At 41.5% G+C, this 71,093-nt stretch overlaps 4 protein-coding genes across 4 annotated transcripts; 2 read left to right on the forward strand and 2 right to left on the reverse strand.

Annotated features, from left to right (window-relative positions):
- The first annotated feature begins 9,969 nt into the window (after positions 1–9,969).
- On the forward strand, positions 9,970–13,288 carry cfd (complement factor D (adipsin)). The gene is made up of 5 exons (XM_020643360.3): positions 9,970–10,130; positions 10,425–10,581; positions 11,282–11,423; positions 11,518–11,808; positions 12,829–13,288. The coding sequence occupies exons 1-5, from the start codon at positions 10,070–10,072 to the stop codon at positions 13,003–13,005; spliced, it is 828 nt and encodes a 275-aa protein (XP_020499016.1). The 5' UTR covers positions 9,970–10,069; the 3' UTR covers positions 13,006–13,288.
- Positions 13,289–17,238: 3,950 nt separating this feature from the next.
- On the reverse strand, positions 17,239–20,634 carry LOC136183257 (GTPase IMAP family member 8-like). Its single transcript, XM_065966212.1, has 3 exons — positions 20,072–20,634; positions 19,046–19,843; positions 17,239–18,403 (listed from the first exon to the last, which is right to left on the reverse strand). Exons 1-3 carry the CDS (start codon positions 20,082–20,084, stop codon positions 17,703–17,705), a joined length of 1,512 nt encoding a protein of 503 aa, XP_065822284.1. The 5' UTR covers positions 20,085–20,634; the 3' UTR covers positions 17,239–17,702.
- Positions 20,635–21,292: 658 nt separating this feature from the next.
- dnaaf9 (dynein axonemal assembly factor 9) lies at positions 21,293–45,421 on the forward strand. Its single transcript, XM_020643357.2, has 37 exons — positions 21,293–21,450; positions 22,875–22,954; positions 23,138–23,263; positions 23,354–23,478; positions 23,989–24,085; positions 24,287–24,393; positions 24,902–24,979; positions 25,183–25,284; positions 25,852–25,907; positions 25,998–26,133; positions 27,006–27,087; positions 27,356–27,410; positions 27,500–27,584; positions 27,677–27,753; positions 27,848–27,892; positions 28,509–28,554; positions 28,674–28,785; positions 29,034–29,104; positions 29,273–29,320; positions 29,405–29,495; positions 29,724–29,827; positions 30,362–30,505; positions 31,332–31,417; positions 31,635–31,736; positions 32,314–32,431; positions 32,578–32,666; positions 32,796–32,930; positions 33,198–33,323; positions 35,784–35,821; positions 36,034–36,169; positions 36,502–36,588; positions 37,331–37,437; positions 37,732–37,806; positions 38,615–38,802; positions 38,915–38,980; positions 40,125–40,218; positions 40,528–45,421. Exons 1-37 carry the CDS (start codon positions 21,395–21,397, stop codon positions 40,632–40,634), a joined length of 3,477 nt encoding a protein of 1,158 aa, XP_020499013.2. The 5' UTR covers positions 21,293–21,394; the 3' UTR covers positions 40,635–45,421.
- Positions 45,422–47,368: 1,947 nt separating this feature from the next.
- ky (kyphoscoliosis peptidase) lies at positions 47,369–54,642 on the reverse strand. The gene is made up of 7 exons (XM_020643362.3): positions 54,504–54,642; positions 52,999–53,579; positions 52,266–52,380; positions 52,054–52,171; positions 49,956–50,147; positions 49,487–49,677; positions 47,369–49,291 (listed from the first exon to the last, which is right to left on the reverse strand). The coding sequence occupies exons 2-7, from the start codon at positions 53,557–53,559 to the stop codon at positions 47,970–47,972; spliced, it is 2,499 nt and encodes an 832-aa protein (XP_020499018.2). The 5' UTR covers positions 53,560–53,579; positions 54,504–54,642; the 3' UTR covers positions 47,369–47,969.
- Between the last annotated feature and the right edge of the window lie 16,451 nt (positions 54,643–71,093).

The following is a 71,093-nucleotide window of genomic DNA, read 5'->3' on the forward strand; positions in this document are numbered from 1 at the left end:
GCAGAAAAGTATACCGGACCTCACACATTCTCGTTCTTCTTCATGCTCTCCGTCCCAAACGTTCAGACAGAAACTGTGAAAAAGGACTTTCTGGGTTTTCTGCACCCTGAGCCAGGAATCTGTTGCTGAATGACTTTAAACTCAAGGAGCTGGTGCTCTTAAAAATGTTTAAATCTATAATGAAAGACTTGGACACAGATTCTGATTGGATGTCGATGCTTTTAGCGCGACTGCTTGAACTACTGACTTCCAGATTTGACTCACAGATGGTTTTTCTCTTTGAATGTAAATGTTCTCTCTCTGTGTCTCCGTCTGTTATGTTTTTGCTGTCGCCTGTCTCGACCGGGTCTCCCTTGATTCTTAATCTCAAGGGGACCAACCTGGTTAAATAAAAAAATGAAAATTAATAAAATGATCCCTGTGAGAGGGGGGCAGATTGTTTTTCAGTCAGCAGTAAACAAAAAAAACAAGAAAACACAGCCAGCATACAACACCAGGAAGACACTTTTAAAAAACAGTCAAAGCTCAGCCACTAACTCTTCACACCATAACCACCGCCAGCCCCGTCTCTAGGCGTCTGTTAACCCGTTTAAAAATCTGTATACAAGTAAACAATCAAGAATGTTGCAGTGAAGTTGTTTGTGGATTTCAGATATTATTGCATTTCATAATTTGTTCTCACAGCTAAGTTTTCATCTTTGGACCTTGAGATACTTTGCAGAAACTCCTTTAAGAGATGTTTTTTTTTTTTTTTTAAATCCTCTTGTTTATTTAGGGATTCATTTTGAGTCCTCCAGGTTAATTACATGTCCGTCTTCTCTTCTCTTCTGTCTCAATGTGTTCTGAGCACATCCACTGTGGGAATGCGAGCAGCCACTTTTTTAAAACGTTTTTTTTTCTTTATGGGACTGTCGGTCGTTCTCAGCCGGCTCTCTGAGTGTACAAACAAACTGAGCGCTGATGGGGGGGGACAAAAGGCAGGCTTATGGGGCGAGGCGAGGAGGAGTCAGGTGGATCAAGGAGCCATGTGGGAAAGGTGGAATCTCCCGCCCGATCCTGCTGGGACCACCACCAGGAAAGAGAAACTGTCAGATTTAGCGGATTGAGCGTTTGCCTGGGAAACGAGGAGGCTTTGACGCACGTTTGAGTGCTTCAGAGCTTTCACACACGTTTGTGCTGAGAAAATATTGAGATAGTAGGTAAAGACGTTTGCACTTCTTTGCCGCTCCTGAGAATACAAGATGATGCCTTTCACACACAGGCACACTCATTTCCTTTCAAATCCGTCTGGAAGCGCTGACGTGCAAACAGGCATGTAATTATGACAAAAACACACATTCATGCTCATTCACAAATGTGTCTTTCTTTGTCCTTTCTTGTGTTGGAAAATAAATCTGTTTTCTCCCAAATATCAGGAAATTACACTTGTTCTATTTAAATTAGAGACAATTAAACAGAGAGAACCTTAAATCTCTTAAAACACTCTTAACAGATGTTTAACTTTTTTTACTATTTTTCTTATCATTAGTATTATTTTTTCTTTCTAAATCTTCATTTAATATCTTTTTTTCTCTTTGTACCTTTTCTTTGGATTTTTATTTATTTAATTAGTTTATTTCATGTTGTGTGTATTCTTGTATGTTTTGAAAAATTATATATAAAAATGTGCCAGGATGAACAAAATATGTGGTGAAAGTATAAAAAAAAAAAAAAAAGAAAAGATGTTTAACTTGAAGAATATCATCACTCAGTCCTGGAAGTATTTTAAAGGTTTCAAATTGGGATAAAAAAAATAACAATATTCATGTCTGAAAAGGTGCCAGAATTTTCCCCAAAGTGAAAAGTATAGAGCGTCATGTGAATCAAATGTCTTCAGGAGATTTATGAGTGCATGGGATGACAGGTCTGTGGGACCCCGGGCGGCAGTAAGACGAGAGATTAGAGAGATTAAAGTTAAAGAGCATCCCGTCTCGTGGAGCCCCTTCTAAACACCGGCTCCCATCAGAAGGGCCCGGGCTGCTGGAGGAAACAGCAGAGATTATGAACGTTTAACAATAATCCCTCCGACTCTGGAGCAACGCCAGCACGGAGCAGAAGACCTGGCGCTCGACTGGAGAGACAAAAGACGGGCTCAGAGAGAGACAGGCGGAGGTCATTAATTTTAACAAGAGTGGAACTTTTACACAGCAGTTAATTGAGATTTATGTCATTAAAGCATTTCAAAACATGGCAGCTCTAAGTTGACACCAAGTAAGAGTCCTCATTATGTTTTAAGAAGCTTTATACTGTCACATTGAGGATTTTATGATTTAATTCTTTTGTCATTTCCTGTAACTTTTTTCCAAGTACATCACAGTCCAGACGTCCAGTTCTTCACTTATTAAAGGTTACTTTTATACACGTTTTGGATGCAAAACTGTCAAAGCTTTCTGGACACAGGCTACTGTGTCAGGTATGGGGAGCTGTTTCTTTGGGCTGATGCCATCATTGAGCTTATAGATTAATAATTAGATCTATTTAAATTAGGGCCCGACTGATATGGCACTTTTGGGGCCAATACCAAAAGCGATATTAGGGAAAGTGACAAATCAGATACCGATATATTGGCCGATATCTTTCTTAGATCTATGTTCGATCTGTAGAGATTTAGATGAACACATTTATTGTGTTGATCCTTCACATGCAATTATCAAACACTTGTGGTAAAGATATTTAATGAAGACAAGACGATCACTCAACTGGAAAGTAACTTCACATGAACGTGCATCACCGCCTGACCCTCTGCAGAGTGTGTTGTAATACATATAGCGCCCTCTGCTGGTGATGGAGAACTGCTAGTCTAATACAATGAAACTCAAATTAAATGCTATATGACTGGTTAATAAATTTAGTCATATCGGTGCATATCTGCTGAAAAATGTGCCGATACTGATAGTCGCTGGATATGCTAACATCGGCCGATATTATCGGCTGGTCGATAAATCGGTCAGGCTCTAATTCAAATAACAACTTCTTCTCAACTTAAAGCATTCTAAAAATAAATCCACAAGGTGTTCCCAAAGAAAACAGACAGAACCAACAAATAAGAAAAGAAGGGAATGTGATGTTGAATCTTTTAATAATTGAACAAAACAGTTTATCCCCACTCTAATGCAACTCAACAGTCTGATTGACTTGTATAAACACTTTAGCGGTTGTATTTTCCGGTAAATGTGAGAATGTCTTCATCTCCTAAACTGTCAACAAGGAAGTGAGTCTGATGATGAAATTATGCGGTGATTGGACAAAGTTGCAGAAAGGTCATGCAGAATTTGCAGAAGTTGAATTTGACCGGAAATTCCTTTAGGGACTGATATAAATCAAAGAGTAAAATATAAGAATATATACCATTTTAAAGGAGTACAACAGTGCACAATTCTGGAGAAAGATTTTTAAAGTCTCTATGAAATTAACAAGTACCAAGATTATTATTCTTGCAAGCTTTCTACCCTGGTTTTCATTTGCACTGTCGTTTGAAGCCTGGGCTGAAATTTAGAGCGTGTTCATCATGTGACTTCATCAGCTAATATTTTCTTTTGCAAAATCAGACATCAGGTTAAAAAATATGTTTTCTCTAGTATTTAAAACATTTAATTAATCTGCAGTGTGAAGAAAGACACAACAGCTGCCGTCCCTTTAGTTTGGTTGTCATACTCCTTCTTCATCTCAAGGGATCCATTGTCTCATAATCGCTCCATGTGCATGTTGCAAGAAACTTACGAGGCCCTACAAGCTCAGAATCTGCTCATGAGTAAGTCACAGTGAGGCGAGACGGGAAGCTCCCTAATTCAAGTGTTGATCTTTGTGATTATGACTCACAACATAAATCTAAAGCGTACCAGAGTCTATAATATCCCCTTTCTGTTACATAAGGGAAGCTTCTCATTGTTTCTCACCTGGGATAGTTCTCCTGTGTTGGTCTTTGATGTTTTTTTGATAATCGTCCTTCTCAACACATCTCTTAAAGTTTCAGTGACTAATGCACCATGTGACTCAGTCATTTGTGTAAATCAAGAATGACACATAAAGCTTAAACAGCTGAGTCATCCCAAGTTAAACATTTCTGTGTATATCATTAAAGTCAGTGTAGATGCTGAAGGTTTCTGTAGGGCCTTTGGCTCCAAACATCGCCCTCATGGGGCGCTGAACAGTGTGCAGACCTTTCTCTTTTGCTTCAGCTTATACCTTTTTTTGTCCTGCACCTGTGTGCAATATGCTTGGATGTGCGCACACGTGTCCTTTTTCTCACATGCTGTAACTTTCCCATCTTAAAAATAAAATAAATGTGTAAACATGGATTTTTATTGATCTTTTTTTTTTACCATCATAAAGATCATTTAACACCCTAGTGCTCTAACATTCTCAGCAGTAACAATAGGAACAAATAAAATAAACTACAACACAATACAATTACATTAAATCAGGAACAAACTAACAAAAAAACAATCTTAACACGCCTATTTTTTTATCCTGGCATAGAAGTTGATATTTGAATCGGCCTTAGACGTGATTGAAACATTTTTATTGGGAAAGTACTGCTGAAGAAAAATTCACGTTGAATCACATGACTCGGTGCAACAAGCAAAGGTCAGAGGTCATCATCACTACTGGAAATTCAAATTAAATTAAAGAGATGATTATATAAAAGGTTTTTGCCAGTTTTGATGTCTTCTTGTTCTAATGCCATGAATGTTTACATTACTAAATTAAAATCACAAACTTAAGGGGGGGGTCCTACAGGGGGCTGTGAGCCTCTCTGAAGAGGAGCTTAAAAACCTGCAAAAGCCAAGTCCCCCAATCCACCCTTTGTATACTGAATATAAGCACCTATTGTGTATTCTCTTTTTGTTTATTAAATTATTTCACTTCCCGACAAGGTTAAAAAAAAAATGTATTTTTATTTGGTCGAAAGTGAGGAAAGATAAAAAACAAAAAAAATAGACGAAGACGAAGTGAGTGTTTAATGAAACTACAGACAAGCAGGATAAATGATTGATGGATAGAAATCCTGCCAGACAGACTGACAGGCCCGCTGAGTCAGCGTCTGAGAATGAAAGTTGAGGTTGGAATGAATGAGTGAGCGAGGGAGGAGAGGCATTGAGAAAAACAGAGAGAGAGAGAGAGAGAGAGAGAGAGAGAGAGAGAGAGAGAGAGAGAGAGAGAGAGAGAGAGAGAGAACGAAACATTTAGAAAACATAAAGTGGAAAATGAGTCTGTTAACTCACCTCTGATAACTGGTTCAGGGCCAGACCACACACAGGGATGATCTGATATGGATGTCTGCACACACACACACACACACACACACACACACACACACACACACACACACACACAGGTATACATGGGTACACATGTAACAGACAAACAAACACACACACACACACACACACACACACACACCTGCATACCTGGCTGGGTGGGCTCGGTTGCTCGAGGCTCGTACAGTTGTAGTTGTAACTCATGGTAACAACAGTCTGATGCAGCGCAGCAATTATGAGCTAATGATCAAAACACAGTCAGATAACAGTCCTGCAACTCTGTCATGAAGTGTTTCACACTTTATTTTTGTTGATTTGGGGCAAAAGTACGACATGCATAAAGTTAGAATCTATAATATAACAGATTATATTGATGCCAGACTTTTGAAAGATTCATTTTTGGGCTTTTTGTACCGTCATTGGAGAGACAGGACAGATGGAAATCAGAGAGAGAGAAAGAGAGAGAGAGAGAGAGAGAGAGAGAGCGAGAGAGAGAGAGGGGAATGACATGCGGGAAAGGATCAGCAGGTCGGATTCAAACCTGGGCCGCCCGCTTGGAAGGACTATGGCCTCCGTACATGAGATGCGCTCACTACCCACTGTGCCACCAGCGCCCCTGGATATTGCATTTTTAACTCGAGTGTTTCTGCAGCTAAATGAACTCATCATCCTCGAGGTGGATTCTGAAGTTTTGTCAGATTCAACCTTTTCATTTCTGACAATTATGTTGCTGACTTGTTATTGTGATTATATGAGTCATGAGCCTCGAGTCGGAAAACGTTTTAAAGACATAATCACTTCCCAACTTTACAGAAAGGGCACCCACGGGATCACTACGAGGTCAGACCCATAGGACATTAGGAGTGTTTATTAAAAGTTTCAAAACAGGTCTTAGTCAGGAGCGTAGTGATTTAACATTTTAATCATCGTTTCAACATGACGTGACCTGCTCATGCAATTAACAGTTTGAAATCCATTCGGTTGTTCAGTTAACTTTAAGAGGTTCAGTAAATGTTCTGAGCTTACAGTCAAACCTTCACCAGGTACTGAAGTCAAATGCCCCTTACGCAACGACCCGGGCCCCTTAGATCTTCAGACATGGCCTCCTGGATGTCCCTCAGAAACGAGGCGGCGGCCGAGCCTTTGCAGTCGAGCACCCTCGGTGGTGAATTGGCCTTCCTCCCTCAGTCAGGTCTGCCCCCTCTGTGGAAGCTTTTAAGTCCCGCCTCCAAACATACTTTAACATGTTGGCCTTTTGAGTCCTAATCAGGTTGCTTGTTTTTCTATAAAATGTAATATTTTAAGGTGCCATTTTACTTCCTGTGCACTGCTGAGGTGCCCTTGAGCAAGCTCCACCAGCTCAGGAGAGTATGTATTATGGGGTGCCGGTAGCCTACTCCATATATGGAGGCTCTAGTCCTCCAAGCGGACGGCCCAGGTTTGTGTCTGGCCTCTGGCAAGTGTCATTCCCCACTTTCTCCCACCCTGATTTCTGACTCTATTCACTGTCCTATCTCTAAATAAAGGCATCAAAAGAACAAAAAATAAACCTTTAAAAAAATATAATATCATTAACCTTTTTTACTTTTTCAATTGTTATAGTCTTTATTGTTTAGTCTTGATTTAATTCTTAGTATTTTGTGTGTGGGCTCTTGAGTATGTGTGAGTTTCCTGTGAGGTTGTTTACTACGCTGTATTTCTCGTTTGTTCCAGGTACAGCACTTTGTTGAGCTGTTGCTGTTTTTAAATGTGCCTAATAAATACATTTGATTGATTGATTTTTGTTTGTTTTTGCAAGAAATATTTTTTTTTGTGTGGTAGTAGTCGTTTTTACCTGTAGAGGGCAGTGTTGGTCAATAATTAAAAAGTTTCAGACCTGTGCTGTTTTCTGTTTCTGTCAGTGTAAACCAACACAAGCTTAATAACACAAATAATTACTCATTTTTTTATAGTTGCAAAAAATCATATGGTGTAATCAAATTCAAGCAAAAAATATTTATAAAAACAATGTTTTATTTGTGCACGTACGATTATTTAATCACAATTAAAGAGCATATAGAGGGTGTAAATCAATCCAGCAGGTCACCTGAACACATACAAAAAAAAGTTTTGGCACAAAAAATTCAACATTCTTGATTATTAAAGCCTCAAGTGTGAATTTAACAGTTATATTTCAGTTTTACCTGAGTTTAATAAAACCTTAATTTTTTTATTTTTTCCAAGAGAGAAAGACAACAAATGTTTTTCAGGATGCAGATGTCTGAGAGCATTTGTTCCCAAACCTGGAGTCCAGACCCCCTACAGGAGGTGGTGGATTTTTCACTCTCTCTTCTCCACCTCTCGTCCTCACCTCGTCGCTCCTCATGGCACCATGGCATTTTTTTCCCCTTAATTATGTCGCTGCTTTTTTACACCTCAACACTCCTCACACACAAAACCCGATATACCCTCAATCAACAGCCGACTAACTGAACGCACCTCACTCCAGTTGCACTTTGACACCCTGGACACTTTACACTGTTTACATTATTCTATATTCTGTATTTTGTATAATCATTTTACATTATATTCTATTTTACTGTATATATGTGTATTAGTAATTTGAGTGTTTATTGCATGGCCTTGCGGAACAGTCTTTACATTTCACTGCACATCTGGATGAGCATGTGACAAATAAAAATCTTGAATCTTGAACAGTTTTTTTAGTATCTTTGTTTTGAGTCATGTCATATGAGCCACGTCATGATGAGACAGAGCAGTCCTCCCGAAGGAATTGTGAGCGAGTTCATTAGTGCTGCCAAACATTTGCCCTTTTCATAAGCGGGTGACCCCTAAACCCACTAAGCTCTTTTAACCTGCTGAAAATCAATGCAGGTGAGACCAAACATAAAGAGGGAGGCAAAGGTGTTCAAAGGAGATGGCCAATCTCATGTAAAAAAAAAAATCTTAAAAGCAAAGAAAATGCACTCTCCCTTTCATATTTGTCTAAACACAATGCATCCAAAACAAAATCTATAAGCTTCATAATGAGGTTGCACGAGTAAATCATGTCTGACATCCACTTTTATAAGCTTCCCTCTGTAAAATATTTGACTCCTACATCTCCTCGAAGGCCTCTCGTCTCTCTGTTCCTCCACCTTTAAATAAAATCAGCCTGAGAGAGAAAGTGTTCCCAGACTGTGGGCAATATTTCTCTGCAAGTTCCCAACAAGATTATTCTGTCCAAACACCAGTCGACAGGAGTTTTCACTTAAACAAACATTTCTCAGAGCTGCTGTGGAAGCAGAAACAAATCCATGGGTTGAGAAGGACGGTCTGTCTGAACAGGATACATCCAACCGGTGCCAGGTTTTAACTACAGCAGGTAAAGACAGGTGGAAGTGAGGGTGTAGTTTTTAATTGATGACATAATGGGAATTGTTTGTGGCACTACAATTATAGTCTTTAGCAATAAGAGCATTTACATCCTGATCTGTACTGTATTGACACAAAGAAATCTTAAGACTACTCCAGTTGGATTTAAGGCTGTATGAAGTCTACCATGACCGACGCAGAGAATAATTAACTGCATCAAGCGGCAACCTCCAGTGTTGAAAAATGAAGCCAATGCAGAAGGTCAAAAATCCGGCAGTTCCTGGAGTGTCCACTTGAGGCTGGCTGCAGAAGCACAGGAAGTCACATACACACCCATTCAGAAAAGCCAGAAAATTAACATGTTTACAGCCTGGATTAAAAAAAAAAACAAGTCTGATTACCTTATTCCTCGATCTGCACACACTGCACGGGGGGATGATTCGTCTGTTTAGATTTTTTGAAGTATGCACTCTTTTTTTTACCAGTGTCCATCTGCAGCAGCACATTTTATGAGGTCTCCCTCCTCATCTTAATCCTTCTCATTCTTAAAATCATGTCAAAGTGATGCAGTATGATCTGTGTCAAAGGTTACTCTAGCAGAGATGTTTCTATTATGTCCATGTTCTGCGTGTAATGTGGAGTGCAACACTTTTTGTTACCCTGTTGTCACTGCAAAGTTTGACAAATGTACTTATTTGTTACAGATCTGCTGCTTCATGTTCCCTGCCTGGAAGTGTTGTGTTGAAGTGCACCAGGTCAAGAGGGTTCAGTCCAAATATTAGCATTATGTAACTCAAAATAAGACAATTAAAAAGTTGTATTCCTGTCAATGAATGCTCACACTTTTGAAAGAACGTGTGTATGTCTCATCGTAAATAAATGTGTGCATTTGTTTCCAACGTCTTTCAGAAGTGAGGTTGAAGTAAATGATGTGTAGAATGAGGATACTAGGAATCCTAGCAAACCTAACCCTAACCCCCAACCCTTCAAATTAACGGCTCTTCATGTGACTTTACAGTCAACACTGTAAACTGCCAGGAATTGCCGTAGATTGGCAGCATCAACGAGAGAAAGTTTGAGGGTTGATCTGATCCAAAGGCAACTGGACATGGTTGCCTTTGGATCAAGCTTTGAATTTACCATGAAAATGTGAATGTGAATATGAAAATTGTAAATGAAAACCCAGCTCTAAAGACAATACAGATTTTTAAAGGAAAAGTATCAAACATAGAGAAGTCAGTGAACATGTTGTTTGCTTTTTTGTTTTTCTTCCAGGAAACGGAGGGGAAGAAGAGGAGGTCAGACTCCCACTCGTGTCTTGCACCATAGCAATCCTTGATTTATGATTCCTTTCCTTGGAGTGGAAGCCTTTAAAACGCCAAAGTTTCGAAACTCGCTTTAGTTAAACTGACATCATGCTGGGAGAGAAAGACGCTCTGGTGGTCGCTGCTTTTGTTTGTGCCCTCGTTCTCCACAGTGAGTTTTATTGCTGACATTGTTTCTTAAATATGAAGCGTTTATTTTGACTGTTCTTCTTGAGTTGTTTGTTGTAATTCTGTCATTGTATTTTTGCAAATCTAGAAGGATATGATACTAAAAGCAATACCTGCTTCTTTATTATCTAAACTTTCTAAACTCTGAAGTGCTGACTGATGAGAATATGAGATTTTCTTGTCTGTTGGTATGAACATCCTCGGTATGTTACTGTGCACAACCAGAAATGTTTGACTGTGAAGTTTTTTTTGTGGTTGTGTGTTCTGATCATTTCAGCCGAGGGTATCATCGGCGGCAGAGAGGCAGTGCCGCACTCTCGCCCCTACATGGCCTCAATCCAGGTCCAAGAAGGAGAAAATATGAAGCATGAGTGTGGAGGCTTTGTGGTCGCTGATCAGTGGGTGATGACCGCAGTTCACTGTCTGCCAACAGGGTGAGAATACTGTCTTCAGAAGATAAAAACAAACCATATAACCTTTAAGAATTTTATAGTAATTGGTCATGAGATCCTTTAGGGAATTTACCCAAACTGTATACTCTCTGTGAAAGACAATTCAGCCCAATTCAGCAAAAATAAATCTACTTGCTTACAATGTCTGAAAGGGAATCATAATACTTCCAGATGTTGGAGAGCGCCACAGCAGCTGGTCTCACTCAAGCAGCAACCTCAAGTGTTGAAAAATTAAGCCTTAAGAAGTTCAAAATCTTGCAGTTCATTGAGTGTCCACTAGAGGCTGGCTGCAGAAGCACAGGAAGTCACATACACACCCAGGCTTCTTTCATTAATATTTACAGTCTATGGTTTCACTCCAAATACTGCTAGAATTAGTCCTGGTTTAAGTTGTTTCTGTAAAGTCTCAGACAAAGTTTGGAATATCTTTATCCAGTGAGTAACAAAGTTCAGGTAGCTCCAGACCACGTGTGCTGCATGAGGCCGGTCCTTTTCAACACCACATCAGAGGATGCATTTTGTTCGGCTGTGATCGGTCGTTTCTCAACCCGGAAGGTCAGGGGTTAGATCCCCAGCTGCTGCAGCCACATGACCGATTTTCCGTTTTGTTGAGTAAAAAATAGAAACTTGTTTGTCTAGTTCTTTTGATTCAGTCTCGTGATCTTTTCTGCTCTTATTATAGGCCGAATGGAAGGAAAGTAGTTCTTGGTGTCCATTCTCTGAGTGAACCCGAAGACGAAAAGCAGACATTTGACATATTGGAACTTCACAACAACCCAACCTTCAGCGCATCAAATTATGACAATGACATCGCTTTGATTAAGGTACATGTATCGTTTTCATTGCATGCCATGATCTAGTGATGGAGGTACCAGAAAAAGCCAAAAGATACAACATATTTTTGGGTGGTATTTGCAGCTGGATCGTCCATTTAACGCGTCTGAGGCTGTCAGAGCTGTGGAATATCTACGAGCAGGCGGCACAAACCCAGACACGGACGCAGAGGTGGAGACAGCCGGTTGGGGATCTCTGAACAACCTGGGCTCCAGACCAGACAAGCTCCAGGAGGTGGTGGTCGAGGTGGTCAGACCCACTCGATGCAGTCGCGGCGACTACTTTGGCAGAAAGTTCACCAGTAACATGATCTGTGCACATAAAGTATGTCCAGAGCCTTGTGACCAACCCTCCAAGAAACAGGACAGCTGTGATGTAAGTTTGAGCTCCTTTCCTTCTAGGGAATATAAATGATTGTGTTAATAATTTTTCAAAACTGTGGGAGGCTTCACGCACAAAAAGATCAATTTGTCTAATTATTAGCTAAAGATTTTACACCAAAGCTACAAGCGGCAATAAAAAACTGTGGAAATCCAAATAGCCTTTGAGTAACAAACTTTGTAGGACAAAACATAAGAATGTAGCAGAGAAGTAGCGCTAAAGGAGACAATCTTTGAAGTAAACTTATCAAGCATGCTAACACATTACACTTAAAAAGGGAACATGTGAGCATTGTAAATGTGAGTATTATCGCAAGTTAACAGTACCATTTCCTGTAGCAGTTAGCATGTCTGTAGACTCTTGTTGCATGTTATCTAGCTGTACAAGAAAGTGAACTATGCTGTGGCGTCATCCATTGGTAGTAGACTAACATTTGGATTGCTGAGTTTGCTGTTTTTGCGAGTTTGCTGTTTTTGCAAGAAGATACAAATTGCGGCCACCTCTCTTTTCAGATTCAGTTTAGCATGGTAGCAATGTGCCAATCATAGGTAGCCATGTAAAGCACACCCTGCGTTAATATCTATTTTACTGTAAAAGTGACCATCATTGACAAAATAAACATCAAGGCTTACTAAAAGATAGTTAAAACAAGGGATTAAGCCCATGTAGTTATTGGTAGCATCTTGTAGGCTGCGTCCTTTGAAGGATGCACCGTTGAATTGAGACACAGATACTGCCCTTTTTTCTGTAACCGTAGGAGATGCCCCCTGCAGGCCTTCAGAAAGAAATCAGGTTTAAGGCAAATCCACATAGGCTTTACTTTCGACACCAAGAGGAAATGTTTTTTTGTTTTTTTTTTAATAAAGTTTGTGCTATGGTTTCTTAGTTACCTTTGTTTTAAATCAGCAATTGCTTCCAACTTTTTTCACCATTTCTTCTCCAGTTCATTGTCACATGCAGATGTTTAAAATATTGTAATTTCCCTCTCTGCTTGTGCTTTTTGTCGTCTGTCAGGGTGACTCCGGAGGTCCTCTGCTCTACAACGGCGTCGCAGTGGGCATCACCTCTAACGGAGGAATGAAGTGTGGCCAGATCAGAAAGCCTGGAATTTACACCATCATCTCTCACTACACCGAGTGGATCGACAGCGTCATGGCCCTGCAACCTGATGCTGCACAGAACGAGGAGTGAAGAGAGAGACGGCGGTACAGTTATCAGTGGCTCATCGCAGTTTTAAATCGCAGCCATGTGTCTAATACAGTCCTACATCCACTGAATCACAGATGATTTCACTTTGGACATGTTGGTTTTTTTGCTGGACAGAAGTGCTCCACACTCATTTGTTACTTAAATGCATGATTGAAGAGATGGATCCCAACACATTACTACCTATATGTTTATGTCAGAAAAATATATCTCACAGCATTTAATCAATTCACTGTATTGAGAAATCATTAAAAGGCAGTTTATAGAATGTGTGTCTTGACTTGTTTGCCATCGTGTACAGTAATAGTAAGATGCAGCATTAAAAACAAAGACATGTCACAGACATGTTTCTGGTACCTCTAAGAGATTATTTAAACTTGTTGGAAAGGAGTATAATGTGTGACCTTAAAGGAACAGTCTGTTTATTTGGTAACACTTTATATTAAGGTGTTTGTAATAAGCATTAATAACAGGTAATAAGTCACTTATAAGACCTTATTAGATTCTTATTAACACAAATAAGATTATATAAGTGTTAATATAGGCATAATTAACACATTTATTATGTCTTATAAGACACTTATAGGCTCTTATTAGAAATGTACTGACACTTTATATACCGTCATAAACATTAATAAGATGTTTATTAACATTAATAAGACTTCATGAGTGTTAATTAAACTATAAATTAATTTATAATTGGCTTGTAAGATATTAATTAACACAAAGAAACTTGTTTATAGACCACTTATCAACGTTCACAAGATGTTTATTCACATTAATAAGACTTTATTAGGTTCATATTAATGCCTTATGAAGGTTAATAAATACTTTATTATGCACTTATTAAGAGTTAATAAAGCTCCTCTGCAGGTACTGGATCTAAAGTGGGAACACTACTTATAAAGGTTAATAAATACTTTACTATGCACTTATTAACAGCTCAGTGGGAACAGGGTCCAACTTTCAAGTAAATGCAGAAACAAAAAGGAGGTCTATTGAACTTCCACTCAAACAGTTTTTGAAAAAGAAAAATGCTACTACAAATACAAGTATTATCTTTAACGTTAACTGTAAACAAACAACTTTGGACCTGGGAGAGTCTTGGTTGCTCGCTGGAGTCTTTTCTTGTATTTTTCTTTCTGATTCTTCTGATGTTTGAGTTTCCTTTGTAGTTCTTCTATTTCTTTGCACAGTTTGTCTCTTGCTTTTCTGGATGCTTTCTTTCCTTTCTGATCCGAAAGGCCAGTGTAAGCCGTATTAACTTGAATTCGGCCATTGGTTTCTTTGTGAATGAAGGGAATTACTCCGAGTTGTGACGCGGGATTCGGACTGTGATCCGGCCTCTTCAGGCACGCATTTCTCTCCTCCTTTCTTTTCCTTTTACTAACACACACATTCCCGTCTAGACGCACATCTGGAGGCCAACTCCACCACTGTGCCATTACGCACATAGGCCACACACACACAGAGATCTGTACACCCGCGGCCATCCAGGCGCCTCAGAGACACCGATCGTGCTGGGCCAAACTCGACCTCTTTTAGACAGGAAGACCACTAGGTCTTTGTTAGGTGTGCACCATCGTGAGTGACCACGCGGGTAGGAAGCCATCACACACACACACACACACACACACACACACACACACACACACACACACACACACACACACACACACACACACACACCTCTTCCACAAGCCTTGCTTGATAATGTTTGTTTGCTTAGATTAGTTTATGATTGTTATTTGTTTGATTAAGTTCATTGATTTTGGATTGATGTTGCTTTGTTTAAATAAATTCTGTTATAATTTAAGAGAGCAGTTGTTTGTGATTACTGGTGTATTTACATTGTGATATAAGCTGGGTGCGGAGGCTTTGTGTACGGATTTCACGCCTTCAATTTATTAAATATAGTTATTAATTATTAATAATATTATTAATTAAGTGACTAATTTGAGACTGATTTGAGTGATATTTTGGTTATATTTCCCTGATTACAGGGTGGTGCCCCAAACGAGATTAAACATAGTTCAATGATATTGTTATTATTAATAATTAAATATAATTATTGAAGAATATAAACAAAGTTGACTTGATACATATGCCACTGCTAATCAGTTAGCTTTTGTGTTGTGAAAAATGTAGTATTTATTCAGGCTTTTAGTGATCTGTGAGAGCAAAAGTTTGACACCATGAAGGGTGAAAGTAGCTTATCTTAGCCACAGTATGTAAATGAGTAAGGAATAGTTTAATGCAAGTTATGATGAAAGTTTTTCCCTCTTTTGTTAATTTCACTCTCCTTTGTGGAGTCTCTCACACAGAACTTCAGTGTTTCATAGTACAGTTATTATAGTAAAGTGTCCTATATTGTCTAATCAATAAAAAGCTTAACAGTAAATTGATAAAGAAAATCTTTAACCTTTTTTGTAGTACAACAGAGCTAATGGAAAAATGTGAATAAAAACAGATGTTATTTTAATACTTGGTGTTAATGTTAAGTGCTTAAATTGAGATGAATTCTGTGTTGATGCTGACGTGCATGTTTATCTTTATAGGGGTGGTGTGACCTGTCTGTAGGTCAGGTTTTGGTAAAAGGCGGATTTTGGGCTCATCCAGAAGACCATCCACCAACAAGAGCATCCACCATAGAACTGTGAGCAGCTAACTGGATAGTGAGCCCAACCTTCAAGACCTCAAGTGGGATTAAGAAGACTGTTTCTTCTAAGGAAGAACTTCCTTCGCTACTTCATAGAGCACAGATTAAACAGAAACACACACCTCGATTGAGCCCCAACGAAAAAGACTGGGCTTAGACACTTCAAATGTTTGTTTTATTTCATGTGCACACTTTATTAATTAACTTGTTAATTGCATTAGTAAATTGTATATTATAATCTTGACGTGCAATATTTGTGTTCCTTACATACATGTATTCCTGTGTGCATCTCTTGACTGATATTCAGACCTTGGGCTCAAGGTGTCCTAGTCTTTTGATGTTTGTCCACCTTCAACACTTTATTTACAGTAACTTGGGTTAAAAACAACTATGCTTTTTCCCTGAATTTGATCAGATATGTTGGTAGCTATGACACACCAACTGTTTTCATAATGTTGTTTACAGTTAACGTTAAAGATAATACTTGTATTTGTAGTAGCATTTTTCTATTTTTAAAAAACTGTTTGAGTGGAAGTTCAATAGACCTCCTTTTTGTTTCTGCGTTTACTTGAAAGTTGGACCCTGTTCCCACTGAGCTGTTAATAAGTGCATAATAAAGTATTTATTAACCTTTATAAGTAGTGTTCCCACTTTAGATCCAGTACCTGCAGAGGAGCTTTATTAACTGTTAATAAGTGCATAATAAAGTATTTATTAACCTTTATAAGTAGTGTTCCCACTTTAGATCCAGTACCTGCAGAGGAGCTTTATTAACTCTTAATAAGTGCATAATAAAGTATTTATTAACCTTTATAAGGCATTAATATGAACCTAATAAAGTCTTATCAATGTGAATAAACATCTTATGAACGTTGATAAGTGGTCTATAAACAAGTTTATTTGTTTTAATTAATATCTTACAAGCCAATTATAAATTAATTTATAGTTTAATTAACCCTCATGAAGTCTTTTTAATGTTAATAAACATCTTATTAATGTTTATGACGGTATATAAAGTGTACATTTCTAATAAGAGCCTGTAAGTGTCTTATAAGACATAATACATTTGTTAATTATGCCTATATTAACACTTATATAATCTTATTTGTGTTAATAAGAATCTAATAAGGTCTTACAAGTGACTTATTACCTGTTATTAATGCTTATTACAAGCACCTTAATATAAAGTGTTACCAAATAAACAGACTGTTCCTTTAAGGTCACACATTATACTCCTTTCCAACAAGTTTAAATAATCTCTTAGAGGTACCAGAAACATGTCTGTGAAGTATCTAGCCAAAAAGTGAGTGCAGAACAAACACCTAGCTGTGGGAGTGTCACCCACCTGGGGGAGCTGTTACTGCCCTTTGTGATGTCATGAAGGAAAAATCTCCAAACAGCCTGTTTGAGCACACATTTTCTGAAAAGTGGAGCAGGCAGAAGACGGAGAGGATGGACTTTTCTCATCATTGGGGGGTTTGTAGACAGACTAGGGACACATATTAGTGTTAGAAAAACATGGTTAAGAGTATTTTGCATCATATGTGACCTTTAAAACTTATTGCAAATGATGTGTGTATCCAGCAGATGAACTGCTAAATATGAAAACATATGACATTATAGCGCATTTGATTAAAAAAACAAAAATCCTTCTTTACGCTGTAAGAGCTTTAATAAATCTGTATGTTGTTTTTCAGTGAATTACATCTGACAGATACGGTTTGAGGAAATAACTGTTCTGCAATCACGATATCAACACACAAATCTCATAAACCAGTCAGATTAGTCCTCATACTCATGGGAAAGTACAAATACATTTTTTCCCCCTATCAGCTCTACCCATGTGCTTATAAACAAAGACATAAAAAAAGATGATGTGTTCTGCTCCAATTTTTTGCTCAGAAAACACCCAAAGCACCACCATGTTGCAATGAAAAACATCTATTTCTTAATCCCTGCAGAAGTGATTACTTGTGCATTTGATTGTTTTGCACAATTCATCGTACATTTGATATTTTTAAAATCAATCATCTTTCAATAAGTAGTTCATTTCCAAAGCCCCCTCCTTCCTCTCCTCGATTCCTCTTCTCCTCTCCTGCAGCTCCTGCTCAGTAAATCTCCTCACTGGGTAAGGCCGGCCCCCGTGTGAAGCCACCAGTTTGTTGATACCTGACAGCAGATTTTCCACCTGCGGGCAGCTCAAAGCATTCTGGGACTTTGCAGCATTCAGCACATAGTACCGGCTCCCACACTTCCTGATCAGATCCTGCAGGGTTGCGTGGGCTTCCATCACGTAGTCGTCGATCTTCTGGCTGCCGTCGAAGCTGATGAAGAGGACGATGGCGTACTCTACAAGTTCTCGTCCAAAGATCTTCTGCAGGCGCTGCAGCATCTCGCTCTCTCCCCGGGTGAAGCGGCCCACTTGGAGCACCAGCAGGAAGACATGGGGTCCAGGATAAGACAACGACAAACAGTCTTTGACCACCTCCAGATCCTCCACTTCGTCCTCGTCCCACAGCTCGGGGGTGTCCACCAGGACGAGCTTCCTCCCCGCTGCTAACACCTGCTTTCTCTCGCAGCACAAGGTTTGTGGGGCCTCGTGACTCGACTCATCATTTGAGTGTTTATTACCTGTTCTCTCTAAAATTAGATTGAGAGCTGAAGACTTCCCACTGCCGGAGAGACCTAACAGGATGACCGACTTCTTCTTTGTGTCATCATTATCTACATGCAGAAAAAGAAAACAAGAAAACAAGCTGTTAGCAAGAATTTTTGGAAGATTTGAACCTAAAAAATATTTACACAAGATATTAATTTTTCATGTTTGTTAATGTTTTTCCAGTTGTTGTTGCTGCTATTATTGTGCAACTATACTGCCCCCTAGTGGTGGAAATGTTGACATATATTTACTTACTCCATTTTACTTTTCTAAATAAAATCTTTTCCCTATTTGATCCAAAATAGACAGATAAACAGATTCATTAAAAATATTCCTCAGTAGGATCATTTGCCAATTTTTACAATAACAAAAAAATGTGCCTCTTATCTCCTACAGGAATAATTAATCTTTATTTGACTGTTTCTGCATCGTGTTTGTTTGTGTTCTCTTTCTTATTTCTACAAACCAATACAGGATAAATACTTTTGTTATTTTTTTTAAATCAGTTGGTTACTGCTTACTTATAAAATAAAATAAATGTTTTTTTATGATCCATCAACACTGTTTTACATATTAAAAATACAGATGTAAGTGTTTGGGCTATAAAGGTAATGTTGATCTATAAATTGTACTTATGATACGATACACTTATTGTCCCCCATCTCTGATTTAAACGTAAAAAAAGTTCAGAGAAAAATACAAGTTACCTTCAGTGGCGTTCATCTGGAGCTGCAGCCTGTCTCTGTGGCTCACCACGGGCTCCTCCAAGCTCTCTTTCCCCTTCTCAAATGTCTTTCCTTCATCTGCCTCCTTCTTTCTTTCCTCTGCATGTTTTGCCATCAGCTCCTCCATCTCTTTGGCCCGTCTCTCCTCCTCTCGTTGAACCATTATCTTAAAGACCTGCTCCTTCTCCTTCAGCATCCTCATGGCTGCATCCTCTGTGCTCCGTCTCTTAGCCTCAGTCAGCATGGCTTCAGTGTAGGCCGTCATTTGGTCCACCGTGTCGAGTAGAGAGCATAGTTTTTCATGTGCTGCGGCTGCTGTGATCTGAGAGTACCTTCTATTGCACATCGTTATCAACTCCAGGAGGGCATCATCCATTGTTTCTGCAACTTTTCCATCTTCCAGAGAGAGAACCACCAAGTATTTCAGAGCCTCGGCTCCAAAGTGGGCCTGCAGAATCTCAATCATTCTCCTTTCCCTCTTTGTAAAATGTCCACCTTCTATCAGCAGCAGAAAAGTGCAGATCCTGTCTGTGCAGGACTTAAAGCAGCCTTCTATTGCCAGCGTGATGCCCTCCTCTGTCAGGTCTTCTTTTAACGCTGCATAGTGCAAGCTGAAAGAGCGACCATCCACTGCCAAGTCACAGACCTGATTTGATCCCAGAGAACTAAAAGTTAGCTGGAGGTGTTTTTCATTAGAGTAGTTCTGCAGCAGAGACTTAAAGGAGAACCATTCCTCCAGTGAGGATATGACCATCATCTGAGCAGTGTTCCTTACACCGTCTGCAAAACCACACAGATGTGACTTGTTAACGACTTGGAAATGGTTGTGAATGCACACACCAAATGACAATAAAATTCTCGTTTCTTTTTAGGGTAATTTCAGCTTTTTATATGACGTGGCTGCATGTTTTTCCATCAGGTATTAAGAACTCAAATTGCTATTAAATTGCAAATTCATTATAAGTCATAAATAGCATTGACTATATGCAAACACCAAGAATCACTTACTATGTTTTGCCATGTCTCTTGCAGGTGCTCCTACAGGTCAGCTTTGTGATTCTTGTCTGCTCAAGCTTACCTAAGAAACTGGATCCTCTGGCTCTAAAACCAGTATTATGAGGGGGGAGAAAATCTATAAGATGTTTCCTTATCACAACATTTCTTGTGTGACCAAAACAGTTTTGTTGTCAAGGAAGTGCATACCACAGCTTAAGGAATGAACAAGCTACTGGTCCAGTGCTTCTTTCTCATGTTTCAACAAGTTCTTTTTAAGACATTTATTCCTTACAATACTAACAAATAGAAAGTAGAGTTTTTTGCACTTCATAGCAGAACTATGTTAAAAATATCCATGTGCTTTTTGTCATGGGAAGACACTGAATTAATTTGCTAGATATTTAGGCCACCTCACATTAAACATAACCTTGCTCATGTGCACAAATTGTTCTCTGCTGTAGCATGTGTATAGCATAATAGAGCAACCTGAAACAACTTCAGAATTAGCAAACTCTTAATCATCTCATCCTGCCCAGTTTCCTGTATGTGCTTCCTGTTTGCACAATAAAAGCATGTCTAATGGACATCCTGTGATTGTTTCTTGTGTGGATTATCAGTCAATCACCCCGAACTTCTTTAACTAAATTAGTAAAGCTTCATGATACATTGGGTAAAATATGCTCAATAAGCATGATTTACTCTAAAGACCTTATGAGAAAAATCTGCTTTAAACTTCTCAAAGCTACTTTCTTAAAATTGGATAAAATCCTTAAAATTAAGTAAAGTAATAGCAATGGAATTATCATTGACAACAAATTAATTTAATTAATTAATTGATTGATTAATTAATTAATTGAACGTATCGAGCTGCTGTAAATAAAGGAGTTCCCCCTTACACACACATCTACTGAGATTACTGAGGGATTGCACCATCTCTCTGTGCAGCTGCGCAGTGATTCCTGCCGCTGTCTCAACGGCCCAAACAAGACGCTACCACAGAGAAAATGGGGGAAACCGTGTAATAGTTTGGGATAAATTCCCATTGAACAATCACTCTTATTCTGCCAATACAAACTATGATTCTAGAGTTGACAAAGGGTGTTTAAATCATCAAATTTGGTGATGAATATAACGTTACTACATCCCAGATAAACATCCTAATATTCCTGGCGCCCCTAAATATGAAGTGGTCCATCCCGTTGCTATGCTATTTTGTGTAGACGTTCTCCAGGGTGATGGAGAAGATGTAGTTTATTCGGTGTGAAAATTCATAACGTCGTTCGGTTAAAGATTTAAAAAAAACGTGAGATTGTGAGAACCGCAGCAACGATAACAATGGCCGGTCTTCGGAGAGTAAACGGAAAAATCTCGGGAGTCAACCCAACCGTCAGGTAATGTCGAGTAATGTTGATAGAAAACGGTTCAGTGAAGCTGTCAAGCTAACTCGGCTAGCGTTAGCATCCTGTTATAAACCGTTAACGTTTACTAACGGTGCTAACGACGGCTAGGTGTCAAGCTAACGACAGATAACACTATTATTATCATTATTATTGTTATTATTATTATTATTATTATTATTGTTATTATTATTATTATTATTATTATTATTGTTATTATTAATGAGCATTTTAACATAACGTAATATGGGTTATATCAACAAGGTTCAATTACCTTAATCATATATTATATCTGCCTATGTCTATGCATATAGAATATAGAATATAGAATAGAATAGAATAGAATTACTTTATTGATCCCAAACTGGGAAATTGTGGCATTACAGCAGCAGGTTATCCAAACACACAATATGAGTAAAAAACACAATATTAGCAAATTTAAACACAATATAATATTAAATACAAAGTAAATAATCAATAAAGATATCAAAACTAAGAATGTGAATGTATACAACCAGGATTTAATTTAGCATTACTAGTCTGAAATATGAAAGATTAAATGTAAATGTGCAAAAACAGAGTTGTAAATGGACAGTATTGACATGGGGTGCTGTGCAATCAGTGATACTATAAGTGCATGAATGAAGACATATATCCTAGATGTAAATAAATTCATTATTTAATATGCATGTGTACAGTACTTACATCTACCTTGTTTATTGTTGCACATTTTATTGCACACACAGTTATCAAGTAGTGTCATGGCATAATATCATCATCACTTTAACTTATAGTATCACTGACTGCACAGCTCCCCATGTCAATACTGTCCATTGTTTTTATGCTCATATTTTGTGTTTTTATGCATGTAATTACTCTTTTGAAGCACATTGTGTAGCTTTCTGTATGAAATGTGCTCTACAAATAAACATTTTGCTTCTTCTTCAAATTTAGCATTGATTCTGCTCAACTAGTTAGGTCTGGATGGGCTGTTCTGCATCTCCCAAACCAAAACTATCTTGACTGAGAATTCATCTGAAATAGTTAATGAATTGAAAAATGTTATGTCTTACTTTATGATAGCTAGTTTTGAGTTGTATTATTAACCATCTAATGTGATAACTGTGAATATTGTCTTTAAAAAGTCTGACATCGCCATCAGTAGCATTCATAAGGTGATAAACATGCTCATGTATCTCATAATTGTGATTGACCTATGGTAACTCAGGTACCATAGGTAACTCAGCTATTCTCCTCGATTATATTAACAAACTGAGAAGTGTTAAAGTGGAGATATGGACCATGTCTAGTTATTTTCCTTTTCTATGAAAGGATGAAACTTTTAGCTCAAATCTACCTAAAGATATATTTGATAATTAAACATGACGATAACAATTTTTGTTGTAAATATTTTTCAGTTGCTGTCGCCTGCGTCAGGTTCAGTCTCTTCTCTGTGCGGGAAGACCTATCACCCCTGATGGCATCCTGTGCTCTCTTGGTATGTGAAGTGGCAAACAGTTTTATCTTTAACCTTTGTTTCTTTATCTGACTCAGCTAACTGTACTCCCGCCTTCAAAGGCCTACGATTTTTCAGAGCAGATGGTGAAAAAAGTAACTTTTACGGTGAGTCAAACACAGCCAGTGAGCAAACATTAATGTCGTTTTTTTAATACTTTGTCAGGAATTGACAGTCGATATAATGATGGCTGCACTGAGCTGGCGAAATACCTGTTCAATGGACTATATGGAAGAAACCAGCTGAATCTGGAACAAGCCTTTGATGAGTTTCCTGAAGAAATGCTGGATGGTGAGTTTTTCATGGACTATTTAATCTATTTATCAAAGTATTTTTGCTCAGACTTGATCTGCTCTTACACATGACTTGTCTGCCTTCCAGATGTAATCCTGCTGATCAAGGCGGATTGTGTTCATCTGTACTGCAACCCGATGAACTATAGTTACCTGTTGCCCTACGTGTCCCACTGGAGGAACCTGCATCTCTACTGCATGACCAAGGCAGAGGTTAGAAAGCTCTCTTCCTCCCTAACTTGGCTAACATTTCTGTTTCACCTAGAGATAAGAACCTTATCAATCAATCAATCAATCAAACGTTATTTGTATAGCACTTTTCATACAACAAATGTATCCCAAAGTGCTTTACATCAACATTTAATCAAACAGATCAGCCTGGGGGAAACACTGATTAGGTTATGTTGACTACACAATTGAGCTTTTCCAGGCACATACTTAATATACTAGAGAAGTCAGTAAATTAGATTGAACTTGTCCTCACTGGTTGCACATTGAAGCAGCAAATACACAGTGTGTTAAAGTACCTGGTGTTATTGAGCGTTTTGCTGTTAGTTTGCCTATCGAAGCCTTCATTACTTTGATAGATACTGCATATGTTATTGTTTACATTTGAAACATGATTGACCCTTTGTAGCAGTGTTTGTAAAAGATAATGTTATTTCTAAGTTGACACTCTTATCTCTTCTGTCTTCCCCTATCATTTCTCTTCTCTGCTTACAGTATGAAGACGAGGAAGCAGCAGAGGAGTTTAAAATCTCTAGTTTTGTCACGATGGTGCAGGACTGTTATCGTATTGGAGTACCTTTCAGCTCCCAGGGTACACATCATCAATTTTTAATCTCCATATTTATACACTATACTGTACATGTTTTTAAGAGATGGTGAAAACTGCATTCATTAAATCTCAGTAAGTCAGAACACAAGGTAGTTTTTACAAACTCATCACCAACAGCTAGCTCTTACTGTATAATTACAGCAACAAACCCAGTAATTATGCCTGCTCTGCTGTTTCCTTCAGGACATTTCCAGACATTTGATATGTTTATGGTGGAGAAGTGGCCCCTGATTCAAGCGTTTGCTCTGGAAGGCATCGGTGGAGGAAGCTTTTTTACCATGAGATACAAGGTACCTTCAGAAAATACAAATGTTGTATTTGTTAAGGGGTGTAGCAGTTCACAGAGCTCACAGTTCGGTTTGTACCTCGGTTTCAGTTCAACAGGAAAAATGGCACCTCTGGGTGATGCCATATTATATTGATTAGCATATTCAACATGTTTCAATGAGTGAGTAGGCGGAGTAGTGGGAGAAGGCAGGTCTGCTAACCTATATTATTCATCTTCTTTGTGGGTTTTGTTGTGTCTGCTTCTTCTTCTTCGTTTGTTGTTTAATAGCACTTGGCAAACAGTCACAAGCATTACCACCACCTGGATTGTGTTGTGGATACTGCCCTGTGTGTTTCCCTTTTTTCTCCACTTAGACATATTTAACACAGAACCATGAATACAAATACCTTTACATGCCTATTGTTTGTTATACATTTCATCTCAAGGCATTTGTGGCTCTACATTGGGCTTGTTGTCTTACACTTTTTACACTTTGTTTGAGCTTGCTTTGTATATTTCTTCTTTTGCAGCTGATGGACATGAGTGAGAAATTGTGGCAGGTTTACAACAGACTGGACCCAGTGTCCCTGGATACTGTCCTAACAGAGGTAACAAGAAGCTCTTTATCCCAACATATGTTCTTAAATTATCAGAGTTCTGTCTCATATAACCACTAGATCTACCTCTCACACCTAGACCCTCTTTAATTAGTCCTTGACAGAAAATCAGTTGATCTCCTCTTCTTTAAGTATAGAAGTTTTTTCAGATAAATACATGTCTGCTAACCTCGGGGTTGTGTGTTGTATGTTAGGATCTGGTGTACTTTGAGAAGCAGTGGAGTGGGTTTTTCTCCAGCATGGACCTGGAGAGCCATCTCTCCATCTTGGAGCTGTCTGAAGCACAGGCAGGAGAGGTGCGTCATGCATGTATTTCCAATTATCCTCCTAAAGTACAACAATCTCTTGCTGATAATTTGCTTTACTGAATTTGCAAAAGATCACAAACACAATAAGTATATGAAGCTTTACAGCACTTTTGATTTGTTTGTTGAAATTCTTTACTTATATGAAGGATTTTACAGGATAGGCAGACATAAGTCTTGGGCTTCAGCCTATTCCTTTTTGGGTAATTGATTGTTTGAATGTTATTGTGTCAAATGGACAAGTGTAAACATGTAAAGTTTTTTTGTTTCTTTGTTTTTTGTTTTTAGGAGAGATGCTGTGTGTGCACAGAATTTATTAAAACATCTCAGAAAAAGACTTAAAGTTTGTTAAGATAAGACAACATCACGAGGTCCTTGGTTGGTCACCTTGAATCTGTCTGCAGAGGCCTTACATTTTGTTATTGGTTTTAATATTAAATGTTATGTTTGACTTAGCTATGTGACAGGATTATTCAGCAGTTATGATCAAAACTGACAAAAAAAAACAAACGCAAAATCCTTGTAAAATATTGAAGTTGTACTTTTATCACTCCACAGGCGTTCCGTACTTATTATTCTCACGGTCTGATCTCAAGCAACATCACAGATAAAAGGTATTCTTCATGTGTAACTGTCTCTTTGTACTGTTTTTTAGGTTCACCTGTTGTGTTTGTTAAATATTCTGTTGTGTGTCTTTTTTTCAGTAAAAGTCAGCAGCCCTTTGTGTTGTTCGGGAAGCACTCCTCTTTTGAGGATTTGGAGAGTTATTCATTCAACTTTCCCTCCGAGAGTCATCAGGTCCGCAACACGGGGGCAAAAGGCTCCACAGCCAATCACATGGTGAGACATCTGACTTTTAAACACAGTCATGTGAGAGAACGAGAGGTTTACAATGTAAACATTAAACAGGTAGACAAACCGAGAAAACCCTCCAGCAATCTAAATAGCATTTTTGTATTTTGTTTACTAAATGTTTTACACAGATCAACCATATCGTTATGACCACCTGTGCTATCCAGAACAACAGCTCTACCTTTAATTCTTCCTTTAAGAAGCATCTACAGTTAGACAATTAGTTTTTGATTACATGGTCAGAAAGGTGATTATTCTTCTACTTCCTGTTAAATCTGATGTATAAGAAGCCCTTTTAATAACTATTTTTTCATCTGAATAGTTGGCTGCGTACTATATACCAGTGGGACCATTAAACCAGTATAAAATGCTGACACACACACAGACCATCATTACTGTTTGTGCAGCTGTTGCTATCACACATTGCACTCCAACACCACCACCACCGCCCACTACAACTTCAACAATAATTATAGAGAAGAACAAAGACTAAAAATAGTCCATAAATTAAGATTTTTTAAAGTTCAAATAGTGATAGAACATTTGTGTTGGAATAGATTGCACAGTTTGTCATAATGTTGTGGCTGGTTGATGTATAAACCACAGTTCTCAAGTTAAAGAAGCACACTGGCCTGCAGCACCACCTGGTGAAGTAATCTGGTACAACCATGGTTAGTTATGTTCAGAGCAGTGTCATGATAAATCATTCTGGACTTTATGTTCCAAGAGCTTTAATGCTAATCCCATGACCCCTGAAAAAGTAAATATCATTTTTATTTCACCACTTTTGTCTATTATTTGTGAAGAAGGAAAATGCCTTGATAATATCTCTCTGATGTAACTCTTTTTCTGTCCTTTAGATTCTGCAGTGTGTGGCTCCCAAAGGACCTCTGGCTTGTTCTCGAACCTACTTCTTTGGGTCCACCCACACGCCATACCTTGGTGAGAGTTACAGTACGGCTCTGCTTATTAATCACTGATGCAGGACAGTCGTGATATTCATCTTTTTCTTTTTTAAGTTATTTACATTGTTGTACTGAGCGTCACATTTTAGAGGACGCCAAGTTGCAAAGCACAGTTGATTAACCCAATGGTTAAAGACTGAGTCAGAAATGATTGTGTGAGTTAAATGCAGGCTCCAGGAAAAGTCTTATCAGAGCTGTGGGTCAGTGTCTCATGTGTGTAAATCATTTGTTTCTGCTTGCTTCAGAAAATCCACAAAAATCAGGAAATCAAAACACAGAGCAGAAGAAAAGCGAAGTCTTGTGAGTAATTCTGTCGTTGTTTTTGTTTAAATATTGTTTGGCTGTTTGTTCAATGTTTGTAAAATGTTTATTTTGTCTTTTTTTTTCAGGCTTTTGTCACAGATTTACTCAGCTGCTGTTCAGGCCGTCCTATCAGGAATCAAATGCTACTCCTGCACATCTAGTGCTGTTAAGGTGAGACCGAAAGAGCACCTTCTTCACTCCATTCATTTCATTCTGTAATGTAGCGTGCACATTTACTCAGTAAGACTTTTGTATCATTGTAGGCCAAAGATGTAGCAGAGAACACCTTTCTCATGGGTTTGGACTCAATGAATTTAAGTCAGTACCGCAGTTCTCTTAGGTATGGAATGATTTCTCTCTTGTCAGCCACTTTATGAATCACCCAGCTGAACAATCTGTTTTCATGAGTTTGATTATGTGTACTCTCTACTCAGGTCCAAATGTGAATTCAACATTCAAGCAGTGAATAAGACAGGAAGGTGGGTTCATATATGTCCATAACTGTGGTTCTGTCTTATCACCTCTCTTCTTTGAGTTGTTTACTAATGAGTGCTGAAGCCGCTATGAGAAGCCTCAAAGCATTACGGTTGCAGAGGATTCTGTGATTATGTCCCAGGCGTGACAGAATGTGCTGACTGGTGCAGGTCGTCCTTCCTGGACATTAATGTTTCCCAGACTAAAGAGAAGACCGAGTGCAGTCATCTCTCCTGTTGTTTGAAATATCCAAGCTGTGCAGAAATATAAATACCTGGGTACCATCTTTTGTCTGCAGTGTTTAAGTGGCTTCCATCCGGCCGCAGATTCAGCAAGGCATCGTCCAGGACAAAGACACTTAAAGACTAATTTGTTGCTGCTAGCTGCCATTGGCTTTTAAATTTAATTTTTTTAACCTTATGTTTTTATTGTCCTTTAGACAGATACTTATTTTAATGCCTTTTTAAGCTGTGTTCATCGTTGGCTGGATGAATGTTTGTTGTGCAGAACAAATTGCCCTCTCACAGTGATAATAAAAACAGCCTTGAACATTAAAGTCATTCAATAGTCAAGCAATGGTCAGGGGTTTCAGACCTAAAGACCCTTCTTTTTTGTTTTCAGGATCATTCCACTGACCGATGAAGAAAGCCGTTATGTAGTCAAAACGGTAAGTTACAGAGAAATATTATTTTGCTTGATCAGACTCTGACAGTGAGTTGTGTTCACAGTCGTCCTCAGTTATGCCTTTTCCATCGCGCCTAATTCAGTTTATCTTAATTTTATTAGGCCTCCATGAATGTCCATGACATCCCAGACCTGCAGTGGGGCGGGGTGGACCTTGGCTCTGTTGTCTTCTCTGAATCCTTCTTGGAGTCCAGCATCAACATCCAGCAGAAAGGTGCAGTATTGACTTTGCTGATTGATTCAAAGACACAAAAAAAGCGTGGTATACTTAATAATAAAAACAAATCTCTTAGTCACTGTAAACAAAAATGGTGAATGTCATTTTAAAACAATGCAGCACTGGACTAAAAATAGACCACTTCCTACCCTGAGGCCAATATCTGTGATTCATCTTCAGTGGTTGTCATTCTCTGGCTTTGTTGTTTATGCTTCATTTTAAACAAGTCTGTTTCTGTCCTGCAGATGGCACTGTGTCCTCAGACAGCTGCTACACCATCCTCACTACAACTGTGCCTCGCTATGCATGCTGGCTGGTACGTTTGGTGCAGCTGATCCATTTCAGATGAATATGATAAACAGAATGTTAGATTAGTGCTGCCCCCTAAAAGTCCACGATTAGAATCATTAGTCAAATCACAGTTTGTTGGTTATATATCTGTAACGTGTTTGTAATCAGATGTCTGGTGGTCATGTTGTTTTAGATGGAATCTGATGTCCAGCAGTCTGAGCAAGCACAACATCTCACTAAGGTAATTTTATAATCCTGATGTATCCAAGACATGTTATGAATACATGCTTATTTAACCCAACACCTGCTCTTGTGTCTCAAAAAGAAGGAGGAAGGAACTTGTTTGGGAACTGCTCTGACTCTAGCAGACGCTGCGTATGTGTTCTCCAGCAGCCAGCTGTCCACACCTGAAGAAGGTGACTACAGTCATATTTACATTTCCCCCATGTAGCAAAGTTTTATGTACATTCATTCAGAAAGAGAGAAAATGTGTCGTGAAATGTTTGTTCCTAAATTAAGAACTTACCCTGGAATCAATGAGCAGAGTCAGCCTTACTCCACCATGTGAATACTGCAAGGGTTAAAGTTTTACATCATTTTACACTTTGAGATAAACCTAACCTCTCTTCAAATATCCATCCTAGGGAAAATCATTTTCTTCTCTGAGGGAATCCTCTTTGTCCATTCTCAATATGGAAGCATCACCCTGTCCAAAGATCACATCAGGACCATCAAGTTCTTTGACCCGGTAAAATATTTACAGTGTTGTGATGTGAAATGACGAGCAATAGTCCAAAGTTCACACAAAGCACCCATCAAATTTCTTCTTTTTTTTAAGACATATTTTAGTTTTTTTTCTGGGCCTTCTAGGACGGTGGATAGAGTCTGAAACTTGGGAGAGAGAGAGAGTAGGGAATGACATTTAGGAAAGGAGCCAGGAGGTTAGATTCGAACCCCGGCTGCCTGCCTGGAGGACAACAGCTTCCACACATGGGCGCATGCAATAACCACTACGCAACCAGTGCATCATCACAATTCTTATGAACCTAAGATCTGTTTCATTGAATTGAAAAAGTGTGGCCTGTGGCTCCTTACCCGCATGTCCTTCCCCAATCTCTCTCTTTCGCACTGATTTACAACTCTAGCCGCTCTCCCGTCTCTACAATAAACACATGATAAAGCCCCAAAAATAGATCTTAAAACAAAGTAACATTGTATATGATGCCACCGTGTTATCGCTGGTACAAACTTCTGTATGATTTCTGTGTTGTCTTCTCATCAGGACTCCATCGGTGTGGCGTCTCTCTTTGTGGAGTACGAGAGCAGCCTGCTGTCACACCTTCCGTTCCCTCTCCACAGCTCGGACCAGTGTCTGGTCTTCGCTCTTCAGCCCAGGTCCAAGAGTCACAGGGCCTTCTATTCCAAGGTAAGTCATCCAGCAAGGGACATCCCACCAGGACGGACACTGAAGATATGAACGGGCCATTTGAATGTAGCTGTTTCTGAATCTCATCATACGCTTACAACATAAATGTAAGCAGTTCTTTTAGCATTAATATCACTATAGGTACATGACTTAAGATTACTATGACACAATTCAGCATTAAAAAATACATTTCATATAGGATTTATCTGCGGCCTTAGTGATTATATCTGCTCTGAGAAAGTGATATGAGTATGAGTTATGATTTTGATCATGAGGATCCAAATGAAGGATTGGATTTTCCTTCTCTGTTGTTTCATGGATGATCCATTATGTTTATTTTTACAGTGACAATGCAGATACATTTATTCTACCACCTATCTATTCTTGTAACCTCCACCATAACTCATTATTTATTAAAACTGCAATATAATGATTAATGAATAGTATGTCCATGATAACAAAGTGCAATATTGAAACAAACCGTGCAATAATCTTGAATATGTGTGTATATACTCCATCTGACTCTTATTCGTGTAAATATTTCTTGTACCTATTATTGATATCTTACTTACATTCCTATTCTATTTGATTAATATTTGTATTACTATATTTCTACTGCTATATTGGATATTTTGGAGCAACTGTAACAATCAAATTTTCCTCTGGGATTAATAAAGTATTTTTGATTCTGATACCAGAAGTATCACAAGGCTTCAACAATTCATAAAAATAAACAACATTAAACACTCATTAAAGTGATGATGTAATGAAAACTGCATGTTGTATGCTCATTCAACACGCTGTTCCTTTTCTCTCCTGGTCTCAGGTTCTATCAATGTGGAAAAAGTCTGAATCTGGACTTTCTCTACAAATGGTGGACAAGCTTCACCTGACCTGGAACCAGAAAAACATGTGAGACAACTTCATCTTCTTTGTAACGTTATATCTGTTCATAGCAGTCGCTTAGGTTCTGTTTCCTAAAGCCTTAGAGTCTGTCATGTACACGTTGATATTTCTGGTTCTGTTAAATGAACCACTTTTTTTAACTGATCTGTAATGTAGTCGTTTCAGGTTAAAACTGCCCAGTGTGACTTTACACCGCTTAATGACTGTTTTTTTTTTTTTTCAGGCACACAAGGCTGCAGAAGCTGCACGACAGTCAGGAGCCGCCGGTGGCTAAACGCAGAGGCAGCCTAAAGACTTCATACTCCCAACTCCCAGAGCAGGACATGTTAGTACTGAACACTTAAACCCTGCAGTAGATTGCTTAACAGTTGGACAGAACGAGTCATAGAACTTGATAGTAGGTATTGCTTAATGTTGAGCTTGTCTTGCCAGAACAACATTAAGCCTGTGTTTCTTGATACAGGGTATTAACCGTTGGTGACCATCCAAAACAAGAAGTTATTTTCTGCTGAGAGAACTTTGAGTTATGGCTGAATATAAACACTGAACACATATTTCCCTGCCTGCCTGTATCGCTTACATAAAGCGGATCGGACACCACGATAACACATTATCTTTTGGCATCTCGGTCTGCCAGAATCTGCCCTAAATCTGTCATGTTAGGCATCCAACTGTTTTAAGCATTTGCACCCAAAATTAACATCAAAGTATTTACCCTCTAATTTCTGAGTTCACAGTTCTAGCAGGGATAAAAACTGATTTTGTGCACTTGTGTGTCTCCTGCAGAAACTGAAACAAATGCAAGAACTGAGAATGACAGAATGACAGTATGCAATCTAGTGGTGCCTGTGTTTTGTTACCCTATTTCCACAAACTTATGTCAGTTCTCTTGACTGTGCCAGGTTTCTTCAGCACTTTGCTTTGAGTAGTATTGGTCAGGAGCCCATTCTGTTTGACCACCTGGGGTTGCTCTTCCCCTCTGCAGAGCTGAGGAATCCAGTCAAAAGCCAGGGAGACAAGGTGAGCCGTGATATCCCCTTGTTTGAGAAAAGGCAGAGAAAGAAAATACTTTTCTGGTTCCATCAAATTATGCTTTCTTGTGACAGTCTTTCTAAAATGAGCTGATACTTACAAAATCTCATGTGGGCTTTTAAATATGTAAAAAGGTTGTTATCACCATCATCACTGGATTGCCAGGAAGCCATAAGAAGAGACTCTGCAACTTCCTGCTCCAGTTGAGCAAAGAAAGTGAAAGGTGAGAGAGAAATCATCCAAATGAGGTTTTCTGTCATGTGTCTTGCTGTGGTTATTTTATAAATGCAATGATGAAAATGTTAAAATAAGCCAAAACAAACTATAATCTGTTTTGTTGTTTAATCTGTAGGTGGGTGGTGTATGAACCCAGTCCTGACAGCTCTGACAGCTTCTCAGCTTCACACCTGCAGAAGTACTTATCTGGCTTCCTGGAGAGCCAGAGAGGCCCAGGAGGCAAACCCCACCTGTTGGTGCTCTCACCTGGGTAAGAAGGCCTGCTGTGTTACTGTACAGAACTGAGCTAAATGGTAGCACAGACGGAAACTGTTAACAGATTGAAAATGATGGTATATGATGTCAATAAATCACTCCGATGCTTCAAATGCCAGCATTAGACATTACACACACTTATTATGACACTACTATTTCAGCATTCAGAGTAACTGTGGGTACTTGAACGTATAAATAACCCTTGATATATTTAGACTTTACATGAATTGTTTGTTTTGACTTTTTCTCTTGTTATACACAGATACACAGACGCTCTGGATATCATCCAGGCTGTGCTTTTCCACCCGGACCCAGTAGTCCAAGCGTGTTTCAGCATTGGCGCTGTCACTGCATGTGTGAACCCTCTGGCTTCCTGCATGGAGCACAGGTACGTTTCATTTTAAGTAGAATACATTCTAACCTCTCTAATGTTAAGAGGACAAAATCAAATGTTTCACTCCTATAAAGAAACATCTTTCAGATTTATTCTTGTCCAATGAAAAGAAGCGATACCTGTGGTTCAGATTTGCTTTTTAACTGAACTCAGTAATGTCTGAGTAGATTCAATAATCAGAGACTGCAGGGCACAGTTGAAGGTGTTCTAAATTGTACCTGCAGACGGAAGAGGTTTTGAATTTGTTTGTTTGCTGTGTGTACTTTAAAATCAATAAAACCTTCCACTCACCTATTTTATATTTCATCATGTAACAGTTATTACAAACTAATCAACCTTACTGATTAAAGATGAGCTGCTCAGTTGTGTACCGTTCTATTCCTAAAAAACGTAGTTAGTGACTCAGCTGCATTATTGAACTCATATTTGTAGTTAATGTCAGAGTCGTGCAGCTGCTTCACTAAGTAAGTAAATGTCCTTAAGCAGTGCCTCCTGGTTTGTGACAATCTTTTAATTAGATTCCCAAATGAGTGGAAGACTATTAGTTTTTAAGCAGCTGTTTCAACGAGATTTGTACAACGGCATGAAAAATTCAACCAAAAATCTTCCGCCCAATTAGTAGCACATACTTACCCGCTGTTTCTTGGCGACTTGCTCAATGTATAGAAGGAGGGAAGCCACAGGGCTCAAACTTCTTTGTACCTTTTCTTTTTAAGCTGCAGCCAATCAGCCTCTTCTGCTGTTTGTGTAGATCACCACTTCGGTATGCTCTTCTGTTATACTATCGTTTAGTTTGCATAGTATGTTCCAACAACATAACATTTCACCAAAAGGTTGTTTCTCTGTTCCCTGCACAGAAATCATTTTCAACCATTGGAATAAACGTATAACTCCAGAGAGTGGGGGAAGAGCTAGCAACAAATGTTAGCTGTGTATTTAGCCAAGTTTAACGGATCATGTGAGCTCCAACACATCAGGGACAGGAGGTTCAATTGGAGTTGAAGATTTATTGTATATTTTGTATTACAAGTACCATCTGATGACAGACAGGGCTGGATGTTAATAAATGGTAGAAGCACTCGAGGTTTCCAGGAAGAGGTTACATGACACTTTTGGATATTAAAGCTCAAGGCAGAGTCGCTTTACAGATGGGATCAGTCCCACATTTAATCTCACTCTCCTTTTGTTACAGGCTTTAGATGTAGCTTACAGAGCTTCTCACTGTCGTAGATTGACTGAGCTGCTCTACACATCATGACATACCACTCCGGTTAATAGGCTGTTTTCCACTGCGCAGCCGAGCTGGACCGGCCAGTAGATAGTTACACACACAGACAAACTTTGACTTGAGGTCAACACTGTTACAACAGGAGTAATAATCATTTGATTCTGCATTGGAAAATTCATAATGTATGCTGAGTAAAAGTTCTATTTTGAACATTACCACAGCCTTTCAGATGAGGTAGAGTGTCTAGCCAGCTGAGCTTTGCTAATAAATAAGTTTTAGATCCTTTGCTAAAAACATTCTGTGATGACTCCCCTCAAACTCTGACAAGCCCCACTTGGCTCAGCAATGGAAAAATGTGTTATAAGAGGTTTAGTTAGCAATGTGGTTAGCACTGACTTTTCCATTTGAGGCATCTTCAACAAGCCCCCCCATCACTGTCTGTTGCCATAGATTGTGTGGAGGTCTGTGGACCCCCACTATGGTGCTAATTGGGGATGGTTAGCCCAGCTTAGGCCTGACCTGCCTGTCAACCCCCTCAGCATAGCCCTTTAATCCCCCCAGGTCCACATGTGCGACTAACGCACCCTCCTCGCTGAAGCTCATCAGTCAGTCATGATCCATTCTTTGTGATGAATTTAGACAGTTCATTACATCAGGACAGGAAAGATAAATGCCTTTTCAAATCGCTGATCCCCGAGCCTGCAGCCTGCAGGCTCCCTAAGAGCTGAAGAGGAGGGTCTGTGGGGGCTGGAGGAAGAACAGGCTCACCATAGTTATTCTGAAAGTGGAGTATAACAATGATCGATTGGAAAACTAGGAATAAATTTCGTTAAAATTACATTACAGAAAGCTTTTACATTGGTTAGTTTTCAGCCATAGCCGTGATGTCATCCTATGAAAAATGCTTCATGATTGATAAACTGAAGGCCTATAACATGGAAGTATCCTGATTCTTTCTGCACAGCGCTCACAAGCAGCCATTAGTCTTAAACAGAGTAATTGTAAGTGACAATACTAAATTAACTAAGTGACCACAGCTCCTATATGTGTTTTAAGTCAGTTGAATTAAATAAATTAAATATGTTCATATTATCTTTTACAACGCAGAGGTGACAACTTCACTTAGACTTGTTTGTTGTCTAACTGATGGCTGTCAGTCTGCCTTCACCCTGTGATCAGCACACTGTTTATTCTATTTAATGCTTCTCTTTCATCTCTCACTTTAGGTTTGCTTTCCCTAAACTGTTGGAGCAGTGCAGCCAAGGTGAGTCTCACGCTGTTCAATCTTTCTGTTTGGGGCAATCGTTCTCGGGCATTATATGAAACAATCGTGCCTTAAGTGAAAACGCCCTAAAACTTGTATAAAATAGATCAACTCTGAAGCCAATACTAAGACTTTTTTTTTTTTATCTTGAAGAAAGTGAAGCAGTTTTCCTTGAAACTCACATTCCCTCTTTGTGTCTCATTTTCTGTCAGGTATTGTGAGTACAGTGGTGTTCACTGGGCTGACAGCAGAGCAGAAGCATCCTCTCATGCAGCATGTTCAGCAGCTGGTATGCTCTGCCAACCCCACCGCAGCCTTCATACACGCCGAGAGAGGAGCTGTCACCAGGTAGGCGCTCTCAGAATTGTGATCAATGCTGCAAACAGTTATTTAACAGCTTTTATCTCTGATTAAAATATTTACTGCTGGCTACATTTTATTCAGCTTTTTGGTCTGAGTGTCACCATGCTGCTCAGCTTGCACATTAATGTGGAGGGAACATTGTCCAGTGCAGGCTGCGCTCGAATATTCCTATTTTGCAATTCAAAATCAGTTATGGATTAAATGCATTTTCACAAGTAGTTATGTGGGTTTTGTCTTGTTTATGTTTGCAAACCTTGATACACACATTGGTACAATTGCCACACACTCAATCTGTGCTGTTGTTTATCTTTTAACAGGAATGAAGATGTGAAACTGATACTTTCTGACAGCGGCTTCAATGAGCCACAGATGCTCAGAGCACGTTATGTCCTCTTCCCTGGATGGTAAGAATCTACTCCGATGTTCCACTTTGCTGCTTGTGACCCCCGTGTGTCACCCCGCTGTCCACTCTCAACCTTTTGACTCCTGAGCGACAGATTGATTCCTCGCTTGCTGTTCTTCAGTCCTGCCTCGCCACCTTCTCTGCTGTTTAATTGCCACTCGCCCGAGATGGTGGGGGTATCGGCTGCTGATTGCTGCAAAGCCCCTCAGGGCATCTTGTGTTCTATCACCAGCTGCCTCCTGGCAGCACAGTAACAAGCTGTTGGCCATGCAGTTGCCATGTGCACAGAGGGGTCTCCTTCCCTTTGGACCTCGTCCAGTCAGGCTTCATGCCACAGTGGTCAGCCTAATATGAACTTCTGCTAAGTCCTCCTGTCAGATCATACACTCGATATCTGTCCAAAGTCTGGCCCTTTTCATTTACTCATCTTCAAGCCTTGTTTACTGTGTGCTGGTGTGGGTGTGGGTGTGGGAGAGATGCTTCTATCGTTACTACTTCAAACTCTTTGACCGAGACGAGAACCTTTTTGATCTGCTGATGCGAGTATTTAGATGTTCAGTTTTATCATCCACTTCCACAGCAGACCAGTAAATCACATAAACTGGCTGGTTTCCTGTCAGCAGCTGGTAGAGTAAACAACTTTCCAGCCAAAGACAATTGTAACACAAACATTTGTCTTGTTCTTAACTTAACTTTCTCACCATTTGTGTTATGTGCATGTGTTCTGTTTTTTTTTTTTTTAGGTGCAAAGGGCGCTTCTTCTCTGGTTCTGGGTCTCTGGTGCTTACCCAGCAGCGCGTGGATTTCAAACGGCCCCTCGAGAGGCCTCTATTTGTCACCCACTGTAAAGGTGAGATGGAAAGAAACTATCCCCCCTTTTTTCTCTCTCTTACACGTGACAGAAGCTCTGATATGAGCTGGCAGGGTTTGTGCATGATTACATAAGCTGCCAGCCCCTCCAAATATGGAGACAACTGAGGTCTCTAAGTGTTTGTTCGCCTTTGCTGTGTAGTAATCCATCTTCACAAAGCGTGCACTCAAGACATCTTTGCTTGAAGAAAAATGTTAATTCAGACAAACAATGTGAAATCCTACCATTTGTTTCCCATGAATAACTTCCGTTATGATTTCTTACCCTATCTAGCATTGAAGTCATCACTGCGGCCAAGTCCCTTTAAAGGAAATGTGTACAATATTTGGGGAAAAGTCCAATTCTCTGGTAGGAATTTCAAATTACTGTTTACTTATTTTTTCTGTCATAAAGTACATGTTCTGTTATGCTAACTTTTTGATGTTTCAGGTCAGACTTCTAGACAGCTTGCTCTTGTTAAGCATTCCTGAACAAATGTGATGTATTTCTTTGGTGTATTACATTTGACCTGCATTTGCATCTCCCAGTTTTGGGAATGATTTGAGGAAAAGTTTCCCTCAAGGCAGGCAAGAAGCTCCTGACGGTAGGAATACTTGCTCGGTTGTTGGTCTGGTGTCTGGTGTTTAGATAGAAGCTCATAGTCCACCGGTTTGGTTTTCCTCCACATAGTTTTCTCACTCTTTTTTCATATGAAGACCTGTGTGGTATTTTTGCATGAAGAGAGAGTGCAGATGACTGTGAGGAGATGTGCAGAGCGTGTGCAGGTACTGTAGAGAGCTGGGAAGATGCAGCAGAATGGAACGAGTGTGGAGCTGTATTGTGTTATCCTGATGCTTAATACCCAAGAGTGTGATGTGTCTGAAGGGTAGTGTATCATGCACATCACGTTATCTTCAGTTATTTACTTTATTTACATCTCTGTATTTAGATGTTGCACATTCAGACATATATGACATTTCTTTTCTCCTTATTTCCCCGACTGCACGTGAGTTCTGTGAACCATTTTGGGAGCAGAGAGGCTGTGTGGATGCTAAAACATTAACACCCCACCAACACCATGCTGTTACCATATGAAGCTGCTGTAGCAGGTGTTACACAGGGTGTGAACTGTATGTGTGACTTGGATGTGTGCTCCTTCATTTTCTGGACCCTCCAGACTCGGAGCAGCTGGTGGAGGTGAGCTACAACACTGTGAGTGGGAGCCTGAGCATTGTCCGCGACCACAGTCTGCACCCTGTGACCCCGGGCCCCAGAGAGACCAACACGGCCTGCTTTCTGATCTTTGATGGTGTTGGCCTCACTGAGAAAGGACTGAAGGACTGGCTCAGACTGTGCGCCAAGCAGGTAGATGTGAAACAACACAAACTGAGACTTCGATCAGTAGCATCAGTCCAGTATTTCATTAAGAAACAGAGCTGTAACCCTGATTCTTTTGTTTTCTTTTTTCTGGTTGCAGAAGCAGACGAAGAAGCCTCAGAAGACAAAATATTCTCTTTCATTACAGGAAATCAAGAACATACATGTGAGTGTGTTTTGGTTTATTATCATACCCTTTCACAAACAGTATGCACAACACTCATGAAAACTTCCTGAAATCTTCCTGAGCTGCATGTGTGAACACAAACAGCTACATTTATAATTCCGATTTCACTGGATGAGGTTGGGGTTAGCTAATCTGAGATCGCTGCAGGAAACAGCTAGCGGGAGGGGGGTGATGATGTTTGTTTTCCTGCAACCGGTGTACGACCATAAAACTGAACACGTGTGACCGGTTAGATCTCTGTGCACATAATGGAAGTGTTTCATCATGTTTACTGTTTCTTTTTCCAAATACACATGCCACATACCGTGGCACGCTTCCTCTGAGGAAGCTACTGGCGAAACACGCTGTTCACTCACAATAAAATATAGTAATGTAACATTAATAGTCAGTATTTAGGCTGGTCACAGCCCTGGTACCCCTGGTCTTATTTATGTTTTGAATATGTAGAAATACAAATCACAAAATGTCTCATCTTAGTATCAGACTCTGTTGCTTTGTTCACTTCTATGTCGCTCTTTTTACATCATGTTCTGCCTCCTCAGAGCCCCCCAGGAGCATGTTTATGTATATGATAGTGGTGGAACCTTTTTAAGGACAGAAGGCCATTAAAGCTACTCTACAGAGATCTGATGATAACTAGCAGTGTTCTTAAGCCTCACACCTGCTAGGTTTTGTACCCATATTGTGTTTCTACTATGCTATTCTACTATCTACTACTATGTATTGCACATATGCGCTTATGGCTGATTGAATTCAGCAGACTGCCAGCAGAAGACGGAGAAGAAAAAACATCGTATGTGATGTAAACATGGATATAAATAACTGTAACTGTAAGTTTCAGGAAATTCACCCTAAAATTCTCCCTAAAATGTTTAGAATAAAAAGCATCGAGCATAACTTCAGACAAACAATAAATGTTATCAACTCTGGTTTTTTCTTACAAAAAAACTCTGCATGCTATCTGCAAAGAATGTTTTCTATTTCTATCACTGCAAGAGAAAAAGAGAACGAAATCTCTGATGTTAGACACAAGCTCTAAGAGAGCTTGCAGGACCTGCATTAGATTAGCCTTTCCTGTCAGTAACCTGAAGTGATCTTGATATTTTTTCACATTTCTGTTCAGCTGAAACGGCACTTGGACCCTCTACCAGCAGGCTTCTTCTACAACGGCTATCAATACGTCGACATCTTTGGAGAAAAAAGGGACATCCACCCCAGTATCCTTTCTCATAGTGAATTCTCTTTGTTGTCATTCAACCTTTTAATTCTGTGCAAGAGAGTCCAAATGTTTCCAAGGTAACAAAAAAACAACTAACAGTCAATACACCACAATCAGCTACATTAAAAAGTACCTGATGTCCACACAGTATGCATGGATGAAACTGTGTGTGATACGTAATAAATCAATATAAATATGATCAGATTTTTACCCCTGAACTAAGAAGAATCATTCTGCAGGTTTGCTTGCAGCGGTCTTGTTGTGTGATGATTGTTCAGCTTTGTTCCTTACATTGCTCTCACTGCAGACATGGAAGAGTTCATTAAAGAGTACGTCACCGAGGCCAACAAAGAGATCGAGCTATTCAACCGTCAGCTGGAGCTGCAAGGACAGTCCGATTTGTTTGATCCATGATACAATCTGTGTGTATGTCCAGTGCCTCACTCGGTCTTATTTCACTTTAAGGGAAACACTGAGGGCGGGGGGGGGGGGGGGGCACATGCAGAAAGTGGTGTTTGTCTACCGCATGTACTATGTCACTTTTTTTCTTTGTCTTTTTCTTTTTGCATGAAAAGGTTGAGTGCAGGTGGGTTTTGAACAATGACATCACCCCATCAGAAGCAGGTTACGTCACAACGTGGCTGTTTGCCTTCCTTCCACACTGCAACACTAGTAACCGTGCAGTTAGCACTTTGGCAAGTCGAGTATCATATATGTCAAATGAAAGTGGCAAAGTGATGGGGTCACTTGTGTTAATTCAGATTGAATACGTTTGTCAAGAGATGGAAGTCGTTCACAACGGCAGACAAATTGTGAAACATAACACAACACGAGCCTCCATCTTTAAACCGTTCGCGATTAGCGCAACAAAGCCCTGCGAGCTACGGGACTCTCACAATCGAAGGGAATTTCCAGCCACGCACTCCTACAGCTTGTGCGTTTCTGTTTATCACAGTTGGCAAATTAATGTCTCTATTTTGGGACATGCATGGATAGCCGTGTGATACTGGTGGTGGGCTCCCCGGTGGGGTTTCTCAAGAATCGCTCCTCCTCTGTTGTCACCAAATCCGTGGCCCACCTGTTATCTTGTCTGCGTGCCACGCTGCGGCAGAGGGAGCGCTTGGCTATAGAGCCGTAAACATTGGACAGCCTGTTGGCTGCAAACAACTGATGAATGATACCATTAATCACATAGCTAAATGCCATCTCAGTGCTTTATTTTAAGACTCCTGAAGTGAATCTAATGAAAGTGCAATAAAGCAGACTAGTCCTTGCAGCAAATTGTTGTTGTTAAAGGAAACAGCTGGGGTTTCCAAGAACACTGTAAATACTAAGGCCTTGTGAACTCCAGCAGCTTTTCTTTAAGCCCTGTTTTCTGTGGAACATAATGCAGCTATGGATCATAAAAAACCAGCAAGACGAAGGTCCCAAAGCGAGTCCTCACTGCAGCCCGGTGTGGATCTCCCATTTTCTCATTTTAGTCAGAAGTTAGTCTGTTACAACATATGTTCTAAATATAAACATTCCAATATCTTTTTTTATTGTTTGGGCACTGGTTCTGGGTAGGAAAAGGGGAAAGAAGAAATCTAAAAAAAAAAAGACTAGCTTGAGTGTGGTCTGGTTAAACCTGAGTAGAGCTTCTAGTGATCGATGGTCTGAAGGTTTTGTAACAGCTAATGCGATGTTGCAGAGCCTTCGACTTCCTGTGTTGTTTAAACGAGGAGTTGTGTCTGCTCCTCTGAAGTGTGTCACACTGATGTTCTATGCATGTCTTTCTCTATTCGGGGTTTCTACACAGGTTTTTAAATTCTACAAGTGGAGAAAATTAATAATCTCTTCCAAATTTCGGCAGAGAAACAATGCAGCTGCAGCAAAAGCGCTTCCATTTAAAAAACCCAGTTCAAATATTTAAAGTCTAACCACACAAGTATTTCAATTTAAAGAGTGGTTAAAAAAAAGAGTTTAAAAGCTAAAGTTGTGAAGAAACCCTGCTACAGTTTGTGAAGAACAGAGCGATCGTTGGTCATGGGGTCAGCAGTGTGAACATGCAGACTCTTTAAAGTCTCACACTGCTGCTGCTACTCTGCTACTAAAGATTACATTCTCTTATGAGCAAACTGATATTTTTAACATGTCGTATAAGAGAGGAAGTTTGAGTCCGCCTCACATGTATTTTAAAGTCCATAACCTAATTCCTAAGCAGGGCGGGGAAAACACTTAGTGTCTGTTGTTGGACTCTTACCCAAACGGTTATTTAAAGACCAGCTGGGACCTCGGTGTGTTTTCAGGGGTTGCCAACAACGACGCTCGCCATGCCGTGTTTCACATGTCTGTGTGTCAACAGGCAGTAAAAAACAAAGAATTGTCGTTTTGTTTGCAGCTGACGGACAAGACAGACAGTCGTAACAATGTCGGCAGGGCTTTCCCCTCAGACGACCTGTTAGCATCTCCGCAGAGTGAAACGATCCTGAAGGCTGAACTCCACCCTGACACTGCTGGCCCCATCCGTCCTCTCAGTAGAACTCCAACTTCGATCTGAACAAGCCATACCGTCTTTATGCTAGATGTGCCACTTGTCTTCTCGGAGGATACTACATGTAATAGAATAGCAAAAGAAGTGTGCTTCTAACATGTGTTACCCTGGTATGGTTCTCCCAACCAGCTAAAGAGGGGTTCACGACCCCCCCAGTTTACTCACACTAACAGAGTCCACTAACTCTATCAAAGAAGTGCAATTGTTACCTTGTGTTTTTCTATACTCTACTTACAGTTCCCTCAAAGAGCTCTTTAAGGACAGAGAGGATGCTCACTTCTCAGTCTCCCTCGCAGCGCAGATTCTGTGGTCTGCTGGATTCTTTCAGTTCCCGAAGCATCATAAAGGGAGGGACACACTACCTCTGCTTAGTGCATTGAGATTACATTAGGGTAGTATAATACGTAACACAAGTCCTTTGTTGACAAAGCGATGACTCTGCTTTTAGCTTGGATCCTCCCGTTTAGCATTTAAGAAATGTTCTCTCAAAGAGGTCTGTTTTGAGCAACAGTTGCTGTCACTCTGTGCTTACGTAATCCTGCAGAGAGTTCCCCTGATTGACAGTGAAATATTTGTGAGGGCTGATGTACGGGGAGGCCGAGGCGCCACAAGTCTGAATCCCGCCACACATGTCAAAGAGCGAGAAAACTGAAGCCCTAATTGGCCGACAGGAAGAAAAAAGCAGTCCTTAAAGAGTGGAGGGTTCTGTAAGATGTGTGTGATGTTCAAATTAAAATAACCACTAACACATACACACACATATATATATACACACCACTTCTACTACTACTAAGTGCGTCTACACTATTTAGCATGTGTTGAGATGTCATGTTAATATGATACCACATGTATTTTGAATATGTTGCCTTTCACCAAACTGGTACAACAAAGAGAGAAAAAAAAATGTTTATTTTACATTTCTGCTAAAAGAAATAATTTAATTACCTCAAAACGTCAAATAGTATTTTTGTAAGACTGAATTGAAGCGAAGCGTCTCTTCTCGCACAAGCTGCAAAAAAGCAGATGCAATTTTTTTTCTTGTTGGGAAAAAAAACAAAAAACTGAAAGAGAATCTGATTGGTTTGTGAGACGTCAGGTTTCTCTGATTCCAGCAGTGCCTTGGCTACGGCTAAGAAAAGCAGAGATTAAAGCTGCAGTCAGAGCTCCATCTCCTCTCGCTGTTACATTGGAGGGGAGGAGGTGTTGTCAGGCAAGGATCCGTCCTTCAACAGTGTTGGTGAAAGGAATCCATGGAGTCGTTCGTTTAAAGCAATGTGTATTTACTAAGCCAGAGGGGTAAAGTAGGTGAGGTCACACGGGGGGAGGCAGCTGGAGGGCTCAGGGTAATCAGGTATTTTTTGCAAACTAACCAAAAAAAAAGTGTTGGAAAAAGGGGCTGGATGGCACAGCGAGTACTGATACTAGAACACCTCTGGTACTTAGTTTATTTATGCTCATTACACGGTGGCTTATCTTGTTTTAAAACATTACCAGAGATTAATTTCTTTGAGGGAAATGTGCACAGACTTGAAGGAAAGTTGTGTCTTAGTCCAGCCCCCAGTCGGGATACAAAAACCTCCAATCAGTTTTGTATCAGAGTAAAGACGGGAAGAAAAGATGACTGAGTTTGTGACTAAAGTTTGGTGACCCCCTCCTTATTGCACATTGGGGGGCCCAAAGAGCCCTCCATAACCTCTCAGTGTGACCACTACGCAGCTCTCTGGCCAGACTGAGCACCCTGGTGTCTTCATCCTGTGTGTGGAGGCCAGCCATTTCTGTAGCTGAAGTTATAGGACAAAAACAAAGTTTGGTGTTTTATATAGAAGAGAAGGAGGTGATATTTTTCTGGTACTGCACTGTGATAATGCGGTGCGAGAGGTTTTTTCTACATTCAAAGATTGGCTCCGATGTTCAAGAGGGACGACATGTTAGGGAAATTGACGCACCTCTTGATGAAGTGGATATTTTGTGTGCTATTTATGAGGAAAGCGGCTTTAAAAAAAAAAAAATCCCTTTTTGATTGTCCAAATATGACTCACTCCTCAGGGGACTGTCGGCACTAATTGTTTGGGTTTGTCCTTTTTCTATTGAGGTTCAAATGGAATCAAAAGGCTCTTCACTGTCCTCGCAGACCGTGGGAGGAATTAGCTCAGGTGTTATTATCTCTCAACCTGAGATCGCCCAATTAAAAAAAAACAAGTTGTATAACAGAAGACGGGGGTGAAGTGGTGGTTAACATCACTATCTGTGGCTAAAAATAGCCTGGCTGCACTGCCACATATAAAATAAAGAAGTTATTTGTGTCGAGGAACATTTACTATTCAAGGTGGGTGGTGTTTGTTGTCATGATGACAGAATTAGATCCTGGGGGGGAGGATAATGAAAGGGTTCATTTCTTCTTCCCTCCACACATGCCGTCAAATTCAGCGAGAATAAACATATATAAATAACTTAATGTCTCTGAGGAACTGAGGAGCAAAAAAAAGAGAATCAGCTGACTTCAAAAGTGCCAAACTGACCTCCACGTTTGAGTGAGCTGAACTGAATCGCATTTGCACAAAAGCTACTGTAACTTCTGTTTTTTTCCTGTGACTGATGCTTTTTATAATATATTTGTTGTTTTTATTGCACCACCGTAATCCATTAAAATATTTATATGGTTGACCAACTTGGTTCCTTTTATTTATTTATTTATTTCTCACTTATTGCAGCATCCACTCAAAGGTCTACGTTGTGGTTTTTTTGTGCTCTGAAATGTGTGTTAGCTGTTTGGTGCTCAGATATCAGCAGCCACACATGCCGCCAGTTCAGCATAGTAGTGGATTTATCACTTGGTGAAACAGCATGGATTCCCTCTGTGCTTCCAAACCCTGTATCAGCACCAACTGAGACGGGGAGCTCTGTGTTATTGTGGGAGGTAGACTAAACAGTAACTGTCTGCAGGGTGTGTGTGTGTGTTTTGTGGTTTGGCTATTAACTCATTTTGTTTAAGAGAAATGGCAGCTGAGAGAATGTGAGGAATCCTGCCCACATAACACAGTTTGAGCCCCTTGGTTTCCTCACGCTGTGTGTGTGTTTAAAAGAAAAGCAGATTGTGTGTGTGTGTGTGTGTGTGTGTGTGTGTGTGTGTGTGTGTGTGTGTGTGTCCTTTGTATTGTTGCCAGGCAGATACAGTCCTTCACATGGCTAACCCCTGACATCAGCGTTTCCTCGCCTCTGCTACCACTGCGCCGCCAGTTTCTCCCCAACGACTCAAGGCAAGTCCCCCCCCCCCCACACACACACACACACTGCCCAGACACACTTAAAACATTTAAAACACACTCTTACTACATCACATCCACCGTTAACCGCCCCCTTTTCTCATACCCACCCCACTATTGTTGTATTTTTTTTACTGAGCCAGTGAGCTGTGGCTATTTGTGGGCTATTATGAAAGCCACATGTAAACACTCATCACTCTCGCTGGCGTCTGCCAAAGCCCGCTGAGTGGGCCCAGGTCACTGCAGCTAAAGTGCAACGCACAGTGGTGGACTTTGAGAGTTACTGAACATTTAAACTTCAGCTAATTTGATTTTATGTGATGCGTTTCAGAGACATTTTACAAGATGTCACCAGCCTTGTTTCTGGTTGAAGTTCATGTTGGTAACAATGTCTTCTGCTCCTCTGCAAATTCATTACAGAAAGAACAATCCTGTAATATATCATACCTCCATGAAGGTCTGCCATGTTTGGAGGCTGCGCGTTAAGATCGCTTCAAACTACATCCTCTGAAAATGATTGTAGGATTTCTTGCAGGTGTTTTATGAAGACTGTTAATAATTACTTAATAAACGAACAACTAAGTCCAATAGCATGTCCCCTACTATTCAACTAATACTAGAATAAACACTAATTTACTATAATCTGTACAACAGGGGCGTGTCCAAAGGACTGGCATGGGCCCCCCTAGAAATCTGATTGGCCACCCCAAATATCCTAAACTATGATTACTTATTTGTCCTGTCGGAGGCGGGACTTATGGAAAAACTAACTATTAGGTATTTTGCAGAGTGCATATCAATGCAGCATATTTTATTCGTCTTTTGCCTGCTCCACTTTTCAAAAAAAGGTGCTCAAACAGGCAGTTTGGAGATTTCCCCTTCATGACATCACAAAGGGCAGTAACCCCTCCCCCAGGTGGGTGACACTCCCACAGCTAGGTGTTTGTTCTGCCCTCTGAGTCTGCCTTCTCACCGTAAACAATAGGACATGGAGCCAGAAAACCCCAAGTATACCTGAGCCCTTCCAGAGAAGGGGCGTGGTCAGACACAGCTCATTTACATATTTAAAGGTACAGACACAGAAACAGCCTGTTCTGAGCAGGGCTGAAATAGAGGGGTTTATAGACATGATCAAATACAGGATCAGAGTGGATTTAGAACAAGAAACTTCACACACATGTTTTGAGGAGCTCTGAGACTTATTTACACTGAAGAAGAGGAGGAGGATATGTGACCTTTAAAACTTTCAGGGTCATTTTAAGGCCTCTATCTCAGTACTATGATTAATACTGGAAACTTTATTTGTACTTTTGCAGATACTGTGCCTGGAAAAAAAGAGTGGTCCAAATATGGATACTGTTTTCACATTTCATTTTTATTTCATTCCTTTCGACAACCATCATTCCAAAAGGCAGATTAACCTTCAATGACATAACATCAATAATCAAATGCACTCTCGATCTGAATTATATAACTGTTGAGCACCATTGTCAGGCTTTTTTTAAATGTTCTTCTAATGGCTACTACAATAATAATACAATAGCTTCCACAAAAAATCCTTCAAAATGCACCTTACTGTTTAAAGTTTACATCTTCACATCTTGGATTCAATTTTCATACATGACTGTCTAAAAGATGGCTCCATCAGTTTCATAGAGGTTGAAAAGCTCCCTCAACAATTGTAATATGAAGATCAACTTTATTAGGCGGACATGTTTCGGCTCATGGCCTCCATCTGGGTCCCTGATGAACACCACTATCTGAACAACGTCGGTCTAATAAAGTTGACCTTGTGTTGCTGAAGCTGCTGAAGCTGGTAAACCTGAAAGATTAAGTTGGAGTTTTTGTAAATATATTCAAAGACAGTCTGGTTTGAAAGAGTCCATATCAAAAACATCAACAGGAAGCTGTATTCCAAGAACTATCTATCTGGTCTCTGCGATCCTTTTGGTTTCACTCTTCTCTGACCGCCTGCTTGATGTCAAAGGTCATCAAAACAGCCATGTCGCTGGACTCCCCCAAGGCAGCCGCTAGCTTCAGTTGTTGGAGACCGTTCCCGCTGAAAACCTCGCCCTCCCAGACTCTGCTCTTGTTCAGTTTCAGATCAGTTCTTGTCTCCCCAACTACGCTCACCCTCTGGACCCCGGGGACCCTCACCCTGAAGCGGACCCATGAGAGGGGCTCCAGCAGGCCCACACGGGGCTCAAAGAGCACGCAGCCTTTCCTCCAGGCGGAGAAGACGCAGGGGAAAGGAGGGCACGGCTGATCGCAGCTGTTCCTCAGAACAAAGTCACACATGGGGTTGAAGTCTCCGCCGGGGGCGATCCTGGCATACAGGCCCAGCCGATACACACCGGCATCAGGCAGGCTGACGCTCACCGTCACTTTTGTGTCTGTGTATGTGCAGAAGAGGTGCCGGGAGAGGGTTAGGGTTTTTTCCTCTTCTCTGCTGAGCACGGTGTGAAGCTCGAGGTCCCGCTGGTTGTGGAAGGTGATGTTACACTTCCCCTGCTGTGTGCTCAATACTGCGGTCGTGTGGCTAAATTTCAACAGCCCTGCCTCTGTCGTGCGGGTTCCAGGACCACACACTGAACCCAGGTTGGGGGGAAAGAGCTCGTCCAAGCCGACCACCTTCCCTTTGCAGTGCAACAGGAAGTTGGCGGCATTCTGGAACTTCAAATCTGTCTTCTCGTAGTCCCGCACAAACACTGTCAGCCGGTAGAAGCCACGCAGCGGGCACAAGACGTGGCAGGTCAGGACGTTCGGTTGAATCTGAGTCGCCAGGCAGCGCTTGGCCACGGTACCTTCCAGTTGTGGGTGCACCAGTTCACACAGCACCATCAGAGGCCTGGACGTCTTCAATGCCAACTCGAAGACGCCCTCCTCCACCTCCGCGACCTCGCTGCCCTGGCTGCTTCCCGCGACGCCCAGAGATCCTGCGGCGGTCTGCAGGCCCCACGACAAGAAGGGGTTCTCCGGGATCTCCTCCATGGCCCTTGGGGTCGGACACTCGACGGTGAAGGAGCAGACCCAAAACAGAGGCGTGGTGGCCGTTTCCGGTCTGGCGAACACCTTCACGTTGTACACACCGCTCGCCGGCGGCAGCAGCTGTAGCTTCATGCTCCGGTGGGAGACGGTGAGGAGGCCGTAGGAGGAGTTGTTGGACTCTTTCTGCTCTGAAGCGCCGCAGTGGAGGAGGTCCCGGTGCTGTGTGATCTCATAGGTGAATGTTGCAGGTCTGGAGAAGCCGAGGCACACGTTCGCCTCGCCATCGTCTGAGGAAGAAATCAGAAAAGGATTTTGAGAAGGGTTGAAACTAGATAACAACCAGGGGTCGATAGGAGATGTTGGACTGATTCTGTGATTTTAAAAGAATCACACACCTTCTCATTTCAGGAAAAAAAAAAAACATATGCACAAAAACAGGAATTCACATCCCCTTGTGACATCAACAAGTCAAAAGGACAGACCTGTGACAATGTGAGCGTGATGAGGCTGAACCAGCTTGAGCCCCATCGTGAAGAAGGTCGAGGTCTTGAAGACCCTCCTCTCAAATTCCTCCTGGGTAATGGGCGCGTCCACGAGCTGCCATTTCTCCTCGTCGGGAAAGTGGGAATCTATGAACTCCTCGGGGTCCGTTAGAAAATAGAAATCATCGAACCTTCAGGGCGACAGATGGAGACAACAGACTGGTTTGAGACCCCGCTCGCTGCTGGTTTGGGGGTGTGTGCGAATCCACTAAAGAGCAAACTCAAACTTGTCACGATTGCATGCGGTGTTGCTTCACTGTTTGGGGTAAAAAACAAAAAAGCTATTTGCCTGATCCCTCTTTTTATTCCTGCATTGGGTGTATTTCACAGAAAACATTCGTTCTAGCATTAAATCTCCACTGAACCACCAGTGTGGGTGTAGCCCCTCCCCCCCCCCCCAGTTTCAAACCTTTTGACAAAGCTTTCATGTTCCATATCCACTCGTCCTGCTCCCCAACAGGCGTCCAATAGGAACCACTGTCCTCCCAGAAGCACAGCGTTCCACAGGTGATCAGATTTCACATTCTTGAGGCTCTGGCCCTGACGGTACCCGATGCCCTTACTGTGGCCCGGAACTTCTTGGCAATCGATGCCCACCTCTCTGTAAACAAAGACCAAACGGAAAAATGTGCTCGCTTTTTTGTTTGTTTTGTTTGTTTTGAATTCCCATCGTCGTTATACTCAGTCTCAAGGTTTTTTAATGCTGTTGATAATTACTTCATCATTCAGACAATGTTATGTAAACTTGAAATGTCCAGCTGGAACTCAGAAGGGACCAAGGACACAGAATGCAGCACAGTTCTGAATGGATGTTTGGATAAATAGATGGCTACATTCTTTTTCAAAAATTATAAAAAATGTAATGAAATTTAAATGCACAGTAACTGAAGTGTATCCAGAAGATTCTTGATGTGTTTTTGTTGGTGTCCGGCAGCCAATTGGTTTCACTTTGGTTTTTTGGAGCCATGTAAACAATGATGCAACTCTTTTATTATAAAAATGACAATGACCCCAACATGTGTTCTATGGAGGGAGCCACATAATGTCAGACTCAGCTGTTTCCCTAAAAGGTCCCATATGGAAAATCCACTTCACTGTATTGTTTTAACACTCACATGTGTCTTTAGTCTGTCTACAAACCCCCAATGATGAGAAAAGTCCATCCTCTCCATCTTCTGCCTGCTCCACGTTTCAGAAAATGTGTGCTCAAACAGGCTGTTTGGAGATTTTCCCTTTGTGACATCACAAAGGGCAGTAGCCCCTCCCCCAGGTGGGTGACACTCCCACAGCTAGGTGTTTGTTCTGCCCTCTGAGTCTGCCTTCTCACCGTAAACAATAGGACATGGAGCGAGAAAGCACCGAGTACACCCAAGCCCTTCCAGAGAGGGGGCGTGGTCACACACAGCTCATTTACATATTTAAAGGTACAGACACAGAAACAGCCTGTTCTGAGCAGGGCTGAAATAGAGGGGTTTATAGACATGATCAAATACTGGATCAGAGTGGATTTAGAACAAGGCACTTCACACACATGTTTTGAGGAGCTCTGACACTTATTTAAACCGGTTGAAAAGAAAATGAATGTGACCTTTAAAAGCCTTTTTTAGCATCTTTAAGCTCATAAACTTTTTCCACTGCAGTGGGCATTTGTGTTCAGCAAAAAAAAATATGACATAAATCCACTCTACACATGCTGCCGGCACCAAACAGCCATTAACATGAGTAAGCTGTTGGCATTGTGGAGTATCAAGTGACATAAGAAACAGATTTAGGGATGGGATGAGTACTCACCGTTGACATCATTACTCTAGAGAAGTTTCACTACTTGTGCAGGCTTTGTTTTAGGCTAAAGTAGTTCAACTCGGTTAGGGTCAGTCATGACCAGGAAAAATGTTGTTGATATTAAAATGACTTATTTATTCAAATTCAAATTCAAAAAACTTTATTTGTTCCCGGGGGGCAAATCAAAGGCACACAGAGCAGTCAATTAACAACAGTGCAGGTAGACGAAACATTTCAAACATTTAAACATTTCAAACCTAAAATATAAAGTGTCAATTTAAATACAACTTAAAGCTTAAACTTTAAAATACAAAATATAAAAAGATTATATTTTATTACTACTTAGCTCGTCAGATTATCCCCTCGAGAGTTTTCATGAACACCAAAATACAGCTACAACAAAAGTGAAAACTGTGTTTCAATTTGTAGCTCCACGTCTGTTGCTAACAGTTTGCTCGATGTCTGATGGTTTTATTTAAGCTATCAAGTTAGCAATAACAACGCTATAATGTTAATTTAGTTTTTATAGCTTGTTCTGCTGCCCTCAAGTGGTCAGATATCAATAAATGCAGCTTTAATCTGCAAAGACTTCAAACATCTTTGCAAATTGAAATCTGTCTGAACAGTTGTTGTAACAATGTGGTTATAGTGATGCATGTTGCTTTGGTCTAATACTTACTACTAATACTACTAATAAGAAAAGCCATTTGTTTACTTGTGTTTACCTGCACATCTCTGTACAGAGGTTGGAGTAGCCGCAGCACACACCCCGCCCGGTCGCTATCACCTCCTCTGGGGAGCTCACCTTCTCCGAGTGGCCGAGGTACCCACTCACATCGTACTCTACGGAGACAACATTCAGTTCAGTCGACACACCCGCTGCTGAATGTCTTATTTTTAAATGTGTGAAATATGTAAAGTTAAGTCAAACACTCACCGATGTTGTGACACAGCCAGACCCAGATTGCACGGATCCTCTCCAGCTCGTTTCTCGCTCCTTGAGTTACGCTCTGTGCTATAGTTTTTACATCGTAAACACACTTCTCCTTCAGCTGAAACACACACACACACACACACACACACACAAGAGTTATAAAGATGAGCGTGGAAGTCTCACTTTTTCACATTCAGCGAGCATCTGCAAACTTTCAAGGAACCATTGCCACACATTTTTTCTTCTGTTTTTATGTCCGTCACCCTCTGACATCATCCCATCAGCCAGTATTCTTCAGTGTCACTCGATGTATTGAACGAGCTGAGTTACCATTCATGCTCAAGGCTGTGAGTGCAGCCTGAAAGCTGCGATATTTGTTATATTTTCATTGCAGTCCTTCAGTGCTTTTACTGCAGAGCTCAGGGACACACAGGTCTATCTCTGCTGCGTCTTTGTTTTGGTTGTTTTCTTTTCAAGTTAGCTTTGGTTTTATCCTGCTGCAAATGTGGATTCTTTGCATTTTGATATTTTGTATGGAGGAAGCAGAGACGTGACTGACAATACATTGAAGGTTTTGTTTAGAGTAACAGACGATGCATGGACTGCTGTTAGTCACTCTTAAGGTTAGAGATGGTATTCTTATCAAGACAAAGTAAATGGTTTTGCCACTTTGCCTCAAATGTTGCCACCTTCTTTGTAATGTAATGTAGGAATGATAATGTGTGATCGTTGTCACCTCTGCTCCCGCTCTGATGGCGTGTGAGTCGACCCTGTGGAACACCTCGGAGTTGGTGAAGAGGTCTTTTCGACATCTCCTCTTCCCCTTCGCCGCGGGGCACGGCGTCGCCCGCTGCGGCTTCAGTTTCAAGTGCCTCTGTTCCTCGGCCTCCTTCCTCACCGCGCTCTTCTTCACCACGGTGATCGTCCTGGCCGCGCTCTCAGATGACAGCTGTCTCTTTGCCGCAGGACGCTGATCTTCATTTTCCACTGTCAGCTTCTCGAACGCACTCCGCCTGCAGACGACTTCACTCGGGGAAGCCTCTGCACAGTCCAGGACCTTGGCCACAGCCATTGGAGGACTCTTTTGGCTCTCCTGGACCCGGTTTTCATCATGAACCAGAGCTTCTACCACCGCCACAAGGTTCGGTTCCCTTATTATCGGGTTGTCCTGAAGGTCGTGGAGCGCCAGGGCCTTCGCCTGCACGCATCCTTTCTGGGTCAGCTCATCCGGCTGAGAAAGGCGTGCGGCGCAGGAGAAGGGGAAGGAAAACTTCTGGATTGCAACTTTAGCTGACATTATGCTGGAAGCATGGCGTCCTAACCAGAGAGAGAAAAGTAGACACTATTCAGAACACATTTGACATTTTTCTCAGACGCTATTTTTAGTAACTCCTCTTAATCCTGCGAGCAGGTAGGGCTTCAGCACTTTGTTCAAAAGCTTAAGATGCTGTGGGGACCCTTCACAAAAGATCCAAAGCACTATTGCACGCTCTTCACTCTCTGTGTGTAGCAGGAAGTATATTCCATACTGTACTTTCTGTGCAAGACAGTGATGAATTGGCAATTATATCATGTCTATTCATGACCAGAAATGAACGCAAAGGTCGGACTCATTAGTCTCTGTCGAGGCTAAAAAAGTCAAAAGCGTTCACAAATTTAGTACCGCCTTTTAACTTTTTTATATGTGATGTGAGGAAGCCTCAGATTGATGTCTGTACATATGCAACTTTAAGCAAACTGTGAATGAAGTCTATTTTTCCTTTTTCTTTCCTTAGAGCCATCATGGAAATCTCAATAAGGATTAACAGCACTGTATCAAAAATGTATTTTTCAAAGGACGAGCCGGGTTGGCACAGTAAACACACTGACTGTCCTTCAACCTGGACGACCCCCAATTTGAAGCCCCATGCCAGCTTGTATCTTGCCCAGCTCGAGTGTCCTTCAGCAGGCCACTCGGTCCCATCAGCTCTGTGGGCATCGTGCTGCAGCTGACCCTGACCTCTGACTTTCCTAGAGTGCAACTATCGTGAAAGTCCACAAAAGATTTTCAAAAGGAACCACTACACATCCAATCCAATAAATGTTTCCCGTACAAACAATTCAAAATGTATTCTCCCATAAAGGTTGACGATAACTCTTTAAAAATGCAGTTTATTGGATATTCTCCCTAACAAAAGTAAAAGTAGGTAAACCCGCTTTCAGAAGGCGACATCCCTAAAAGTCGATTAGGCTTTTACTCACCCTGAGGGGATTTAGAAATGCCTGCTGGATGTTCGCTGGAGTGCCAGGCAGAGTTGTTTCCACTGTGTATTCTCAGTGGTCCCCACTTGCAGGGGGAGCTTATATACCCTCCCAGTGGCCTGCCAGGACAGGCCCCAGAATAACAGGCCTAAAAATACTACAAAGCAGTTAAGACCAGCCAATAGAGTAAAGCCCCAACTCAGGAGTGTGACGTCTGTGTGTGTGTGCGTGTGTGTGTGTGTGTGTGTGTGTGTGTGTGTGTGTGTGTGTGTGTGTGTGTGTGTGTGTGTGTGTGTGTGTGTGTGTGTGTGTGTGTTTCAGATGATGTGCCGTGTGTGTGTGTTTCTGTACATGCATCTGCTAATCAGCACATACACTCCACACACATGGGGGGGAGGGGGGGGGGGGTGATTTTGTAAATGTTGGTGCGTCAGGTTGTGGATGTCGGCATGTGATGTATGGATGGTTGAACGTGAGCGCTCGTGTGGTTGTAAATGGACGGATGGAAAAGTTGGGGTGTGAGCACGTGTTGGGTGGAGATGGAAGGGGTCGGATTCAACAAAGAGGTTGGAGGTTCAAAGAAAAGGGGACAGAAGGGTTCATGAGGAGGCCTGGCATACGATAAGTGCCGCGTGAACATCAAGCACACACATGCAGTCGCTCCTGTTTCTGCGGCACACGTGCAAAAACACACAAATAACTCCATCGTGATTCCATTTAGAGTCTGAACCACTTTGAGAAACTGCAGATCAGTTTTAAAACAAGAGATTTAAAAAAGAAGCTCTTGTGAATAACTGGCTTAATTTCAAATTAGAAGTGTGGTCTAATTGAACAGGCAATGATACATGCAATGCAGGTTTACAACATCTGCAGTTCATAACACATATTCAAAGAATGTATCTTAAAACATCCAAATTAAAATGCAAACACAAAAAGATGACTCCATAAAACCTGCTATTAGTGCACTTTATGTGGCTAAAAATGGCTGAAAACACAGAAATTGATTGGGAACATTTTTGCAAAGTTTTGCTGATTTGCACATCCTGCTAGACTCAGACTCTCCCAGGTTCTAGCATGGTCCAGTCAGGGCCCCTTCCACAGAGACAGGGAATTTAAGGTCGATATTTATTTTGAGCATTTTTGGAGACACCTGGTGGTCGCAAGTCCAATAATCTCTCTTCTTTTAGCTCTGTTTTGGTCCCTTACAACTCCTGAGAAACATTTTTCAATTCTTCAAGGAAATCTCCTCAAATTAAACCATTAGTAGGTAATAATAATTATGATATTAATAATATTATCAATAATAATTTATGACGCACTTTATAGTTGAAACAAATCTCATCTGAAATAGGTTTAGGTATAACAGGTTACACAAACAGAACTTGAACCCTTATAGTATGCGGCGGCAGAAGAAGCCTTTTAAGGTGTAATGTGCATAATTCCCTCCTGAGACGCTGAGGATGATATGCAGAAGCAGTCTTTGTGTTCCTGTGATGTTTTTGTTAAATGTCTGTTCCTCGTGTCCGCACTGAGCTCGTGAGAAGAGCGGTTAGTTTTGCTGCCCGCTCTGCAGGGAACTTTCTCCAGGATGACTTTAAACTGGACGACCTCATTTCACTTGAAGTTGATCTTAAAAGACAAAAAACACGATGAGACCATTGGACGGTGCCTGATGTGTTTGTGAACTGAAATCTTTATTTTATTTTATTTTTAAATGTATTTAACCAGGAGAACCTCATTGAGATTAAGAATCTCATTTACAAGAGTTTCCATGGACAATGAGGGGCAGCAGCACAACAAAGATTTACAGACATAAAACACAGTTTAACACGTCCTGAGTCACAGAGCAGAAAGTCATTAATCAAAGCATATACACCTTGAAGCATCTTCCTCCAACACCTTCAATCTGCTTTTAAAATGATTTCATCTGTGATAGCAACTTCTGCTCTTCATCTGAGAAACAATTTGCACATATTAATTGTTGCTTGGTTAGTTGCCCTCTTGGCCAGGTCACCTTTGAAAGGGTTAATTACCTGGTAAAAAAAAAAAAGAAGAAACTCTGACACACTCCCAAATGTATTTCAATCAAAGCATGGTCCAGCGGATCACCTCGTACGTGCAGCTCAGGTGCTTTGAACTTTTTCAGTTGGATGTTTTTCTCACCTTCACTTTGAACTCATTTTCCCGACGTGTGAACATTAAAGGCGCAGCGTGAATCAAATTAAATCACCGCTAAAAATGAAGAGAAAGAAAGAGAACTCGTTGATCTGATATCACCCCACAGATACATTATTACGCAACGCTGCCATATGCCGGTGTTGATCGTGAAGCTCGGGCACGGTGGAGGGATAGCCACCTCGGCTGGTGGTGGATCCTGAGCCAGCTGACTGTGAAAAGCGAGGAGTAATAATGCCATCTGGAACAGCTGTCGGCCAAGGAATCTCGCTCTGGCTTATTAGGGAGAGCAGAGGGGCAGGGAGGGATTCTCTCCAACTCAAAGAGAGGTGCAATACATGAGGAATGAAAAGGGAAATCACTGCAGGCTGGAAGGGTAGAGGGGGGAACTTTAATCTGCTTCCAGGCGGCAGCGAGTTTCTGAGAGTGAGAAAATATGGATTTCAGCTCCTTTTCGACTTTCTTTTTTTTTGATACATTTTTTTATTTAAGAAAAAAGAGAAAGAAAAGAAAATACAAAAAAAAAGCATTGGACATAAAAGCATTTCCTATTCTTTTCTCTTTTCTTTTTTCTTCTTGTTTTCTAGACTCTTCTCCTCTGTCGCCCCCCGGTGGTGGAATGAACTTCCATACTCCATGTGATCTGCAAAGTCCCTCTGCACCTTTAAGAAAACGCTAAAGAGCCAGCTCTTTCATGAATACCTACTAACTTAATGATGATGGTCTCCATATTATTGATGATGATGATGGTAATGACGATGGTTTTTGTTTGATAACGATGACTTATAAGATGGTTTCTATACTGATTAGAGCTCTCAAGAACTGCCCTCAATGTTGTGCTTTGCCTCTGGTCACTTCCTGTCAGCACCTGTGTGTCCAATCAGACTCAAAGCTGATCGTTTGCTCTTACTCACATTGTTCCCTTTTTTCTAGATCCTTGCTTGTGGTGTACTTACTCTCTGATGTACGTCGCTTTGGATAAAAGAGTGTGCTAAGAGAATTGTAGAATTGCACTCACCCTCATGCTGCCAATACAAAGTCTATATGTAAGGTAGTAACTGTACAGGGAATGATCGTACTATTTAATACATAATACGTACAAAACAAAGCAAAAAATTAATGATAATAATAATAAAGAGAAAAAAGAAAGAAATCAACAAATAAAATAAATGCAAATGAACCTTTCATGACGAAAAAGAAGAAAAATATATACAGACAGAGATTTCAAATATGTATCTGTTGTGGATAATCACATATAAGGTAATTTACCTGAGATCATTTATTATTCAATTGTTTATATATTACTTCATTCTAGGATGTTAAATGCTGTCGACTTCTTGAGCTTTAGATGAAGAAGTCTCGTTGTTTTATCCTAAAAAATCAACATCCACTCACATTATTCAACGATCACACACAGGAGGGTGTTTTATTTATTTTTAGAGTATTCATATCATTGAAATTAAAAGACTGTGTGGATTTACACCCTACACTGTACAATAAGATCGACGGAGCAACAGCCGCCTGCGAGTAAAGCCGAGAGATTAAGCACCCCCCCCCCCCCCCCCCCCCCTGCTGACTGGCTGCAGTAAAAGGTCATAAACCCCGCCTCCTCCATGTGAACGGGACGTTCTTTTTAACCTTTTAAAGCAACAAATATGTAACTTTTACCACCTTAAAATGAAAGTTTCAAAGGTATATTTAACAGCAAAATAACGTTCAAAAGGGAGGATGGCGTCTTTCCGGTAACCACAGCGCGACCAGATCACCTGTTTACTACAGTATGTGTCTTTTTTTCTAAAGCAGGCTGATTGATTCAGTGGCTGAGGCTAAGTAGAGAAAGAGAGAGTGAGTGAGCGAGCAGGAAGCAGAAAGTACATCAGGTTTGAATCAAAGCTTCAGTGTTTATCCAGCTCTGCATGGGTCTGTAAACCTTTCTGTGTTCTAACCTCTCTCCATTTTTCAAAAGCATCTCCAATATTGATCCTAGTTTGAGCACGTTTCTGCTCGTGGAGCTTATTAGAAACATGCAGAGGCTTTTTAGGTCGGGTACAATCACTTCTATCTGAACCACTTCTCTTGCCCGCTTCCATCGCTGCAACACCTGTTGACCTGATAACTGCTCTCATATCTGACAAACCGAGGGGCGTCCAAAACGGCCGTGTGTGGGGGGGGTGTGGGGGTGTGTCTTAAAAGCGCCTACCTTCTCTGGTCCAAACAAATCCAGAGCATTCAGGAGCAGAATCTAAAGTTAGAAGGAGGACATACTGGCTGCTGCATTGTTGTCAGAGAAGCCAGCACTTCAACATAGCATGTTTCCTTAATGTCTGATCAGATAGTGAGGTCACTTTATTATTTCACTCAGTAGATATCTTACAGATTGAACCTTTAAGAAATTCCAAAAGGTGAAATTTAGAAGTAAATTTCATAGAAAATCAAGATAATTAATCAAAGCAACTTCAATCATAAGACGTCTGGGAGGAAGAAGATGACCTGACGTTTGGGCATGAAGTGACTAAAGTTGGGTTACATCATCATGGGGGTCCTGAGTGGGCTGCTCAGAATCTAAACACATCTTTACCATGTTTGCTTCTGACTGGAGGCACCAAAACCTGTTTCCTTGTGATCTGAGGGTCCAACTGAGTTCATGTTTTCAAACATATCAGTGCACATTTTTCCCCTCCGGCTGTTATGCAGAAGCACTTTGAAATCATTTCTAGAACTAAGTTGGAGCTGGTGTTATGTTCTAAAATGTGTTGGCTCTTGTTGTTGTAGCAGCAGCAGTCAAAATGTGTTTTTTTTTTCAAGTAGATCAAGAACAAGAGTTCATTGAACCCTGCTGGAGATGAAGGCGTGATCAGTTTCTCTAAGTCTCTTGCGGACCTCTGATTCTTGATATTTTTAGCTGACAGGAAGCTAATTTTAGTCATTGCTGCGGCAGTGCTGTCATGAAGCAGCAGCTGGAGATGTGAATGAAAAACATTTCCTGCACTTTTATTTTGATATCAAAGGTAAGTAAGAAGAACGAGAAAGTCGCAGAGTGCATAATTACTACTCGTGATCAAAGCTTTGGCTCCCACCTACACACACAAATAAGAGCTTTATGAGATAGATGTTCTCAGATTCAGTTTTTGTAAACGTCGTTCTACGGGGTTTCCGTGTGAAGAACATCTACCTGAGGGGGCATGACATCATTAAGGACCCAGGTGAGAATCCAAACTCTAAAGTCCAGAACTCAGCTCGTTCACCTGACAGCCGTTCTTTACCCTTTAAATGAAGAATGTGCGACATGTCACACATAAAGTATTATATCCTGTGTAAATGTGTCTCTGAGTCCTGACTGTCTACAATGAGGGAGAAGCTCGAGTCCCGCTGGCTGTGTTGTTGTCAGAGCCGTGTTTACATGGACGGGACGGCCGGCTCCTCCCCTTGAGTATAAAAGGTGTTTTAGTCAAGAACTAGAGAGAAGAAGAAGAACATACTCACTGATTATTTAAACATCAAATAAGCTTTTTACATCATGGTCATTTAACTGCAATATGAAGCTACGCGCTAGCTAAAGAGCGCTAACATTAGCATGCTAACACAACAATGCAGGACGCAGGCAGCTCGAGCAAAGAACAATTTGTTCCACTGCTTGAGCATGACTCCTTCGTGTGAACTCGAGTGGAGGTGGGGTGGAGGTGTGTCTCTGGAGGAGAGCGGAGGCTTCAGGATGGAGGAGGCGTGGCCAAACAGTTTGTTTTGGTTTCATGCTGGAGCTCAAGGGCGACACCTACTGGATCAAAAAGTCACATATTCTTCCTTTCACAGCCAGTTAGAGTAAAAACAGCCTCATATGGACACATTAAAAATGTAGGGAACCACTGGATACATAAAGTTATAATAAGTTATTTATATGAATAAATAACAGAGGTCTATTTTGTTAAATTTCTGGTCTTGTATAAGCAATTATTCTGTTTTAGTTTGTGAGATTACAGATAGCAAAAGGTGTGCTCGGACCAAAACAGTTCTGGGGATTTATTCTAAATGACCGACAGGATACCCTGTGCACAGACCACCCACGTTCTCAGGTGTTGGTCGGTTGCAGGAACATACAAAAAAATAAAAAATAAATAATCTGTGGCACAATGAAAAGTTCTGGGGACTTTTTTAACTTCGACTTCTATGGGTTCATTTCTAAGACAGAGGATTAGGGCCACGTTAAATTATTATTTTTTTTTAATTTCTAGATTAAAGTCGTAAATTTACGAGAATAAATTTACGACTTCAATTTCGAATTTCGAGTTCTCGATTTTTTTTATTTATTTATTTTTTTTAACGTGGCCCTAATCCTCCATCGTACATTCCATCAAAGGCATCTTCAATCATTTCTTCTTATTTTCTTGTTATTTTTTTGTAGTTACTAATCTTTATTTATGTGTTTTTTAAATGTTCCACCTGCTCGTGAGCTGCAGCTTTTAACTGCTTCAGTGTTCCTTGGAGCTGATGTGAGGTGTCACTCTCACCTTGAAGCTTTTAGAGATAAATCCACGCAGCTGCTGATGACAGACAGAAAGCTCCACAACAATGGCTCGTGCTGGTGGGCGGGGTCACCAGTTCAGGCACTCGACGGGGCGCGTGCGGCTGTCATCCACACCTGGTGCTGACGTCATGATTCTACCTTTACTGTTTTGTTTTTTTTTAATGTAGTGAAACAAAGTCAGGCTGCTTTTCCAGCGATTTCGGAGGAAAATTACCGGAAAAAGAGAAGATAGAGGAGATTATTCGACGTTTTTTGTGGACAGGTGACATCATGAAAACTGCTCAGGATGAAGAAGAGGTGATGAGGCTGACAGAAAATCGATTTCAGAGAGGTAAGGTGCATTTTGTTTGACTTTTTTTCTAACCTTTCTGCCCGAGAAACTGTCCCTTCCTCCCTATGTCTTAATGTTTTTCTTTGGGAAGAGGCATGCATGTCCGCTTGATTTGATAAAGTTAACAGAGTGATAGATAAAGAAATATGGAGAGAGAGTGACTTCTTATTTTAATTGGACACAAAAACCCAAGAAGAGGATGGCTAATTTACACAAAAACGGAAATTAGACAGTTTTAAAATAAGACTTGATCTTTGAGAAACAGCCTTCATGAAGTAGTTTGGCTTTTTAAATATTTCTGAAGAGTTAAAGTGCAAACTTTTACATTTGAGTGTATGTATCTCAGAAAAATCATTTCTAATACTGAACAAAAAGCTAATTAAAATGCTTTTTATTTAATTGAACAAAAAACAAAATGAGACCTTTTTGGTGCATTTGATGTCACATTTGATTTCCATGTCCTGCATTTGATCCAAACATATTTCTAAGAGCACTGTATTTTTTGTGGTGTCCAAACAGTAACACGCAACTTTATTTACTTTAGTGAAAGTGTAAAATACTGGTGGTCAAATATTACTAAAGTACAAGTGGAAGTCGCTCAGTTTGAATTATTCTTGGAGTTAGTCGTGGAGAACTTGCTTTTGAAAAATACCAAAAAGCAGGTTAAGCAGATACTTCTGGATGATTGTTGTTTGTCTTATCTAAGAAGCAACCTCAGGTGCAAAATCCTGCAGTTCATCTAGTGTCCACTAGAGGCTTGCTCCAGGAACACAGGAAGTCACATACACACCACAGGTGAAAAATACATTTTTACAGCAGAAATGAACATGTTTCCAGCCTGGTACAAAAAAACAGAATAGGTGTGATTAGTTCGTGTCATCACTGACACAAACTGTACGAGGGGGTGAGTTTTGATTTTATGAGCGATACATGTTATCAATAGTTAGGTGCATAGCTGATATGATTGACAGGTGGGTGTGATGTAATGGTTCATCAAGAGGCTTAAAACCCGCCTCAGCTCCAGATCTCAGCCTGTCGTTAGGTTGACTGAAGGTTAGGCTAAGAAAGGATTTCCAACATGGCGGCTGCTGCTGATGAGCCTCCTGCAGGAGCAGATGGGGGTCTGGGGGGTCTGAGGGGTCTGGGGGGTCTGAGGGGTCTGAAAGGAGAAACTCCAGGTGAAGTCTGAGTGAAAAATGAGGCTGTTTGCGTTCTCACATACAGCTCCTCCTGGAGTTTTCTGCAAGTGTGAATGCACTAATATTTGAATTTGGTGCAACTGATGTCATCTTTCTGAGTTCTGCTTTAAGAGTATTTATTGACATCCTCTGATTGTGTGACATGTTGTGAAATGTGGTAGCACAAACTCATCATATAGGCCTATAGATGGAGGATATCATCAACACACAAGCAGAGTAAACAGTGTCACTGGTGCCAGAAACACATGTACACACACACAGGCAACTTTTACCCCAACAAACAGAGAAACATGGCATCTTGAAAACACCACGCATGCCCCTCCAAATGTTTGCCTTGGGCTGCAGCATCACATTCAAACTTTCAAACAAAACGCAGAAGCTGCACGCAAAGTGACAACAAATACTGCATTCCTGTAATCCAATATCAAACTTAGAGAAGCGGTGTGATGTGCAACATAGGATCAGACGTTCTGGGATGATTTCCAAACGCAGGAGCTTCACAGGAGAAAACATCAAAGAGCCACAGAGAAGAAGTAGGACATGTGACTATATGTGGATATCTATAAATATATCAAATACATGTTATTATGTGTGAAACAGTTTTTAAGGCTAATACTTTTTATATTTCTCTGTAAGTGTAGAAACGAGAGACGAGTGAATTGTGGGTACCAAAGCCGTTTTTTTAAAGCAACACTATGTAGGAATTTAGCGGGCTTTGGTGTGACATACATCCAACTGAAACGGGATAGAACCAATCACGCTGTAGAAGGCGGGACATAACGTTAGGATGAATTTGATTGGATCGTTTGCTTCAGCAAATGTTTTTTATTTGAGAACAAAGAGAACTGTTCCTGTTAGACGCTGCCTGTAGCTCCCCGCTCCTCCTCCCTCCCTCCCCGCTCCTCCTCCCTCCCTCCCCGCTCCTCCTCCTCCTCCCTCCCCGCTCCTCCTCCATCCCTCCCTCCCTCCCCGCTCCTCCTCCCTCGCTCCTCGCTCCTCCTCCCTCCCTCCCCGCTCCTCCTCCCTCGCTCCTCGCTCCTCCTCCCTTGCTCCCCGCTCCTCCTCCCTTGCTCCCCGCTCCTCCTCCCTCCCTCCCTCCTCGCTCCTCCTCCTCCCTCCCTCCCTCCCCGCTCCTCCTCCCTCCCTCCCTCCTCGCTCCTCCTCCCTCCCTCCCCGCTCCTCCTCCCTCCCTCCCCGCTCCTCCTCCCTCACTCCTTTAGGTCGGGTACAATCACTTCTATCTGAACCACGTCTCTCGCCCGCTTCCATCGCTGTACCACCTGTTGACCTGATAACTGCTCTCATATCTGACAAACCGAGGGGCGTCCAAAACGGCCGTGTGGTGGGGAGGGCCTTAAAACCGCCTACCTTCTCTGGTCCAAACAAATCCAAGTTGTCTGATCGTGTAGGAAGGTCACTTTATCATTCAATAGATATCTTATATGTTGGTCTTTTCACTAAAACTCAAATGTAAGTTAAATAAATAAAAGCGTTATATAATCACACTGAAAGTCAGGACAGGAAAACGAAAGGCTTCTCCGTCTCTTCATTAAAAAGACATCAAGGTGCTTGTAATTGGAACACTTCAAAGAAAGACACCATTAGCCCTTTGAACCTTTCTTTCCTTATCATGTATTTTTAATTGCTTGTAGAACAGAAGCTTTACAGTCCTGATCCCTCTCAGAGTTCACAGCCTTCTTTAAAAGGCTTTGTGTTCCTATGACATCGACTTTCCCCCCCAAAACAAGGCTCTGACTTTTCATCATCCTGTGTGGATTGTGTAACTCTCTTCTCCAGGATTATCTTTTATCTTTTTGGTTTTTTATGCCATTTGGATTGCACTTTCATCCTGAGCTCCCTGGTGGACTGGAGAGTGCATACATGTTGTTTTGGGTCCGGTGGGAGCCGAGCCCTCTCTATCTCTGCCGCTGTGAACACTGTGTTCTTACATGTTGACCCACTCAGGAGAGTACAGCGGCGACCCTGTGAACACTGTACACATTAAGAAGAAAAACAACAGCTTAGAGGTCGACCCGTACGAGCTGCATGCTGTTGATTACAGATGAAGTTGAAGTCACTGTGAGTCGATGTTCTTAAAGGACGTGCAGGGAAACATCCTGTGGGCGGCTGGGACTCAGTTTGTAGAGTCGTTGCTCTCAACCTGAAGGTCGAGGGTTCAATCCCCGGCTCCTGCAACAACATGTCTGATGTGTCCTTGGGCAAGACACTCAATCCTGAATTTCTCCCGCTGCTTCGTCGGCGGTGTATGAATGGATTAGTTACTTCTGATGGAGTCTTTACACCATCAGTGTGTGAACGTGTAGGTGTGAACGTGTAGGTGTGAACGTGTAGGTGTGAACGTGTAGGTGTGAACGTGTAGGTGTGAACGTGTAGGTGTGAACGTGTAGGTGTGACCTGCGGTGGAAAAGAGCTTTGAGGAGTCAGAAGACGAGAAAATAAATATACGAGCTCAAGTCTGTTTAGCATCCTAAAAATGAGCAAAACATCAGAAGCTGTTGCATATTTACTTCAATGTGAATTTTCAGTTTCCTCTCGTCTGATGTTTAGTGCTTCAGTGTTGAAGGTGGACAAACGGCCGTGTGACGCTTTGTATCGACGAGCTGTTGACTCAAATCACAACAGTCAACGGCTCGTCAAATAACGGCTCGCAGGAGACGCCGAGCGCAGCACATCGATCACGTGGACGTTATTAATGCAGCACGAGCGAACGAGCTGTGAAAGAAAAATCCAAGAGAAATGTAGAGCTCCCCGCTCCTCCTCCCTCGCTCCTCCCTCGCTCCTCCCTCCTCGTTCCTCCTTCCTCGCTCCTCCTCCCTCGCTCCTCCTCCCTTGGTCCTCACTCCTCCCTCCTCCTCCCTCCCTCCTCGCTCCTCCTCCCTCCCTCGCTCCTGCTCCCTCCCTCCTCCTCCCTCACTCCTCCTCCCTCCCTCCTAAGTCCTTGCTCCTCGCTCCTCCTCCCTCGCTCCTCCCTCGCTCCTCCCTCCTCGTTCCTCGCTCCTCCTCCCTCGCTCCTCCTCCCTCACTCCTCCTCCCTTGGTCCTCACTCCTCCCTCCTCCTCCCTCCTCCTCCCTCCCTCCTCGCTCCTCCTCCCTCCCTCGCTCCTCCTCCCTCGCTCCTCCTCCCTCACTCCTCCTCCCTCGCTCCTGCGCCCTCGCTCCTCCTTCCTTGCTCCTCCTGCCTCACTTCTCCTCCCTCCCTCCTAACTCCTTGCTCCTCGCTCCTCCCTCCTCGCTCCTCCTCCCTCGCTCCTCCCTCGCTCCTCCCTCCTCGTTCCTCCTTCCTCGCTCCTCCTCCCTCCCTCGCTCCTGCTCCCTCCCTCCTCCTCCCTCACTCCTCCTCCCTCCCTCCTAAGTCCTTGCTCCTCGCTCCTCCTCCCTCGCTCCTCCCTCGCTCCTCCCTCCTCGTTCCTCCTTCCTCGCTCCTCCTCCCTCGCTCCTCCTCCCTCACTCCTCCTCCCTTGGTCCTCACTCCTCCCTCCTCCTCCATCCCTCCTTGCTCCTCCTCCCTCCCTCACTCCTCCTCCCTCGCTCCTCCTCCCTCACTCCTCCTCCCTCACTCCTGCACCCTCGCTCCTCCTTCCTTGCTCCTCCTGCCTCACTTCTCCTCCCTCCCTCCTAACTCCTTGCTCCTCGCTCCTCCCTCCTCGCTCCTCCTCCCTCGCTTCTTGCTCCTCACTTCTTGCTCCTCGCTTCTTGCGCCTTGCTCCTCCTCCCTCGCTACTCACTCCTCCCTCGCTCCTCCTCCCTTGCTCCTCCTCCCTCACTCCTCCTCCCTCCCTCCTAACTCCTCACTCCTCCCTCCTTGCTCCTCCTCCCTCGCTTCTTGCTCCTCGCGCCTTGCTCCTCCTCCCTCACTCCTCACTCCTCCTCCCTCGCCCCTCACTCCTCCTCCCTCGCTACTCACTCCTCCCTCGCTCCTCACTCCTCCTCCCTCGCTACTCACTCCTCCTCCCTCGCTACTCACTCCTCCCTCGCTCCTCACTCCTCCTCCCTCGCTACTCACTCCTCCCTCGCTTCTCACTCCTCCTCCCTTGCGCCTCACTCCTCCTCCCTCGCTCCTCCTCCCTCGCTCCTCACTCCTCCTCCCTCGCTCCTCGCTCCTCATCTGCGTGTATGAGAGCGGCAGGAAAGAAAATAGAAACATGGCAGCGGGGATAATGGAGTTTAAGAAAAAATATTAAGCTGTTCAAAAATGTAAATTGGATATTGTAACTAACCGAAGGTCTTGTAGAAAATCTGATGTGTATGAAAACATTTGTCCTTGTTGATATAATGAAACACAAAACGTGTTCAGAGGACGTCTTTAGAGGTTTTTGTGATTTTCAGGCGCTCGTCTCTCTCGGCCTCTTCCGTCTGTTTTAAATAATCAGAGGTGTGTTCATGGACACTCGGTGTAAATAGTTTAAGTGTCATTCATTAACGTGTGTCCAGCAGGACTGAAGCTGCTCCTGGAGAAGACATTAATCAATCAGCTGAGACACTCACTTAGCTTCCCTCTGCTGCTCTTTATTTACCGAGTGAAGGAGATACAGCTCAGTTTAAAAGAATCAAGTCCATTGACTTGTCTCCTTTTCTCACTATATCATTTTCTACATGCATTTCCTCCTCAGTTATATGTTAGCTTTTATGCTAACATTGTCGTAGCTTTGCTCTGAACTTGATATTAACGACTGAGAACTGTTGCAGGATTTTTGAGGATCTGCTCCAGGAGGGAACGTTAGCCTCACTTCCTGATGTTTTTGTCGCTCTCGTGTTTTATCTCCCCTCCTCATGAGTGAGGTGTATAGTGTATAGTACACACTACTATAAACGCAGTATGCCATATGTACCGCCTCAACAGTAGTATGTAGTATGACCAGTCGGTGGTTATTCTGCAGTACACCAGCCCGGCAACAGACCAGCTGACGTCGCTACAGTTACAAAAAGCTGACTTTCATTTTTTTATTTTCATGATTTGGAGAATCTTTGGGTGCTTTAGTCTGATGATCGTTGATGTCCGTCATTTCGACTGCTAACCTGGCGCTGTGCATTATGGGAAACTGAACACGAGGGAGACTGGTGTGATGCATACTGTAGATTTCTCCTGAATCAGTACTCTTCTGGGTATTTTTGACATACTGAGGCATTTGTTCACAGAACGCAGACTGCATTTTGGCCAAATCAGTACGTACTGGTATACAGTAGTTGGCGGTTTCTTGGAGGATTTTTGGACGACTAAAGACTCAATTTTGTGCATTTTTGAGACTGTTGCAGTTTAATAATTGACAGCAGTGAGCCACCTTGGCTGCCGTGGTATGCATGTACTTGACATCATGAGAAACAGTTAGCTGATAGATAATGAAACTGAAATGAATCCAAGTCTGAGTCGTTTTAATGAGAAACTTTTTTTGTTTTCATGTCGACACCACACGAAGAATAAAGAGTTTTTCTAGTTAAACTCAAACAAACATTTAAACAGACATTCATCAAACTTCACCGACTGACTGTAGACTACAACCTGAACCTTTCTCCTGGTCAGCAGGGACGTAAACCCATCAGGGGAAACTGCAGCAGAGACTTTTGGCATCAGGTTTTGTGTCTTTGCCTCAGACAGACGACTCCTCTTGGCCGTTTTAATTTTTTCCTTTTGCCGTTACTCCTGTACAGCTGGAGTTGTGTAGTCAGGAAACATGTCTCATCAGAGCGGGAACAGGTTGGGATTTCCCGACCCTGCAAGCCCTCGCTTCAGCGAGAGGAAATCCTGCAGCATGCTGCACCGCTGCACCAGAGGAGGTGCTGCTTCAGACCCGTGGTGGTCACAGATGGACTCAAAGGACTTCAGTCTGCAGCTCTTCAGTGTGCTGTCAGAACCTAAAAAGCAAAACGCCATCGAGTATTCGCGGTGTTGAAGTCGGTGATAATGCCCACATGCTCCAAGGGGAACTTTTGTGTTGATAGATTCTGCACCTTTTGCTTTGAACAGTCATTTTAAACTGCCTCACTGTGTTCCCCTGAATGTTTTTAAATCCTTTAAAGGCTTTCTGTGAGCTCGTTTTACTGGATCATTTTAGTGCTCTTTGAGGTTAATTGTTCTGGTAGGTGAAACTGTGCTGCTGCTGTTTTTTGGCCAGGTCTCCCCTGAAGCCGAGTTCTCTGATCTCACTGGGGACTAACCTGTATGTGCATTGTTGCTGTGACATAATCTCCAGCTCATACAGCGCTCATGTTGGACTCGTAGCAGAGTTCACACTTCATACAAACAAGGAGAGGCACAGCAGGATCCAGCACACAGAGGGAAAAACATACAGGCTGACAGCCGACACTGGAACTAAGGGAAGTGCAAACATCCTGACAGCTAAGGTCAGCTTAGTCTTAAAGGTAAAATAAACCTCTGAATAAAATCATTCCCCTGTCCTTCGTCACTGAAGAAGATACAGTTTTACATAAACTGTATGTTTTATGCACAAATAAAATCTGAAAATATTGTTTTTTTAAAGATGCATAATTCCATCAGTGGAGACGTTTGAAGACAGCTTTCCCTCAGGCGAAAAAAATAAAATGCAATTAACACTTTTATGACATTTTAACCACCAGATGATTCATGGAGAGGACAAACGGCACTAAAACAATTAGCTCTATTAAGATGGCATATGGAGGGATATAGCAGAAATATTTTTATTATTGTTTGAAGCTTGTTAGAAGAACATAATGCCAAATGTTTCCCTCAAATGATGCAGCACACCTTTCGTTTATAAGAATGTTTTCCTTCCACAGGAAGATATGTAATCGTGTAAAAAACAGCGTTGATGTTGATGCTCGGATGCGACACTGATGAATCGCTCCAGCCTGCATCAGGAGTGTGTTTGGACTTTATTTTGATTTCTGGGGTTTTCATGACAGATGTGTTTTGTTATTCTCCTCGTCGAGCAGGATCTTAAAAAAAAACCTGACAATGAGAGGCTGGAGCCGGTCAGAGAGGAGAGGAAATCCCACCCCAGTGTTTGTCCACTCGCCGTGGTGTCTCTGCCGTCTTCCTGCTCGCTGCACAATACAAACAAGGTGCCCTTCATGGTTTTAGCACAGCGTTTTTTAATGCGCTCTGTAGGTGCACTGAATTTTAAAGCTCCCTGCAGACAGAGTGACACTTTTTTTTTTTCTTTCCAGCTGCACTTCTCTCTTCTTCTTTTCAAAATCCAAGCAGCTTCATCTGCTTTGAACGATAGCGACGTGCACTCTTGAAAAAATATTAATAGCACAAAAAGTAGCGAGCGCCGTGTGTTCCTGAGTGATGAAACGAAGCACTTTGCTTTGCAGACTGGATCCTGAATAATGATCATCAGGAAATTATAATGTTCTCCCAAAAGAGATGTGGTAATGATTAGGAAATTAATTCTTTAACACATCAGATAAAAGAGAGGAGCACATGCTGTGTTATTAGATTTTAAAGGACTATTAATCTCTAATTATTTTTGACATATTGTTAAAGGATGGAAATGAAAGAACACGCACAGAAACGCTGGATAATTTCCACCGTCTGGTATCGACTTTTGTTCAAAACTAATAAAGTCTTTGATCAGTAAGCTGCCGTCTTTAACACAGAGTTTGCCCGTCTTGCTGGGCGTTTTTGTCACGTTTTTGAGTCGACGCCTCGGCTTTACAGTGAAACGTTATTGATGTGTGTATCTGTTTGTGTAGTATGTGGTCGGTCGCCTCTGCTGGGAGTGATTTACAGCGAGGGGGTCGGAGGAGGCGGGATGATCCGGGGTTGCTGATGTGACCGTTTCACTCGCTCACTTGAAACGAGAACAAAGTTTTTAAAGTGCCTGTGTCAGCACTGCTGCTCCCGTAAGGGCTTCTGGAAGTGTAAAGACAACAAACATTTCCTGGGCAGGGTGTCTCTTGCATGTGTGTGTGTGTGTGTGTGTGTTTCTTTTGTCTGTGTGTCACACTGAAGAGGAAAATGGGAGGGAAACTGGAGACCAAAGGGCAGACGCTGTGTTTCACACGTGCGCCCATTTCTGTATCTCACCAATCCAACATCAAACAAACCTCACTGAGATAGCTTGGCGGCCAAATTCCACCAGATGTGTGCTCGGTCCGTCCTCGCTCGCTTACGGCAGATGTGTGTGCTTCCACTGGCTCTGCTGCGCTGCGTCTCTGCTGCGCTGCGTCTCTGCTGCTCTGCGTCTCTGCTGCGTAGCCGATACGGATGACAGAGCATGGCGCATCAATTTAGCACAGAAAGGAACAAGCAGGACAGGAAGTCAGACACCAAAACAACATAAAAACATCAGGTTTCATTTCAGAATAAAAGACGGTTCAAAACGATGACGGCATGTGTGTTTGTTTTTGTGTTTATAAGG

This window comes from Labrus bergylta, chromosome 18, assembly GCF_963930695.1.
Source record: "Labrus bergylta chromosome 18, fLabBer1.1, whole genome shotgun sequence".
NCBI lineage: Eukaryota > Metazoa > Chordata > Actinopteri > Labriformes > Labridae > Labrus > Labrus bergylta.

Coding starts and splice junctions, on each gene's coding strand:
- cfd (XM_020643360.3), top strand. CDS start 10,070: ATGCTGGGAGAGAAAGACGCTCTGGTGGTCGCTGCTTTTGTTTGTGCC. Junction 11,424..11,517: donor ATGACATCGCTTTGATTAAG/GTACATGTATCG, acceptor TGGTATTTGCAG/CTGGATCGTCCATTTAACGC. Junction 11,809..12,828: donor AGAAACAGGACAGCTGTGAT/GTAAGTTTGAGC, acceptor GTCGTCTGTCAG/GGTGACTCCGGAGGTCCTCT.
- LOC136183257 (XM_065966212.1), bottom strand. Junction 18,404..19,045: donor CCAGATGAACGCCACTGAAG/GTAACTTGTATT, acceptor TTCTGCATGTAG/ATAATGATGACACAAAGAAG.
- dnaaf9 (XM_020643357.2), top strand. CDS start 21,395: ATGGCCGGTCTTCGGAGAGTAAACGGAAAAATCTCGGGAGTCAACCCA. Junction 21,451..22,874: donor GGAGTCAACCCAACCGTCAG/GTAATGTCGAGT, acceptor AATATTTTTCAG/TTGCTGTCGCCTGCGTCAGG. Junction 27,893..28,508: donor GCAGTGAATAAGACAGGAAG/GTGGGTTCATAT, acceptor TTTTGTTTTCAG/GATCATTCCACTGACCGATG.
- ky (XM_020643362.3), bottom strand. CDS start 53,559: ATGTCAGCTAAAGTTGCAATCCAGAAGTTTTCCTTCCCCTTCTCCTGC. Junction 50,148..52,053: donor CTCTGTACAGAGATGTGCAG/GTAAACACAAGT, acceptor CTTTGTTTACAG/AGAGGTGGGCATCGATTGCC. Junction 49,292..49,486: donor TCACGCTCACATTGTCACAG/GTCTGTCCTTTT, acceptor TTTCTTCCTCAG/ACGATGGCGAGGCGAACGTG.